The 52132-nt window shown below is 37.8% G+C and overlaps 1 protein-coding gene across 4 annotated transcripts; it reads right to left on the bottom strand.

Annotated features, from left to right (window-relative positions):
• Positions 1 to 11542: 11542 nt before the first annotated feature.
• Positions 11543 to 29763, bottom strand: LOC145772279 (uncharacterized). Of its 4 annotated transcripts, none has more exons than XM_082584147.1 (8): positions 29542 to 29726; positions 18191 to 18293; positions 16455 to 16613; positions 13959 to 14024; positions 13283 to 13381; positions 13079 to 13207; positions 12464 to 12512; positions 11543 to 12363 (listed from the first exon to the last, which is right to left on the bottom strand). In XM_082584147.1, exons 3-8 carry the CDS (start codon positions 16575 to 16577, stop codon positions 12260 to 12262), a joined length of 570 nt encoding a protein of 189 aa, XP_082440273.1. In that variant the 5' UTR covers positions 16578 to 16613; positions 18191 to 18293; positions 29542 to 29726; the 3' UTR covers positions 11543 to 12259. The 4 variants fall into 4 exon arrangements, with proteins under 4 accessions (XP_082440273.1, XP_082440274.1, XP_082440271.1 ...); XM_082584148.1 differs by lacking the exon at positions 29542 to 29726 and adding an exon at positions 21832 to 21859; XM_082584145.1 differs by lacking the exon at positions 18191 to 18293 and having other exon boundaries at positions 29542 to 29763.
• Between the last annotated feature and the right edge of the window lie 22369 nt (positions 29764 to 52132).

The following is a 52132-nucleotide window of genomic DNA, read 5'->3' as shown; positions in this document are numbered from 1 at the left end:
CAGAAGGATTTCAATAATTCATTTCTTGAAAGTTGTATAGCCCACGGGCTCCGATCCCTATAGGACAGTGGGGACATGTCCCCACCATCTTTTTACATGTCCCCACCATCTTTTTACATGTCCCCATCATCTTTTTACATTATTTTTGTAACGTAAAAGGGAAAATAATACCCGAATGTCACAATTTTACCAATCAAACGTTTAAAATATATTGAAAGGAGGGGACAACATTTTTGTTTTATGCGAGGAAGCCCCAACCGTAGTAGAAATGTTTTATTAGGCAGAGAAACCCTGGTGTAACTTGCAAATTGTATTTAATTTGGTTACGCCAGGGCCACACAGTGCAGAGTTTTAGAATTACTTTGAAAGAGTCGTACAAGCATGTAGTGCAGTAAGTGTAGCTTGTGTTACTTTTGTATAAGAAAAAAGCTATTTTTTCAGTTATTATTACATTGAGGTTAAGAGCTGCTGAAATGTCTTTACCGGTTTGGCAAAAAATTGTATATAGGAAAATCAGCAGTTGGAAGGCTGGCAGGCAGCTTTTTTTCAATTTTTTCAATTGAAAAAACTCTTACCCTACCCAATTTTTAAAAGACTTGTCACGTTCCAAATTGTCTTCAGTATGGACATGGCCATGGTCAACCTCCTAAACTTCAAGATTGATCGGTCAGAGTATTTTGCAGTCATTGACAGCTCGCAGCAAAATCTTACTGACTATTTCAAGTCGACCGATCTTGAGCACTACAAAATTCTACAAGAATCACTCTTTAGTGGAAAGCCACAATCACATTTGGTAGACGATTATCTTCAGTTCTTTGACACAGAGTCCCTTGCGCAAGATTTTCGAATGATATTCAAGAAGATATCATCCGCTGTTCGGCAAATGTTTCCGCAAGTGGAACTTTTGCTCATATCACCAGCCCGCTCGTGTTCAGCTGAACGCTCATTTTCAGCTTTGCGACGTATCAAAACTTTGTTACGATCTACCATGACACAGAAACGGCCAAATCATGCAATGGTCTGCTATGTGCACAATAAAGTTTTGAATTCGATCAAAAGCCAAGGATCAACCTAGGACTTCGTTTTTAATTCGCCGGAGACTCGTTGCCGAGTTGCAGTGTTTGGACTTCTGCTGTCCAATGCTGACACTGATAATTAAAATACATCGCATTAGACTTGTAGCCTATCTACTATTCTACTGTAGGCCTATTTGTTTGTTTGTTGAACAGACCTCAATCTTTCAGCTCGCTTCGCTCGTCTGCCCTTTCTTTCCTAGTAAATGTCCCCACCAATCTTAGAGAGCGATCGGCGCCCATGGTATAGCCTAGTGTTGATCACAGCGGAAAACCACATATATCCGTGGGAAAGTTGTAGGATAAAATTTCCAAATCCTTCGTCTGTATGCAATGACCGAAAGAAACACTTTTCTGAAAAAATCTTTTCACAAATTGTATTTCAGCGAAGAATAGCCACAGGATGTTAAAAAATAGAGCGTAACACGGTACGCACTAACGCACAAAACAAATTGTCACCACAAAACAGATTTCTGGATAAAGAACGGAAATTTCGTCTAGCTAGTCCATGTCACCAACGGAGTAAGGCAGGGAGGGGTTTTAAGTCCTTACCTGTTTTCTTTGTATATAGATGACTTATCGACTGAATTGAATTCCCTAGATGTCGGATGTAATACTGGTTCATCTCACTTGAATCACCTAATGTTTGCAGATGACTTGTGTGTATTTAGTCCAAGTGCTAAAGGTACCCAAAAACTCATTAATGTGTGTGAATCCTATGCTTCTAGACATGACATTATTTTCAACTGTAACAAAACTGTTGGATTGGTCCATCAATGTCGCAAATTTAAAGTTTTGACTTCTCCATGCATGCGGCTGTACAATACACAAATTAAATTTGTTGGACAAGTGAAATATTTAGGTATACTGATTGATGATACCATCAGTGATGACGCAGATATTAAAAGGCAAGTGCGATCTCTTTATGTCGCTGCCAATCACCTTAGGTCCAAGTTTGGAAATTGCTCTACCGAAGTTAAAAATGTAATGTACTAATCATATTGTATGCCAATGTATGGTTCGCAACTATGGTGTAACTATAAAACTTCTACTTTAAATCGCATACGAGTTGCTTACAACGACTCGTACAGAATTATCCACAATTTGTTGAGATGCGACAGTGCTAGAGTGTATCAGGTACAGAACGACGTGTTAACATTTGATGCTCTATGAAGAAAAAATTGCTATGCATTTGTAGAACGTTGCAAAAGATCAATTAATCCACTTTTGCGCAATGTTATGTCTTCTGATTACTACTTTAATTCTACATTTTATATTCACTACAACAGTATTTTGTACGTTGTTTGATGTAGCCTGCTTGATGTTGTGTTAGTCTGATATTTTGTGTGATGACTGTTAAAAATTTGAATTCTATGGACTTTGAGTCTGATTGCAAATATATACTGTAATACTGTAAAGCAGAACTGTTTAATTTCTGTTTCTCATCGACAATCTACAAAATGACAAAACTAATAAATTGCCACATTTCAAAGCACATAACTCGCTTCTATGACGTAACAGTTAATATGGTTTGTTGTGCATTTCACACGAAGTGAATCTGGTTGATGCTAGGGTTGCCAGATTGGGCGCTTTTACGCCCAGTTGGGCTACTTTTGATTTCTCCAGGCGCCAAAAATTCGCGTTGGGCGCGCTTTTTTGGTTGGCGCCCAATTGGGCTACTTTTTTTACAAATATACTATAACTTTTTATGTAAAAATTGTATCATGTTTAAAACTTTTACCTAATTCATAATTATTTCATTGAGGAGTAGCGTTTTTAGAGGCCTCGGTCAGGCAGGGTTACCAATTTGGTCCGTATAAAAATGCTAATTTTCAAAAATGTGCATGTTTAGGCTTTAATATCTGGCAATCCTGGCAACTTAAGTGATCCAGGTTTTCATGAAAATGCAGTGGACATCAGTTCAGCTTGTTTTTATTTCTGACGATCACAACGAAAAACAATATATTTCAAACATAGCAAGGGTCTAGAAAAAGGTAGAAACAACAAAAGACGGACGCTATAACGTGCATGACGCCAAAGCAGGACAATCAGTTATGGCATGGTCGCAACACCTTAATAAAGTTTTTACAAATGTAGAAAGATGAGAAAAGAAAGGCTAGTGAAATTTTTTTTAACAATTTATATGAGTAAAAAAAAGATAGTTTCTACGTTAATCGACCAAGGTGGGTTATCAAAACTGTTGATGGTCTTGAGGGGAACACTCTTGATGCGTTAGCTCATCACGAAAAGCAATTAAATCATTTTTTGTGTTGCTTGGTATGGAACCGGTACTTGTTTGTAGTTATTTTAACAAACAGTTGAGTGAATGCATGGTTGCCAATCTGTCTGAAAGATGTGAAGAACTGGAAAAACACTTATAATTTGGGACTGATGATCAAGCGTTCTTGAAGAATTTTGTATAATAGCCTATTTCTTTGCTTGGGCTCCAATTTGGGCTCTATTTTAGAACCGCAAAAAAATTGGGCTACTTTTGGGCTACTTTTTGCATAAGCTTGGGCTCTTTTTTATATTAACCTCTGGCAACCGGCATCCAGGCCGGATAGCGACTGTCAAAACAGCGACTGTCATAATGGCGACTTCATAATAGCGACTTCATAATAGCGACTTCATAATTTTTGGATTTATATCATGCCAGTCAGCAGGTTTTGACTTGGAGGCCAAATTTCGAGGTCGCTGTTTTTAATTAATCGAGTTCTTGATGAATCGCTGTGGTGTAGTCGCTCTATTGACAGTCGCTGTTTTTAATTAATCGCTGTCGTGTGGTCGCTCTATTGACAGTCGCTGTTCTGACAGTCGCTATTTGGAACCCGAGCCCTGGCAACCCTAGTTGATGCACTAGTTCATAATTCGGAATGATGCAAGACCAAACTTAATGCTGAATTAGCTGCTGTAGAAGGTTGGATTAAGCCAAGAAATTGACCATTAATGCATGGGCTCTATCCAAGGAGGGGTGAGGGGGGTGATCAACCCCCCACTAATTGAAGTGGGGTGTGAGAAATGCAAAATTACCCCCCCCCCCCCCCCTACTCATTTGGCTTTGAAAAGGTTTTGTGATATTTTATTGATCAAATTTTGAAAAAAATATTTTCGCTGTTCAATATGATTTTTTGGTTTGGCAACCCTGAACTACGAGCCAGGCGTTTACACTGTGTTTTAACTTAGTTTGCTTGGCAGCTACTTTAACAAGAAAAAATTCTGCCACTGCAAATGACTAGAATGACACTGCCAACCAATCATAATAATTATGTCATAAGAGGCTACCGTTCAATTGTGACCTTTCTCGCACTCAGCCAGAGAGTTAATCCTTGTTTTGAACTTTATTTGGTAATTACGAAGGCCCGCAAAAATCAATAAAGTCACAATTTTTTAAGGACCTCGTCTGTCCACGAATCAAAGAATAAAGTTGTTTTCAGCACCTAGGGGGCTGTTTCTAAAAAGTTTATAGGTCAAAATAAAGTCAAGATTTACAATAAAGTTTATTTATTGTTATTTTATTAGATTTACAATAAAGTTATTTACATTGTTTATTCATTGTTACGTATTTAAATAATTCTTAAGAAACACTTCCATTTCACAAACGTGGTTTTTTCGAAGACCAGACCACTACATAGTGACTCTGGATCAACAGTTTGGATTTTGGAAATAGCTTACTGACATTCTGTAATACAAAAATGCCTAAGCAAGCTAAATCGTCTTCAGCAAAAGTTAAACAGATTTGTCAAGATTTTCCTGGTGAATTTAATGCAACTCCGGGGGGTGATTTGAGGTGCAATTTTTGCGAGTTTATAATGAAGTGCGAGAAAAGGTATTTTGTGGAAAGCAACAAGAAAAGTAAACGCCATCAAGCTGAATTGGAGCTACAACAAGCATCGCAATCAAGGCAAACTTTTATTGAACAAGCCCCTTTTATTGAACACGTTTGGGTCTGAAATCGATAAGATATTATGTTTGAGTAACTGGCATCAATTCAAGGAAGAACTGTGACCTCTACAAACAAGCCATTTCGTTAGGTCAAAATAAAGTCAAAATTTGATAAAAATAAAGTCAAAAAATTTTTTTTAGGTAAAAATAAAAATGGCCCTAGTAATTACAGAAGAAAAAAGAGCAATAACAGTGGTGAGAATCGAACCCACGTCAATGAAATGACTACTTTTTAGCCCTAACCCCTAAGCCAACCAGCTGACAAAAATCCAGCACTTGATTTGCTTTGTATCAATCCTCTTTTCGCCCTTTTTCACGTCACGGACAACGTAGTTTATGATTGGTTTGAGTTTTCATTTGCAGTGGCAGAATTATTTCTTGTTAAAGTGGCTACCAGTTTGCTTATTCAAAAATGCCCATTCCGAAACATACTTTGTGAAACGATTTGGAAACGATGTGCTGCGAACAAAAAGAAGCTGATGCGGCAATGGGAGGTCTGGGGGGCGTAGCCCCCCAGAAGTTGAAATGACAATGACGATTTTAGCCCATTGTCCAAAAAATCACCTTCCCCCCCCCCGAATTCTAAAAGTGGATAGAGCCCCTGCATTAATGCCTCTAAATCCAATCTATTAGTAGGCCTAATTCCTCCTAAAAAGGCTACAACAAATTCGATGATTTCCATGTTCTCTATAGGGCTGTTGAGCTAGAAACCGTCGACCACGCTAAGTATCTTGGAATAATAATTGATAAACAGCTTTCATTCGAACCTCACATTGATGCTTATAGATCTAAACTTGCTAGATCTGTTGGTATTTTGTCGAAACTTAAACACTTTCTTCCTTTCAATGCTAGACTGCAGTTATATTATTCGCTCATACACCCACATATTATGAACGGAATAGCCATTTGGGGCTCTATATACAAAGCATATATCGAGAAACTACAAAAGTTGCAAAACAAAACAATAATAATAGTTGCTGGAGGGTTGTGGTCAGAACACGTTACGTCACACTTCAAGCAGGTAAAAGTTCTAAAAATAAAAGACATTTACAAACTAGAGATTGCTTAATTAATGTTTAAATATAACCATAATTCTTTACCCTGTACTTTTTTGAATTACGGTACTTCAAAAAAAACATCAAACGTTCATAATCGCTCAACTAGATGTTCAATCAAAAATGATAATTACTTTGTTCCTCTGTATGCTACTACAAAACTTCAACGAAGCTTCAAGTTTAGTGGAGTAAAAATATGGAATTCAATCCCACTAGACATTAAAAAAAATCTTTTGACTCATTTAAAAAACTTTACAAAAACTATCTAATTGCAAAATATTAAAGTTGAATGCAGTGTAATTTACTAATGTGGACCGATACTCTTTAAGCTTTCAATCGTTGACTATCAACACCTAATATTCGAACTTGAAATTTTGACATATCATGGAGGCAAGTTTGTTTCTGTCCTGACTCTTTGTTGCAAGTGTAGATATTTTAGTGTAATGTTTATTAATGTTTATCATCGACTTGGCTGAGGGTGGCTGCTTGACTCGAAGACCGTCATGGTCACTTCGCAGCTTCCCATTGTGATTTACTTACTTCAAAGATGCAGTGTACATTTGTTATTTTTCTTTGTTTCAATTGTGTTCGTTAAGCGTGCTGCATCATTTAATGATTTTGCTGCTATAATATTGCACAACAAAATAAACCAAATTTTAATTTGTTTACGACGTAGACGCCAGGTAAATTATGACGTTAAAAGTTTTATGTTTTATCTGGTGAACGATTGTCCGTAACAAGTGTGTCGTCCCCTTTCAGCAGGTTAGAATTTCAAAAAATTTACCTAAGGTGTCCCCCACCTTCATAGATAACATTTTCACTTCATAACCTAACCTATCTTGATTCACATTGAAATTTATCAATTTAATTATTATTAAATAACTAGACTATTTGAGTGAGCAGTATTTACTTCAAATTATTGCATCATTTTGTTAGTTTTCCTTAGATACAAAAAACTTCCTATGAATTTAAACAGTAAAACATTTCCTTAATCCCCAACCCTTCTTGCCAAAAATCGCCGAGATGAACGAAATGTGGTTGAGCGAGCAAAATAATTTTACACAAATTGAAAAAAATTGCAAAATTACAAGCCGAAAAACGCTGCACGAACTAAACGTAATTGGCCCCTGGTTAGAGGTAGGATAGTCTGGGAGCCTACGACAGAAGATTTCACCCCATAAGGTACAAAAGGTTTGACCCCTTGAAGTTACTGGGGTCAACCATGTCACTCACAAAAAGTATGGAAGATTGACCGCGCCGGGTGGATCTGGTCTCTAGAGCCCCCTAAAAAGCCCAAAAAGGGGGTTAATTTCACCCCATAAGGTACATGGACCAAACTTGGTGAATACGAAGTTCTATGTCAGGACATCACAAAATATCAAATCTAACAATATTTTCGAGTGGAAAGGTGATGTAAGACCCCCCCGAAAGTGACCCCCCGGGGGGTTAATTTCACCCCATAAGGTACATGGACCAAAGTTGGTCAAAACGAAGTCTTATGTCAGGACATCACAAAAATATCAAATCTAACAATATTTTCGGGTGGAAAGGTGATGTAAGATGCCTTCAAAGTGACATCCCTTAATGTGACCCCCTCGGAAGGTTTATTTCACCCCATAAAGTACATGGACCAAACTTGGTCAAAATGAAGTCTTATGTCAGGACATCACAAAAATATCAAATTTAACAATATTTTCGGGTGGAAAGGTGATGTAAGATGACTTCAAAGTGACTTCCCTTAATGTGACCCCCTCGGAAGGTGTATTTCACCCCATAAAGTACATGGACCAAACTTGGTCAAAACGAAGTCTTAGCCTATGTCAGGACATCACAAAAACATCAAATCTAACAATAGTTTTGGGAGGAAAGATGATGTAAGACTCCCCTAAAGTGACCCCCCAGGGGATTAATTGCACCCCATAAGGTAGGCTACATGGACTAAAGTAGGTTAAATCGAAGTCTTATTTCACGGCATAACAAAAATATCAAATCTAACAATATTTTTGGGTGGAAAGGTGATGTAAGATGTCATCAAAGTAACCCTAAGCGGGTTTATTTCACCATAGAGTAGGCCTACATGGACCAAACGTGGTCAAAACGAAGTCTTATAGGACACCACAAAATATCAAATCTAACAATACTCTCAGTTGGGAAGATGATAAAAGACCTACCCAAAAGTGAATCTCCTCCTATAATTTAATTTACTTCATCCCTTACTCGAACCAACCTTGGTGTAACGGAAGTGCTATGCCAGGACAGTACCAATGGATTAAATCTAAAAATATTTTTATTTAGGTTTTGGTGAAATACATTCACAAGCTGTCCCATGATGCATGAAATGGAACTATAGCCTACTTTACAAAAAAGTTTTTGTATAAATCATGTTCAGTCAATCGAAAAAAGGCAACAGGACATGACAATACATGGCTTTGTAACACCAAAAACAGAAAGTAGGCTACATGAGAAGCATATAGGCTACAGTAGCCAGAAAATTGATCGAAGATCTTGATACGACCACTAAATGTTGAATTAATCGAACAACTGACTATCCAAATCAAAACGTTTCGAAGTGAATCATTTGGAACGTTAATTCAGGCAGTAATGAACATTTTCCAGCTGCTACAATAAATAACCCAATAAACCCAATGTAGTAAATTTTTGTTTAATGCCATTTGCTTCATGTCTCTAATCAGTTATTGTAACTGTTCATTCATAAACAGAGATTAATTGTGTAAATGTAAACGGTCGTTTCTTTATTCTTCATTGTCACTGCTGTCGCTTTCACTTTCTTCGTCTTATTCTTCGTCTTATTTGGATAGTCAGTTGTTCAATTAAGTCAACATTTAGTGGTCGTATCAAGATCTTGGATCAATTTTCTGGCTACTGGAGCCACGGGCGCCGATCCCTATAGGACAGTGGGAACATGTCCCCACCATCTTTTTACATGTCCCCACCATCTTTTTACATGTCCCCATCATCTTTTTACATTATTTTTGTAACGTAAAAGGGAAAATATTACCCGAATGTCACAATTTTACCAGTCAAACGTTTAAAATATATTGAAAGGAGGAGACAACATTCTTGTTTTATGCGAGGAAGCCCCAACCGTAGTAGAAATGTTTTATTAGGCAGAGAAACCCTGGTGTAACTCGCAAATTGTATTTAATTTGGTTACGCCAGGGCCACACAGTGCAGAGTTTTAGAATTACTTTGAAAGAGTCGTACAGGCATGTAGTGCAGTAAGTGTAGCTTGTGTTACTTTTGTATAAGAAAAAAGCTATTTTTTCAGTTATTATTACATTGAGGTTAAGAGCTGCTGAAATGTCTTTACCGGTTTGGCAAAAAATTGTATATAGGAAAATCAGCAGTTGGAAGGCTGGCAGGCAGCTTTTTTTCAATTTTTTCAATTTTCAAAGAAAGTATTGCCACCGGTAATCCGAGTGTTAGGTAGGTAGTTAATGTTTGAAGTTTGTACTGCTTACAAGTTACGACCTGTGCTCTTAAATTTGAACGTCCACTTAAATTTGGAAATTGCAGTATAAATTTTATGGATTTGAACTATCTGCAATAATTGAAAACCCAATCAATCAATCGATCAATGGTTGATTTGTCAATAATAGGAACATAGTACATGTTTGAAATATGCAAGTAATATACAGTTATACACAATCACAAAAAATATACCGTAGCTTGCGCTCATGTCAAAAGGGTATTCCTGATTCCCAACCTTATATGTAGTTTATAACGCCCAGGCAAGTATTTAAGCTCATTCCCAGTTGCAGGCTGTAAGACCTTTAGGGTTAGATGCACCAACTGAAGATTATTCACAGCTTAAGCTAATCTGTTGATTAACTAACTTATTTGGCGGACTAACTTTTTTCTTATGCGCCAACCAAAACCCGCTAATTAAAATCACCCATTACTGATCCACCGATGAACTTAGCGGAAACCATTTCTCGGCTGTCTTAATCGGCCGCTGAAAAGACGCGCTGTTGTCACATTCACCTCACGGCTCACGCGTCTAAAAAGTATGACAGCAAATTCTACATATCCCTACGACTTTTACATTTTTTTTTTGGTGCTAAACGTATATAGCAAATCAGTTTATTACCTTGATTCAACGTTTGCAGACAAATGCTGCAAATCAATGAGAAGCAAAAACTAAACTGCTGGCTAGTGAAGTATCTACCTGGATTTATTGTCCAAACAGCGTTTAATAGGACAAATTCACTTAACAAATCTTTAGTATTGCTTCAACGCGACCTGTGTTCTGGCAAAAGTATTTTTTAACACTTGTCTCGACGCTAAATTGTTGCTATAAAGGTCTGAACACAACACTTTCGCAATAATCGAACTCTATTGCCAAAACAAAGTGGCATTGTGACGTCACAACTTTAGGTTTTTCAAAGACTGGAGACCCATTATAAATTCATGTCGAACTAAATCATAACAAACCCGTGTTAAAAGTAAGTAAAGAAACAAACAAGATTCTCAATCAAAACATTTATTTTACATTGTGCTTTGTTCTGATTTTCCATTGAAACTTATTTTTAAATGAACAAATATCCAATGAAAATCATGTTGCCAAGTTACCGATGCGACAACAACACCCAATTTTGTTTGTGCGTCAAATTAAATAACATGATATTTTCGTAGCACAAACCGTAGACGTCCTATAATAGCATCTGGACTAGTAAACAGGATTGCCAACTTGGCGGTTTTAACGCCAAATTTTAGAAACTAAATGTTTTTTAATACAGTTTCACATTATACATGGAACGGTCGGAGCACCTTAAGCAATGGTAGAGATCATGCTATTGACAAAACCAGCCCATAATGCAATATTATAAAAAGCATCATCAAGATACGGAAAAGCTGCCTTTTCAAACCTGATGTTTTGTAAATAGGCTACTGCGCATTGATAAAACAGAGTTTTTTAAACTATCTACACAGAGACAGAGAAACCTGTGACTTTTCAAAAGAAAGCACAAGCTCAAATAATCTTTAAAAAAATGCCTGACTTTACTTCCATAATACCTGTGCTGCTTGCACTCCAATGCTTCTATAAAGCTTACTAACATAGCATTGTTAAAACTCGGCGCCCAACATAATTTAGGGTACTTTAGGCCTACCTGTAAATGACGCAGCGTTTTAGAAAAACATGTCTATTGAAATAAAAAATCACCGTGCAGAATATATTTGCTTGTTCCAATAAATTCTGGTAGTGACCGTAAAACTGGAAATATTGTTACAGAAAAAAAATGGCAGAAACAAAAATAAGCTTTTATGATGGTTATATCCAGTGCTGTATTCGAGGGTATACGCGGTATACGCAGTATACTCTCTGCTTTTCGAGCAACTATAGTATGCTCTCTGAGTTTCCAAAAATAAATAATTTTGTACCTCTCGTCCAATTTTCATGTTGATAATTAATTCATGTTATAGTAGAAGAAAAATTAATATTTTGCAGGTTGTGTATTATTTATCATTCTTGCAAATCTGACAGTATATACCCTGTGCTGTTTTTACGAATACAGCACTGGTTATAGGCAAAATAATTACGTTAGCTGTTATTCCACATACGCTGTATTAGCACTATTGATATGAAATAACTATTGGCTTTTTTTCCTAATTTTTATTAATGTAGCCTACTTATGAAGGATTTTTTCTGATATTTTTATGTAGATTCGTAGCCATCAATTAAATTAAAGTACCAGAACAAAAATAGCTAGCTGTTCGAAATGAGCTTAACTGCAAATCATAAAAACACTGCTGGCATTGACATTCTCAAAGATTTGTTGTTTTATGCATGATTCAAACAAAGACTTGAGACGTTTCCAGCACTTGAAGAAATTGATTAATTTTATCAACTAAGCGTTTGAGAATATAAAAAAACTGCTTTGCCTTTTTGCTTCGCATTGAGCACTTTTTGTAGTGGTATTAATAGTTTTCATTGTTTCAAAAAAATATATATATATTTGTATGGATAACTTGCAAAGACTACAAATTTGTATTTGTCACGCGAGAAGTCAGTTTCAAAAGATGTTCATTGCTATCTTAGTGCATAAGCAGGGAATTGGAAGTTTGTTGCACCCTCCGAACCTCCTTCTAGTTCTGTAAGATAATGTTTCCCGTTGTCTTGAGGTGGAGGATTAGTCAGAGTGTTTGTTGTCGCAAATTGTGGCGATGTCACGATTGGTAGAGAAGCTGGCTGCTGCGGGCAAGGAATACTTGGTTGTTAAGAAGTTGTCCAGGAAGGCTCACATAGAAAGATTGGCCAGGGGATGAATATCCTAAAAAACATATCAGTTATTTAGAAGGATTTTTCATGCTTTAATTGTTGTTGGTAGACTAACAACTTTCTTTATTAGCAAATGCAGAAAGATGACTGACCTTCCACTTGAAAAGTATTCACATGAGAAATTGCCTCTCCTCTCTGATCCTGCAATACGACATGTGGTATTAAACATATCAGAAGAAACCAGTAAGGGAATCTATAAAAAAAATTGTAGGGCACCAGAAATTCAACGACGCAAAAACTTCAAACGAAGTAAACAATGACAATTTTGGGAATCAAAAACGTGGAAAGGTTGGCTGGGAGAAGTGTATGGGCTTGCCCCTAGGAATGTTGGCTATTAATCACTTTTGCGTATTTTGCTTTTTTTAGTTTTGGGGGCAAGTGCCCTCATGGATCCGCCACTGAAAGAAACAAAAGTCGACTATAATAACTCAACTTCTAACAATAGCCAACTTTTCTATAGTACGGTAATACTATAGCTTAGTGTCATATTATCATTTTTGCCGCATATCGGCTGATGTTTAGTGGATGAAGATTTTCTATAAATGAACGAAAAGACAAGGAAACCCAATCTCCATATCCACCTTCAAGTTGGCTATATTATTAGGTGTCTTGCCACGAAGCAGCTTTTGTCTTGGTAAGTGCTCTCGAAAGTGTACAAACAAAATTTTTATCCTAGCATGCAATATCATTATGCTATATCCTACTACCTGGTCACAACAGCTTCCACATCCACCATCTTTATCCGCACAGCTGCAATAAGATGCACTTACGATTTGAAGAACCATCGAAGCAAACGCAGCTATTGCAATGGTGCTCACAATGCCCATATAAAATGGCTGCAATAATTATAGCTTGTTAGCAAAGAAAATGCTCTAGCGAAATCTTGCTGATGGCATTATAAGCATTGTTACCTTACTCTGGTCGGCTGAAGACACCATCGCGCAAGAGACGCACACCAAAGCACCGGCAAAGAGGGCTCCAATAATAGCAAACGCCATATGAACTTTAATCTACAAAAACATGAAAATGTTGTACTATATTACAAAGGTTTTTAATCTTTTTTGTTGCAACTTCTTTAGAAATGTTTGCTTCACCTAGTGATAGGAATTTCTATAGCCTAATTTTCATGTATCTGTTTGTGTCACCTGAGGCTTTCTCAGTCCATGGATAAAGATTCACACCAACTAACCAATTAACTAACAGTTAACTTAGAGTTTTGGGCCACTTTTTAAGCACCAATGCACCAGCATCATTAATTATTTACTAAATTTAACTTTCAAGAATTGCCAAAATAAAAGCCGCCAAATCACAAAACGCAAGTGAAGATTAGAATTACAAGCTGTCGAAATAGGCGAGTAAACAACGAATCTGGCAACGTTGCTCAGCATTTCCATGCAAGATTTATCTCCATCATCACTTGCAATTTTTCAATTTCCAATAGCAGTATTTCCAATATGACTATACTCATAATTTATTTTGAGTGGTCACATATAATATCATACATCAAAACCAGGTACGACGTAACTTTGTTCTTAAATATTATAATTAAGCCTTCTCTTCCGGCCAGTCCCCTAAACTCAAACAAACCCTCACAATAGTAGATGAAGATTTCTTCTTTCCAGCTGCTATACCCAATCCTCCAGCGACAATTGTCTACAAATCAATGCATTGTCACGTAGCCTACAAATAAGAGATATATCAATAGGGGAGAGTGGAGGAAGTTGGGCCGGTGGGGCACGTTGGGCCACCCATATATCTTGCGATACACAATCACTGCATGTCACGTGATGGCGTCATGTGATGCCGTTTCGTTCTCAGATCATACAATGGTGAGGTGAAGTTGATTGCAGTCACCGTTTATGAGTGAAGTAAGAAAGTTTAGTTTTTAGTGTCTTTTTTGAAAAATTATCTACTTGAAACGTAAGCATGCAGAACTGTAACTGAAAGTGCTATACTTGTGGCTCATATATATTTATATCGCCAGGGGATAAGTGTCAGTTTATGGTACTCAATTTTGTCGAATCTTTCACAGGTCAGTCTGGCAAGTTGTACAAAACAATATGGCTGCTGTTGGGATAAGTTGGGTCACTTTGAAGAACATTAATTTTCGACCTATTTCTGCATTGTTTGTTTAAAAATGTTTTGTAATTATGGGAACCTGTACACAACTATCCGAAAGACGCTTGCCCGAAAGGACACTTACCCAAAAGGACACTTGTCCAAAATGATACTTGCCCAAAAGGACCCTTACCAGCAATTGCACTTCCCTGAAAGAACATTGCATAAAATACACTTTATTTTCGGGCAAGTGTCCTGTTAGGAAAGTGTCCTTTCGGGAAAGTGTCCATTTATGATATTAATTCATCATTTGCAGTTAACACTGATTTAGTATGGTTATTTCTTTATTGTTCTGCACACCGGCCCAACGTACCTCATGCACGGCCCAATATACCCCAGGGGTGGGGGTACATTGGGCCGAAAAGTTATCGTTTTTTTAAACCTTAATAACTTTTTGCCTGAAAGACTTAGAATAAATTCAAAATTCAGAAAAAATTACTCGAAGGATCAAGATCATAATGATGCACAGCGTTCTACAATCGAATTAGAGTTGAGTGATTTACATTCAAAAATGTGAAAAACGGCCCAACTTTCCCCACTCTCCCCTATAAATATCACTTCCAGATGAATCTGACTAAAGAACGACAATATCACGTTTCGGCTAATCTATTTTATATTTATGACAAATCATATCTAAACCAAGTTGTCTTGTGGCAGGGATATAACTTACCATGTTGATGGAAGCATGGCAAAGGTAATGCAAATGACCTAAAGTTCTTTGCAAACTAACCTTCAAACAAATCCAGCTTCCACATGTGTGTAAACTGTTTTCCATGTTGCTCAAACGTGGGAACACGCTTCTTATGTTTTTTCCCTTTTTTCCAAAATCAAAGCTTTGTGTTCATCTTACCTTTAGTCAGGGTTGGAAGTAACGACTAGTTGTCACTATTCGATAGCGTTATTCGTTGCTTTCTGAATATCGAATGCTCATACCCATTCCTTTTAAAAATAAATATCGAATGCGCGTTATTCACTGCTTTTTTATGCAAGCAACGAAATCATTACTCGTTTTTCACTAATCGATATTTAGGAGAACTACTGAACATTTTTTGTTGTTCACTCACTTCGTCGTCAAAACGAATTTACGAGATTTAGTTTTCGGATTACTATCCGACCTGGTCCCCTTCCGGTTTTCGAACTTTAAAGGGTTAAGGAAAATTTTGCAGCAACACAGTTCAGAAAAACCATGCCAGAGTCATTAACAGTGTTGCCAACCTTGCGGTGTTCCCACAAGTTTGGGCTTGTTTTTGTTTTCAAGTTTGCGTATTTTTTTTTAAGTTTGAGGGTTGCTTGTTTTTGAGCTTGTTTTTTGGCCAGTCAAACTTTTTTTAACTTGTTTTTGACACTGAAATTGCGAGATTTTTATTGTAGTCAACATTGTATCCTTTCTTTTCAAGATAATTATTGCTTGAAATGGCGTAAACAAATGTCATTCTTGAAATAAACGTGATGTATGGACTGCAAAGGTTATATTGAAAATTGAACTGCTAAACTGCGTGCTTTATGCTAATTGGTATTGGTTGCAAATTATTGGGCTTGTTTTTGTGTTGACATGCCTGTTTTAGGTTTGTATTTTAGATTCACTTGTTTGTTTTTAAAAAAAAAACTGGCATCACTGGTCGTTAAATACGCAAATGCAATATTTTTAGTAATTGCTATTCATTGCTTTTTTTAAGTATCGATAGCGGAGAGTCGTTGCTTTTTTGGGCACTATCAAATAGTGAAATAGTCATTGCTTTTTGACTAACGACTTCCAACCCTGCCTTTAGTTACATTATAGGCATATACTACAATACTTTTGAACAGGCTTTTGAATAGTGGTGTTCCGTGGCATTGTTTTAAATCTAAGAAATTAATCAAACCTACACCATTCTCCAAGTTACATTTATTCTTCTTACATGGATCTTTATATCCTTCTCCAGTTGCACTTACTCTTATCCTACATAGACTTTTATTTGTACTCACCCATACCCCACACCATATTCCTTCTCCAATTGTGGTCTCATTTTCAAGCGGTTTGTTGTTATAAAGACCGTATATGAAACAGCTAAAATGAGAAGCTTCGTGGCCAACAATTAATCCACCCATTATAACGCAGAATGAACCAAGCGCAACTTCAACTGCCTGTAAGTGTTTCGTTATATGCGAGTAAGCTGTCTTTGTGGATAAAGTAAATTGCAAAAAAAATGATGTAACTTGGAAATGTACTCGATTAATGTTCCCACTACAATCCAGAATAAATCAAGCACTATTTCAACTGCCTGTATGCGATGGATCATGTACTTGCACAATATGGTTTTATTGAAAAGGTAGTTTGAAAAAAGTAGACTAATGTACACTACCTCAAGACTCTTTAAAATTGACAGCTTAACCGTAAATTCACTTTGACTTGACGTTCTTCCATAGGTGAACATTTTATGAGTAGTAGTTATCACTTTTTTGCAAGGCTTAAAAAGGATTTACTCAAATAAGCCTAGTGGTCTACGTGGAAGTCACTGAGTCAATAAACTACTGTCGAATGCATGGTCAGGCCTATACGAAAAACAGGCATGAAATATCATTAAGCATAGACAGGTAAAACCAAGCAACCACACGGCATTTAACATCATGCAATTAGAGTGAACATAAAAATATAAACTACGAACGTTTTCGGCCATACTCAAGTTAGCCCTTCTCAAGTAACGAAAATAACTGATTTTACAATAACATCTACATTGAAAATAATTGATCTACACAATGAATTGAAACACGAAATGCACAAGAATGAAATTGCAAAGCAGAGGAGAAAGGCACATCACATGGCGGTTAATTACGCAAAGCAAAAATTAACGCGTAATTTACCTTAATTAACCGCCATGTGATGTGAAGTTGATGATAATGTTGATAATGATTTGTATTCCTAGCGCTAAGGGCATTGTTTATGAAAAAAAAAGCTTTCTGCTCCATATATGGCGATTAGTTTTTATTGGTGGTAGTTAGGATGCATCAAACCCCCCTACAAAAATTATTTTTTCATGGCAATTTATTAAAGTCGTAGGCTACTACCCCTAAAAAACCAACTGTGTAAAATGATGCAAAATTGGGATGAACTCTACCGGATTCATATCTAGCTGGAAAACATAAAAAATAGGCCCTCAATTCCATATGAAAGCAGTCAATATGAAGATATCTCGAATGTATTACCTTTCAGATTTTTCTGAAAAGTTGTCATACAATGCTTTATTAGGCTACCATACCAAACGAAAGAATCCAAAGTTTTAGATCAATATCTCAGGGTTTGTCCAATGTCCATGGTAGCTATTTAAACTTCGAGTAGGCTACCACCCTCATTTTTGACTTGTGGGGGTAACGAATTTTTATTTGACCGCATTTTTTAATGCCCTATTCTGTATTTTTGAGCGCTGAGTTAAAAATGCACATAATTTTTTCATATTATTGTTAATTTTTGAGATATTTAATTATTTTTTTCCTCTGATGTTGCTGTAAGTAGCAAACTGTGTCCTGCTTTCCCATTAAATGTTAACTCAACATCAAGGTTCCGTTTAGTTCATTAAGCGCAAAAGCCTGTTTGAAAAATGTTTATCAGGAAGGCTTGACGATAAACGCAACACAGTTTTTTTTTCAAACAGTAAGATTCATTCAAAAATGTACTTTTGAGCAAGCTTTTCTTTTATGACCACTCCTGTCTTGCATTAGCTTACCAGAAACCAAATGTAGTCTCCCACTGCTGCATTGTTCCAGCGGCCGTCATATCGTCTTTCCACCAGCTCAATATCCTGATGAAATATCTCACCATGCTCCTCACTGAAATCACCAAGATTTTCTTCAAAAAACCCAGATGGGAACACAAAAAATGAAGTTTTTCAGACATGAATACTTTGGCAACTTTTGACTTCAGACATGAATATTTTGGCAACTTTTGACAAGTTTCAACATTTGACAAGTTTTTCCACCAACTCTTTGTAATTTTGGTCCCTTTTATTTCCCAAAATTCTATCAACCACACCTCGAACTGGTTTGTTCATGACTGGTTTGATGTAACAAGATAGAAGTCTCAGTTTTAATTGAAAATTTATTTCTCCTCTTAAAAATTCCTTGCATTTCCAAAATGACGCTTTTGCTTGACCGATTCTTCTTTTTACATCATTGGTGCATCTTCCATCTTGTGTAATGAGGGACCTTAGGTGTGTGTACGTGCTGACCTGATCCAATTGTTCTCCTTCCAGCTTAATTTCTATTTTATTATTTTTATTACTTTTTTCGATCAGCATTGTCTTTGTTTTCTTCAAATTGAGTTTCATTCCGTATTTTTTACTGATTTCATTGACTTTGTCCATGCTTTTTTGCAGTTTTTCTTCCGTGTCGGCGAGAATGATAGTGTCATCTGCGTATCGTATGTTGCTTACTACTTGACCATTGAATTTTACTCCGTTTTTGCTTAGTGTTGTTATTGTTTCCTTGATTATTGCTTCGCTGTACAAATTGAATAATATTGGTGAGAGTATGCATCCCTGCCGAACTCCTTTGAATATCGTGAAAAATTCTGTGAGACTGCTGCCACTTCGAACTGCTGCTGTTTGTTTAAAATATATGTTTTTTATAAGTCTTCTTTCTAAGGACGGGCATTAAGTTTTTCGAGCAATTGTGGTAATTTGATATGTTTTATCCTGTCAAATGCTTTGCTGTAATCTGTTGGTTACAAAAGTAGGTGGCTCACTGCCTACCTACAATCCCTCCTCGGTCTGCCTGAACCATACTTGCAATTGTTTCTTGTTGTTTTTTGATTTTATTGAGCTAGCGAGTTGGGATAAAAACTTGATTTTGTATAAACTTACAATGGCTTTATCACGACAACTTAAATCCGTGGTACACATTCATTTCTTTAGCTTGCTTTTTTCGATAATGAAATGAAACTCAACACAAAGGCAGGCAAAATTGTGTCCAGAAACAACGGCTCCCGGCACGCAGCAAAAGGCGATAATCAGTTGTGAAATCTCTTTGCAGCCAGGCAAGCCATGTCACGCAGAACACAGAAACAACGCAAATTCAATGTCAACAAAATTTCATCACAATTTCAATTCTGATCAAGAGGGCAATTGACCCGCCGGAACATTGCGGCCCCTAATTATGGCACATAATTAAATAAAAGTTGAAGTAGAAGGGTCGATTCCCGACATGCAATACAGAGAAAGTATGTACATTAAAACTACACAAAAACGGTGATTATCCTTTGATAGCAGTGCAAGGCACTTGGACACCCTGGCCACAATGGCCTGGCGAATACTTACACGATTAACGATTAATATCTACGTTAGTTTCATGAGACACACATAGTAGCAAACAAATCAAACGCACTACACAGTAACTAACTAGCTACTTATAATGACGCAAATTACTGAGATCGCTTGCGAATACTTACACGATTAGCATTTACATCATTTGCATGAAACACACAATAGCAAACAAATCAAATGCATTACACAGTAGGCCTAACTAACTAGCTACTTATAACGAGGCCGATGACTGAGATCGCTGTAGAGCATACGTTACTAAGACATGTTGTTGAGTTACGCATATTGGAGCCCTGCGGATGACACATAGAAATACGCAGGTTAATAACAGATTTGCGCGGTACATATCTACAATACACTACAAATTTAAATGAAAGGCAAGGGTGGTACAGATGCCTCGACGACACCCGCTAACAACAGACCAGGGCGGGGCCGGGTCCAGAACGCAGTCAAGCATTCCCCACAGGAGCAACGCACGATATATCCCTTAGGACCAGGTCCACTTTGACCTCACCCGATGCCTCATCCACCACTGAGACTGCCACCCTGACGCGCCTGACAATCGGTTTTCCTTTTCTAATTTGGGGGATGATCTCATGGACTCTCCCCAGACGGTACCTCCCTCTCTTAGTTATATCTTCTGGAGAACCAACCACCACTAATTGGCCAGGCTGTAGGTTTTCCACCAAACTGGCCCACTTTTTTCTACCCTGCAGGGAAGGTAAATAGAAAAAGATCCATTTCTCCCAGAAACTGTGAGATAGAGCCAGGTTATACCTATAGTCTCTCCGTAACTCATCTCGGTCATGAGGATTTCCTACTGATGAAAATGGGCTCAAGAATGGGTTAAGGAGGGCGTCTGGGGTGATAACAGTAGAATCCTTAGAGTCATCGCAGACAGGGACTAAAGGTCTTTCGTTGACTATTCTTGTGGCACTACCAGTAAATGTAAGAAGTTCAACAAAGTTGGGTTTCCGTGATGAGTTCCCAATAACGTGGGAAAAGGCAATTTTGAATTGCTTGACCATTGCTTCCCAGGCCCCTCCCTGGGCCGGGGCATACGGAGGAATGAACTCCCAGTTAATTCCCTTTTTTCGCAAAGAAGTTTGAATTTCAGAAGACTCCAAAATTTCTGGTAGTCTTTTAGCTGCCGCTTGAAATGTGGTCCCGTTATCTGAGTACATGTTACGTATAGATCCACGCAAGTCCACAAATCTGGTAAATGCTAAAACAAATTCACTGTAAGATAGTGACGTCACAAGTTCCACATGGATTGCTCTACTCGCAAGACAGGTAAATAACAATCCCCATGCTTTCTTTTGGCTTCTTCCTTCCACAAACGTCATTGGACCAAAATAATCTACGCCACTGTTGAAGAAAGGTTTGTTATAGGCCGTGGTTCGTGGTAATGGTAGATCCGACATAAGCTGCCTGATAGGCTTTGCTTTCTCTAATGCACATGGAGCGCAGTCATGCAAATAATGTTTCACCGAGAAATTACCATTTGCAATCCAAAAACGTTGACGAGTAGATAACAGTGTCTGTTGCACACCACAGTGATAGCTATCACAATGAGCGTCAAGGACAACTAGCCGTGTCAATGCGTGCCTCGAAGGCAAAATAAGAGGATGCTTCGCATCGACAGTTATTTCGGGAGACTTACTCAATCGACCTTCAATACGAAGTCTTCCCCGTGTGTCCACACAAGGACGATACTTTTTTAGAGAGCGCAACTCCTTCAGGCACTGTTTATCAGCGTCAGCTTCGCTCGAAGCAAGACGTTTTGTTACCACATCGATCGACTCCGGCAGGCTGTCACAAGTTAACAAATCTCTATACACTACTTTTTGTACGTAGAAAACAACCCTATTGAAAGCGTCCTCAAGATAGGATGCATTTAACTTTGGTTTTACGTACCCATGTTTCTTGCATTTGGATACAATGAACTCCGTGAAAGCTACAAGATAGGCAGCTCTTTTTTTCAACACGTACAAAGTAGGTGCGGTTTCGATCATGTTGCTAATGGAGCCAGCAGTTGCATTTTCACTTACCGTTATCGCCGGCGACAGTTCCATTTTACGAATAGCAGCATCTGCTCCATTCACCGTTGGGACCTCGCCCTCCTGCATGAGAAAGATGGACCGCTCAACCACATCTCTCTGGAACCTGTTTTGGTGATGGCATTCGGTCTGGTTCCAACGTCTGCCGAGTTGAGATGTGTCGGACAAAAATGTCATTCGCTCACCTCTGACAAGAGTAAAATACGATTTAACCTACGAGTAACAAACTTGCATAATCGTAAATCAGGATTTTTGATCCACTGAAGGACAGTATTCGAGTCACACCAGAAATGTTTTCTAAGATCAGGCAGGTGTAGTGCATTAGCTACCTGGTTTAACAGTTACGTAGTATTAAGCGCGGCTACAAGCTCCTTTCTGGCAATCGGCCATGCACTTTGATGCTTGAGGACAACCCTACTTTTGCCAAAAACGAAGGATACGCAAGGGACTCCGTTACACAGCCTACGTATATACACAACGGAGGCAAAGGAGTGATTGGAGGCATCACTGAATCCATGTAACTGATATACGATATCATCGTCTGCACAACACGGCTCTGTGTTTACAAAATACCATCTAGGTATGGAAAATTCTTTTAGTAAATCTAATGAATGAATCCACGGCTTCCACTCTTTTATGTAGCTTTGTGGCACTTCGGTGTCCCAATCGAGGCCTTCAATAGCCAAACGCTGCAGAATTAACCTAGCTTTTAGGAAGAATGGAGCGCCGAACCCTAGTGGATCGAAATTTTGGCCAAGTTGGCTTAACATTGAGCGACGTGTGTACTTCTCTAAAGGTTGGAGAGAGCACTTATTGAAGAATGAATCTGACTCGGTTTGCCACACACAACCTAGAGTTTTTGCTACTGGTAAGTCTGTGTCGTCTTTTTCGAGGTTGACATCGCGAAAGGAGGAAGCCAGCATCTCTTTTTTAAAGTCCGACAAAACATCCAACGCCCCTTTGTTGGCACTCCATTTCACCAAACTAAAGCCTCGGCTATCGAACAAGTCAATGGCTTGTTTAGCAATCTCACTGACCTCATCAAGGCTATTTCCAGAGAATATCAGATCGTCCATATACATATTTTTTCGAATGGCACGCAGGGTCAGGTCACTGGCTGCAGTGGGGTTTTGTTCAATCATTTTTTGAATGGCTAAGCAGGCGACGTATGGACTGCTTTTAATTCCCCAAGGGTGTACACAAAATCTAAACGGAATTACTTTGCCCTTTTCGATATCATTATTCTCAAACCACAGCAAACGGAACAAGTCGCGTTGTTCCATTGGTAATTGAATCTGGAAGAAGCACTTGGTTAGGTCTGCCATTAGGCCAAACTTTCCCAATCTAAAGCGAGCCAGAACTTGTGTTAAAGGGTTTAATATGTCTGGGCCCGACAAAATCACATCATTAGCACACCTACCCTTAAACTCAGATTTGCCGTCATACACCACTCGCTTTTTTGTTTGGGATGTCACAAAATATAGTAAGTACCACACACATGCCGATGAGTCGTCGTCTTTTACCGGCTCAATGTACTCGCTGGACTGCATTTCAGCCATCGTGTCTACTAAGAATAATCGAACGTTAGGTTGCTTTAAAGCCTTGCGTCGTAAGCTCAGAACACGTTCAAGGGCCAAAGAGTGGTTATTCGGTAATTTAAAATCGCTTTTTATCGGGACGGGCATTTCAAATCTTCCATCTTTAACTTTCATTTGTGTCTCAACAAATCTTTGTGCATTACGGGACAGTTCTACCGTTTCATCTATTAGGGTTAAATCCTTTATGACATGTTTTAGGCGACTGATTTCAATCTCCTGCGCATCTAAGTTGTCAAGACTAGATAACTCCTCAGCGACTTTACCATTGACTGCAACACGACGTAACTTTAAAATCACCAGAGGTCATAGAACCTCGACCTCCACTAGCTAGCCAGCCCAGTGGGGTTAGAATAGCATGGGGCTCCTCTCGAGTCATGCCAACACGTTCTTCTAGTACTCGCATCAAGTAAGCATGGTCATTCCCGATTAAAATATCGACCGACGTTTTGTTAGGCAACGAAATCAAATCAACATTATCGAAATGTGAAAAACCATTTAAGTCTTGATGCTGCGGCAATGTTTCGACATGGTCACTCCAAGGTGCATTTACCACTGCTTTCACGTCGCCATACAGTTCGTTAGTAACTAAGGATTGTATATTAAATTGAACCAGATCAGAGTGCATTTCTTGTTTGCCTGCTAGAGTGTCCATGCAGAAAGAAACATTATCTACGGGTTTTAGATGCATTTCTTTGACCAATCTGCTTGAAACAAAGGTGAGCTGCGAGCCTGGGTCGTGTTGACAGTAAACCAGAGCGGTCTCTCCATTAGATGGGTTTATGACCCGCGCGGCCGTGACACGATTAAACACTGCCCTTTTACAAGCGATGCTTACACTACGAGTAGTGACGACAGGTGTTGTCCTAAGACCATTGCTCGATGTTCCTTGAGGATTCACATAGGCGTCGTGCAGTAGATAATAGTGCTTAAATCGAAAATGTTTACCACAGCGCCTACAATTACATGATTGGGTGCAGTTTTTTGCTTCGTGTCCTAGACGTAGGCAGTTTAGACACCGACCAGTCGCAGCGATGACATCCCGGCGTCGCGACGGCGTCAAGTTTAAGAACTCGGGACAATTGGGTAGTCTGTGACGCTCTTGCTTATTCCTACTCTCACAATAGATTCAAAGCATGTCCTTCCTCTTACCTTCAAAAGATCGGCTACCAAACGTTCCTTCTCGGCTCCCAGGACTAGAGCCAGACCCGCGACTGCCACCTTGGGAAACATCTCTGACTGGCTGTGCTGAGGTTTGACGAATACGCATAATGTGGTTATCACTTGAAGACCGTTTTGTATCCTTTCTAGCAACGACTTCCTCCATTAAGCGTATGGTGAAGTCCGTAGAGCGACACGTCTCTTCGGAATTTACGAAATCCATTAAGCTTTGAAAGCTTGGTTCCTCGGTGCTACCACACTGCTCTTTCAGATAGTACAAAAAGTCTTTCTTCGCATATCCAGGTAATCGTCCTGCCAGGTCTAGTACAAAACGTCCTTCTAACTGATGACGCTGGTTATACGCCCTAGCGAAGAGGGTACACTGAGCCAGCTCGTCTTTGAATTCCTTTATTGAGGATGATGACATTCCAGATAATTTATTGCCATGCCGTATCCGCCGAATATCCGGCTCCGCGAGAAATCCGCCTCTAACACCAAAGCGCTGGGACAAGCGATCCAGCGACATCCAGCGACATGACATTACCCACTTCCCAAGACCCTGATCACGTATTAAATTATCTAATTCTTTTTTAGCTAGAAAATGAGATTTTGAACTTAAAATAGGTTCTGAAGATGAAATAAATGTCTCCAGTCCTTTAAACCTGTAGCTACCTCATAGGTTTAGAAGTGTATTTTAAGTCCTTGCTTCCTGGAGACACATTTTCATGGTAATATAAGCAGCATGGTTGGTAGTTAGTTATATGTCAGTAGCCTACTTCAGAATGAAGATAGTAGTTTAAGAATCATTTCATTTGAAAACCCTGTTATGGCTAAAAAGTTAGGGATGGTGGATTCAACTGTCCCTATAAAAAGTTCAATGCTAAAAAGAGATGGTCGGTATACAAATTTTAACATGGTGTAGAACTCTTTGATGTTTCCAGTGTTGGCTGACAGTTGCATTTTATTTGCCAAGTATGTCCACTAAATGTTTTTGATCTTGTTCACTTTAAAGCTTTCCACAACATGAGCGGAAGGTCGCTTTATTTATTAGGCAAATTGGTTTGGATAAATGTGTTTGGTATGCAGATCTTTTTTGAGCTACTAACACTTGGATGAAGTGATTTTTTTCAGAGACGAGGAATCACATGATCACACGTGACATACAGCAGTTTCGGTGTCAACTTCTGCCCAAGATTTGATCAGTTTTTGCTTCAGAACCTTAACACTGAAGTGGGATACAGTGCAGGACTTCTGTTCCAGGACAGACCGTATCCTAAAGCCAATTAGATTTAAATCAGACGATGAAGGCCATAGTTTCTTGGGTTAAAATGACTTGAAATTGTCTTTACACCAGCCTTGGACTAATCTGGTTGTCTGAGAGGTTGTTCCATCCTATTGGTGGAATTCCTTCATTTTCAGTGACTTTCCTCGCCCAAGGAACATCTTCATCTTTTAACATCTTCAGATAAACATGTTGGTTGATTTTGAAACCAGCCTCGATGAAAATCAAAGGGGTTTTAACATCTGTGGACGTAACTCCTGGCCACACCATTACTAAAGCTGACTTTTTCCTCCTGAATGAAGTTCGACGTGTAACAGGCGCTAAATCTGGATTTAATCCAAATCCGATCATTTTGACTGTTGTGTATGGCTAGAACGAGAAATAATTTCTTATCAGTCCAAAGAACTTGTGGCTGCATGCCACCAAGGAGCTTACTCAGAAGAATCTTTGATCTTTCAAATCTCTCCTTTTTTGTGGCATCAAAAAAGGTTTTCGTTTGGTAGTTTTGTAGGACTTGATCTTAAGATCCATTACCAGCACCCTCTGGACCAGTGGTTAACCTTTTTCAGCACGGGGCCAAATGCAAAGCCTAAATTTTGTAAAGGACCGCAAGAAAAGAAAAAGTCACAAAAGAACATTTGTAGGCTACTATAACACCATAAAACACAAACAATGTAATTAAAAGTGAAACTTAATTTTGGCTTTGATTTTTAATAAGCTTCCCAAAACGAGGGGTAATCTTGAAAAACGCAGTAATTAAAAGCTGGTTAAAATGTTGATTCGTCAATCCGTTGTGATGTTTGCTTCACTCACGTATGGTGAACAAATACAGAGGCATTTTTCATTGCATTAGCTATTAAGTTATTTTCCCTCCATAACTCGACTCTAAAAATGAAGTAGATAAACACATTGGAATGTTTGGGTCAGCTCCACATCTGACTGCAAGTCTAGCAGCCCCAGCTAAACTTATTGGGAGGCAATTGCTGCGTTTATTGCCATATTGATGTGCACGTTACGATTTCTATCACATTACATATCTTCAGGGACTTAGAAACGATGTTTTCTTGGTGTAAAATGCAATGGTACCACACAACAGGGATAAAATCATCATCTTCTGATCATATGTTAAAGCAGGGCTTCCCAAACTTTTTTTGCTCGCGACCCTTTTCAATCTCCTAAAACGTTTCGCGGCCCCTTACGATTAAAACGACGAACAGTGCGAAATATACACTTGTGGTATTAATTGAAAAGCTTAAATCTAACGTAAACCAAAAACAATTTATCGTTCTCAGTTCAGTTTGTTTTTATTTATTTCTGACCATAACAACGAAGCCTTTGGGCAGCCTACTGGAAACAAAATAAAAAGCAAACACATTTATTCAATGCGATGGATGTGACTGCTTTCTGCAACAAAGCAACTCCAGCCGTGGCTCAATGTTTGTTAATGCAGATCTCAAGGCGGTTTCAATATTGCTTAGGTTGTTGGAACAGTAGACGAAGTGAAAAACATTTCAGATGAATCATTTTGAAATATTTGTTTCCAGATGTTCAAATTTTTGATGAACGCATTAATTTTAGATTTCAATGCAAAATATTGATGTTTTGTTTTGGGAGGGACAAATTAAATTCGTTCTGTTTTTCAAGCAAATCTGACATTCGGCATAATTCCAAAAGCTAGATGTCATTGCGAAAATGGTGGACCAAGACTGAATTCTATTCTGTTGGAAAAATCACGATTTCGGCATTCAACGTTAATTGGCTAGCCATTTTAAAGCTTTGACTTTTGAAAGCCACTTCACTTCAAAATGCAGTAAAAGAGTTTTTAACTCCGATTCCATTTCACCTCTTAAATTTTCAAAAATACAGGTAGCTTATTGAGTGCGTAACTCTTAATAAAGTCCTAATAACTGTCACAACATCTCGCACAGAAGTGTTAATATGCAGTACCTTGTGCAAATTGGTATACTTTCTGCGACCCCTGAAGTTCGTTACGCGACCCCTTGGGGGGTCGCGACTCCCAGTTTGGGAAGCCCTGTGTTAAAGAGTCCATTGAAACCCCTATTCTTCCCTAACACGGAAGGACACCCATCTGATGAAAGTGAATACAGCTTTGGCTAGTCCAAATGTGATTCTAAAAGACCTAAGCAAAATTTAAAAATTATGCCTATACAGTATATCCCGTTTGTTGTGCCATGAATGGAATACAAAGTAAGAACTTGCTCGCTAAGGTTAAAGCCTGACGTTACTCTCCGATAAACACCGCTTACTTCTCGTGGTGTAGAGAGACATTAATAAGTTATCTTACAGGGCATTTTTCTTTGCTAGCACATACGTTATGTGATAACCGTGTATTCTCACCATTTTGGCAGTTCTTCTAGCTGGTACAAATAATACTTGTCGCTGCATCAATGAGGGCTGCAAGAAGAATGGTTGAGGGCGCATGCGGCGTAATGGCTCGCGATTGAAAATCACTGCTCTGGACGGTGGAACGGCCAACGTGTGCCTTTTTAGCAAGTTTTCTTGTGCTCTTTCTACGATTTAGTTGCAACTTTTCTTTTATGTTCTAAATGAGTTTTTTGTTCTTAGACTTCTCTGGGGTGCGTATTACCTTTGATAAGCAACTACCAGTCTCACTCAACTTTTTTACTTTTACTTTGTTGTATACACCAAAACGACTCATAATCCCTTTCAAAACCTTAAAAATCTCAGCAAGTGATAGCCCCTTATTACAGTGTGTTTCAATGATCTCATATAAAATCTTCGCCATGAGTGAAACTTTAATTTTCCAGAAAATTTATAGAATGTTAGTAATGTAGGGTGATTATACCATAAATCTGTAATAAACACAAATAATTTATTAGTCGTTAAATGTGTTTAAACTTAACATGAAATTTAGTCCACACTTCGCCGGGCCACCTTATAGTTGATTACAACCTGCTAATGTTGAATTTTTTTTCTTGGGAGGTTTTTCTTCTTTGAGTTGCACTTGAGGTGAAGCCTTAGTTTACAGTGCACTAGACAGTGATAAGTGTAGCATTCTGCGCTAGGCAATGCGCGTGTGTGTAAACAATATTCTTGCAATCATATTGGCGCACAAGGATGTAGTCAATGAGATACCATTGTTTTGATCGTAAGTGCAAGTTGTCTTTTCCTGTCTTCTGCTGGGACAAAGTGTTTGCTATGGTGAGTTGGTGTTCAGCACAGAACAACAGTAACAAGCATTCATTATCGTTTGGTATACCGATACCATGTCCCCCTAATACCCTTTCCCAAGTATCATAATCTTCTCCAACTCTTGCATTAAAGTCACCAAGAATTGGGATCTTGTCATTTGGAGAAATGCTTTTTATGAGATGATGCAAGGAAGCATAAAATCTATCCTTTTCAGATTGTTCCGCTATTAGCCTACAAATAAATCTTGCAAGTCTCTTTGTTTCAAGAAAAACAACATGGTTTTCTAAATCATTTCTAAAATTTTTAATTTAAAGCGCAGTTATTTTTCAACAGTTAAATCTTCCAGTGCAATACCTACTGAATTCTATAAAAAAAATACCGAATGTTTTGAGAACTTAAACTTGAATTCACATAGAAAACCATCGATTTTGTAGTTTTAATTTTAGCTAAAGGCAGCCACTAGCAGTGCTGTTTAAGTTTAATACTTACTCCAAGTCCCATTAACACACATCTGTTTCTGTTTTTAGAATTGGATTGGGGCGCTTGATCGGCAAAAGCATAATTTTGAGTCATTTAGGTCATCGGATGCTATAAAACTTTTATCCAATTTTCTTGTTCGATCTACTATAGACCTTTCAATCTGTCGCTACGTCGGCGATGAGTTGTCAACCAACCCTAGCAGTCGTAGACTAAATGTCATGCGTGCATCAATTAAAGAATTTAAAAGGTTGCAAGTAGCTTAATAGCAGAACTCAATAACTTACATAACTTTTGCAATTCTCTTCTGACGTCATAAACGATTATTAATAAGCAGGCTATTGCTAATGAATACAGTACTATGCAGTAGATCGCACGTAACTTAGCTTACCTCATATCTACATATTTTGGAAGGTATTACTTAGCAAGCTTTTCAGGTAGTTTACTGCACTAATATCGTTTTTTGTACATGTAGGTGTATCAGGTAAACTTAGGCTACACTTACAGCCGAATGTGTCTGAACCCAAAATTGAATTTGATAACAAAAAGAGGCCTAAAAATACTAGAACGGCTATAGCTACCATACCGTACCACAGTGATTTATTTGAAATTATGTATAAAAAAGAAATAACAGTAAACGAATCAACAACTAGAACAGCGTTTCTCAAAGTGGGCGAAATCGCCCCCCTGGGGGCGATTTCGAGCGCCAGGGGGGCAAAAAAATCAAAGGGGCAATCGGGGGGCGAAAACACTTGAAAGGGGCTAATTTATCAAACCACCAATAACAGTTCAACGCGCTAATCAGTTCTATGCACTATATGACTATGGAGAGAGAGAGAGAGAGAAAAACCTTTTATTTTGATGCTGCGAAAAATAGTAGGCTATACAGTACAAGTATAAACCGGTACAAATATATTCAACAACAGACAGGATTCACCAACAACAGACTGTGGTAGGCCTACTATAAAATACAAAGTTTAATAAACCACAAATTCAATTGTGGACATAGAATAACAACATCTCACAATCTTGCAAAAGTTTAGTTTATCACTTGAAGAAGTTGAAGCTATTGAAATCTAATCAATTCATTGCAAAATTATCTATTATTGTAGCGTCACAGTGCTCTTAGCAAAATATGAAGTTGAAACGTCACAGCGCTCTTTCATATTCATAGATATTGCAATTGTTTTGGCGTGCATTACACAGTTTGCAAGACAAACGTGCAATATCAGTTGTAATTTTCAGTAGTTTAGGATCAATTTATATCTTTCAACTACTGCAGCGATAACACCTGAGCTAGGTTATTCAACCAGTTTATTCATCAGTCCAAGGTCAATGCAAAGCCTCGAAGCCAAGGCTTGACTAGCCGAGGCCAGCCAAGCTAGAGGCTAAGGCCAGAGACCTACGAATTTTATCACTGGTTTTCACCCTCGTAAGTTACGAGTCTCCGGTCAGTGTCAAGCGAAGCAGTCAACAGGCCCGGATTTAGGGGGGGGCAGAGGGGGCAGTTGCCCCGGGCCCCCCGACTTTTGAAGGGCCTCCCTAAGTGGAAAAAAATGTGATTTTGTGTTATTTTTTTTTTTAGCCTTTAAAGTTTCTGTAAAATGCTGTGTAGTACTGGACTGATGCTACTGTACACGTAAAGATGGTTTTTCGCGCCGTAGGTGCGAAAAAATATTTTTGCACGGGGGCCCCCCGATTTAAAAGTGCCCCGGGCCCCCCATCAGCTAAATCCGGCCCTGGCAGTCAACCAGCATGTACGGTAGTTAGTAGTTGATTACAGTGAATTTAGTAGGTTGCCAGTCAGTAAGTGATAACAGGTTTCAATTATAACAGGATTAACAGGCTTCTTAAATAATAATCCAACATTCTCTGCTGATAGTTAGAAACGTTCAACAGCAAAAATCGGGGCTAGACTTGTCGATGAGTTATAGTGGCAGACAAAGGGAAGTAATAAAGTGGCTTCATAATTAATTTTTTTCTTCGTTTGAACCTTGTTCTTCGCCACTTCAAGGGTCGAGGGGCTCTGCCTTTTACCACCCTTGGGCAGTGGCGGCGACGCGGTCTAGATGTTTGGGCAGGTGTCGAGCAGCCATTGAATTGATTTGTCATCCAGTTCACGCAGACCACGCACACCATTTGGCGCATGGTAGATGGCGCAGTTACAGATGGTGTGGTCTACGGTTTGTTCCTCCATGCCACACTCACAGATCGCGGATGGAGCCATCCCCCATTTGTGCATGTTGAAGCGAAATAGTCCGACGCCAGTACGCAGGCGGTTGAGCCGCACCCAGGCCTTCCTTGGCAAATGCATTCCGGTTGGGTGGTGGCTGGTATCGGAGATGAAACTTTGGAGATAATTAATTTTGATTTGATAGAATTCAGAACTTTATCTCCAATTTTATAGTAGGCAAAAGCTGTAACAGAAGATTTTAGATATAGACATAGATATTAGATAAAAAGTTTCAGAATAGATTTTAGAAACTAGCCTCAAGAGTGAAATTCAGAAATGATCGATACGATTTGTTTTGGTGCCAGGTTGCTGGCAAATAGGCTATGAGCTTAACTGAAAAGAAGCTAGAATGTGGATTTTGTCGTTTCCTACTTCATATATGGTTGAAAAGGGGTTTTCGGCTGTGGCATTGATGCTTTCAAAGCAAAGAAATCGCTTGCTGGTTCATCAACGGGGTAATCTTCGACTATCTTACGAAGATGTCACCAAACATTTCAAAACTTTGTAAAAGTCGCCAAGCTCATCCATTCCATTGAACATTATCATGGCACAGCCAATTTCGTTGATTAAATTCCCAAAACTAAATTTGTTTATCACTCTGTTATTAGGCTAATGTTTAATTATTTATTTTACTTGACAGAATTAGGGGGGCGAAATTTTATTTCAATAAAGAAAAGGGGGCGATGGACTAAAAAAGTTTGAGAAACACTGAACTAGAACGTCCAACTCATCACTATCTTTCCTACCTGATATCGAAATAAATTACATTTTACACGAAACTAAATCAAATCTCTACGCAAACTTAATTAATAAGCACTTTACCAAATATCGTACGTTACAAAAGTAAAAATTAAAATTAGACCTTGGGAGTATGCAATCAAGTTATACGCTGGAAGACGTAAATGCTAATGAGTAATGAGGCATCAAAAATCACAATGATCTTTTAAAAGCAAAGTAGGCTATCTCCGGGGATAACCTCCACGCTATATTTCTATAGGATTAATTAAACTTGCAAGCGTAGCTGTTTCACTCACTCTTGCTCGGCTGTAGCCTATGACAAGTGTTTTGCTCAAGAAACCTATGTGGATGCATCAAAGCTGTCAAAAGTCATCTGAATACCAAACCTTCGGAATCCTCCAGCCGAAACAAATTACATACCTTTTTCCGTTTTTTTAAAGCACTTGAAAATCTATTGCACGAAATTAAGGGTGCTTTACGTTTTTGAATAACGATAATATAAACCAATCACTTCCAATTGAACTGGTTTCATAAAACAGACGACTGAACAAAACCAATACTCATACGCCAGTTATAGGCCATATAATGACTTTTGTCAAGTAGAGATTAACTTGTTTCATGTCTTTCCTCCGTCTGAGTAAAGTATTTGACACGGTCGACAATGAACTCTTATAAATTATATTGCCGTAATTTGCGTAGAAAAATAAGGAAATTAATAAAATCGTAACAAACAGACAACATTCTACCAAACACCATACAATAAAGGAATACATAGCCTACATTCCTAAGATTAAAATAGATTTGGAACTCTGACAACTCACCAGAGTGCGTCCAAGTTATGGTGTTGGTGAAGGATGCTGCATATTCCTTAGACAGAACAAAATTAACAATTCATTGAACCAGTTATATCCCTGAAAGATAAAATCGTCAATAGCTGTTAACTTTCATGTTTTTGCCGCATCATAAAAAGCAAATCATGGGTAAAAAATGTAATGCTTATTATCGGTTTTGTCAGAGAAAAAAAAGGGAATCTTCCTAAAGGCAAATGACTCGGTGAATTAATAAATGACACCGGAACATTCATAGCTGAGTTGAAGGAAGTTACGTTGGATCTGGAATTGTAAAGAAGGATTAGCTTAGTTATAGAGTGACTGACAGTCGGAGTAGGCTAAAGTATACTAAACGAATGGAACAAAAGCTTTACCCCCAGGTATAGAGTGTGGCTAGTGCCCCTCAAACTTTATCCAAAACAGCTTGACCTTGATTAAAAATAATGTCTACAATCATAGCCGTAGGAGATGGGGGGGCAGGGGGGGCGGTCGCTCTCCCGCTGAAAAAAAAAACGCCGCGAATTTGGGAAAAAATCTGCACGTATTTGGGCAAATCAATCTTATCGTGATGTTTCGACATTTTTCCAGTTTAGAAAGTTTACGTAATTGTTATAATTTATGAGATATATACATTAATATTTTCCAATCAATTATGTAAAATGCATTTTCATCTATTTTGAAAATTGTTGCATGTGATACATATTGCAATTTGGGCAGAATGATAAGTTTCAATTCAACACCTGCAAAAAGTAAAGTGTAAAAGAACATAATTGGCAAGCAAAGTTAAGCTTATTAGTACTGATATTCACCAGCATGTACGTTTGTACGTAGACTGTATTTCTTCACAGGTGAGATTTGTAAGCTTGCTAGGTAGCCTACTAATAACCTTAAATGGTTTTTGCTTTTTACTTTATGTCTTACTAATGTAGTTATTTCTAAAATTATATTTGGGCAAAAATGTCCAGTTATTGGGAAAATCAATCTTACCATGAGTTTTCAAAATCTTTCTAGTTTAGAAATTTGTTTATAATGTTGCATTTTGTATGAAATACATTAACATTTTTCTTTAAATGTTAAATGTAGTGTCATCAAATTTGGAACTTTTGTATTTGGTATAATATATTGCAATTTGGGCAGAATGTTAAGCTTTGATTCAGTACATATCTGCAAAATGTAAATGTAAGAAAATGCAATTAGCAAGCAGAGGTACCGGTAAGCTTATTACTGATGTTCACTAGGATATACACTACATTTCTTCATTGGTGGAATTTTGAAACCTTGCTGGGTAGCCTACTGGTAATCTTATGAGGTTTTTTGCTTCTTTCTCTAGGTTCTACTATTGTATTATATTTATTTGTAAAAATATTTGGGCAAAAATGTCCAGTTATTGGGAAAATCAATCTTACCATGAGTTTTCAAAATCTTTGTAGTTTAGGAATTTGTTTATAGTGTTGCAGTTTGTATGAAATACATTAACATTTTTTCTTTAAATGTTAAATGTAGTGTCATCAGTTTTGGAACTTTTGTATTTGGTGTATTGCAATTTGGGCAGAATGTTAAGCTTCGATTCAGTATATACCTGCAAAATCAATATTAGGCTACTATGAGTTTTCAACATCTTACCAGTTTAAAAACTTTGTATATTTGTTATAGTGTAGCCTAATATTTTGTATGAAATACATTAAGATTTTCCTACGAATGTAAACTGTGCCATCTTCAATTTTGGATACTATTGTATATATATATTTGGTATGTTGCAATTTGTAGAGAATCTTAAGCTTCGTTTTAGTATCTGTGAATTTACCAGTGTTTGATTTCATGTTTTTGTGAACTGAACTTGTGGGCTACACTACAGTTGAAATGTTTTCTATACGGTATACATAAAAGTTATTTTTTGTATTAACTGCTGTTTGTCTTTGCCAGTCCTAGGGTTAATATGCTCAGCTATTTACCATATATGACACAGTACATATTATAGTAATCAATGATCAAAATAATATATAGGCAAGTGTTAATGTTATGTTGCTTTGGCATCCAATTCATGCAGTTGATATCAGGCAATGTAGACACTAAACAGTATTGATGATGTTGTCTGTATTTTCTGGCAAGGATTGAGTTTGAAGTTATTACCTATATGAGTTATTTTGGTTCAGTGCCTGCGATTTGAGTAGTTGCTTCATCATGAACTTAGAATATCTTGGTACAGTAATGATGTTAATGAAAAAACATTGGCTATAACTTCACTGTAATATGAGATCAATATTCATACTAATAGCAACTTAGTTTTGTTCAAAGGTGCAAAATTGATGTGCATAGTATGATAAACTGTAGAATTCTTTTCAGGTTGTAAGGTTTTAAGTAGCATGGATTAAGTAATGTTACTAGTTTGATAAGTAAATAGGTTGTCATTTGAGATTTTTTCAATGCAAATTTACAAATCTTGACTCTTGATTTTTTGAACTACACTATCTTTATAATGAAAAGATTCAGCTACTTTTGGTCTGGCTTTTTATTGCTATTGAACTAGAGATTTTGAAATGATCTGACGACTTGGATATTTAGCCACTGTTGTCCAGTTATTGTTGAATTCTCAGTTTAAATTGTTGTTGAATCCAGGTAGGCCTAATATGTATATACACATATTTTTGTGCCACAAGAAAATTATTTCAATTTGATGGTTTATTTAGTTTAAAGTTAATTCAACCTTGTTTTGCTAAGTTGAACGTTTTGCTGCCTGTGTTTTTGTACACCGCCAAGTTGATGATTGTAGAGTTCTTAGACTGCACTATCTCAGAGGTTGTGAGTAATTTTATGTTTTTGAAAATATATACGCAAAGACACAATTTGGGCAAAATTTGGAAAATTTGGGCAAATTTTGTTCGCCCCCCCAAAATGTTTTACTCTCCTACGGCCATGCCTACAATAATGACACCATGCAGCTAACTCGTGCTTTTGTGGCATAAAATTGAAAAAGTGTGTATTTTGAGTTATTTTTGTAAAGTTTTTAACTCATGATTATTTTCGTCTGAAGAATTGAAGAAAAGTTCCACAAAGATGAAACCAAACTCTTTTAACAGTTCGTTGATAAGGCTTCAAGGGCATGTCACGTTTTTTTTGCAATGTGCATCCAAGCATAGAAAAATCAGAATTATATATATATATATATAACTGCAGACAGGACGTCACTGTTTCGACCTTAAGGTCTCCTCAGTGCAATAAATCGTACACTTGACATGAACGCCTTATTACTATATAAGTAATGCAGCGTGGGATTTTTCCATTTGTAGTACGCAAGGAACCACATTTGGATACTTTCACCCATCTTGCCAAAGTGCTCAAACTGCCTGAGCAGTGAGCTATGCGAAATGCAACAGCAAGATGTCTGCCAGCAAAGTGCTCAATTGGCGAACCAAGAGCATTACATAACTGCAGACAGGACGTCACTGTTTCGAACTCAAGGTCTCCTCAGTGCAGTAAATCGTACACTAGACATGAACGCCTTATTACTATATAAGTAATGCAGCGTGGGATTTTTCCATTTGTGGTACGCAAGGAACCACATTTGGATAGTATCACCCATCTTGCCAAAGTGCTCAAACTGCCGGAGCAGTGAGCTATGCGAAATGCAACAGCAAGATGTCTGCCAGCAAAGTGCTCAATTGGCGAACCAAGAGCATTACATAACTGCAGACAGGACGTCACTGTATTTTTTTTTTAAGGTAAATTGATACATGTGCAGAAGGTAAATTGATACAGTATATTAAATTATCTTCTGTGACTGTAATAAATGTTGTCATTAATCTAGTTGATTTAAATAAGTTGTTCTTCTTTAACCATACCTGCTACTTTGAGAAAAAGACTATTATATAGCCTTTCGTAGGTCTACATGCTATCTGCTTTCAAAAAAAACGAGAACAGCGTAAGACCCGAACCTTGAATAAGAACTCCAGCCAATCATCCTTCCCATGTCCATCTTACAGCAGAAGCTTTGTCGCACACATGGGCCTCAACACTCAACAGTTAATTACCTACCCTTCCCCTACAGTTGACATGCTATAGACATATAGCCTACTTTCTATCTCACTCCTTTTTGTTAACACCCAGAATCTTCCTTGGATAGGCCGCTGCAATCACCCTGTCATCCCATAGCTAGTGGGACGACAAAGAGGGACGGTTAAAGATTTTCCAGCTGCAATCACTCTTCCAGCATCGGACCGTTTCAAATGAGTGAGAAGGGCGGCATAAAGATGGGTTGTTAAACTCTTGGCTATCCAAACTTTTTCAAAGGTGTTCTAAGACCGTAACTAACCTAGTGAGACCCAACGCTGCAATCAATTATCCCTACAATCAAGAACGGCTGAGAGGGGCTGCTGAAGAGACAGTCTTGACTGGTTGTTCTTTCTTCTGACCGTCAGAGGAGGTTTGGGACGAAGGAAAATGTTAGAAGGGAAAAGAATGTCATGTTTTTGTGTTATGTCTTTTGTTTTTGTCATGATCACCCACAGGACTTAGATAGTTGACCGTTTGTGTTCCATATGTATGTGTTGCCAATATCCAGAGATATCTTCTTTTGGATGATGGTGTGTCGGCGACATTAATCATGGTCAATATTATTGGCTTTTTCTTTTGTTGGCCGGGAACTTGATTGTAGAGGATCATGTCCTTTGTAATATCGAAGTTTTAATTTCTTAAAGGGATACTAAAGGAGAAACCTGACTGTTCTTTGTGTTTAACATGCTACCATAAAACGACTTTCAATAAAATTTTGCCCCATTGCGGTCTGATCAGCATTCCGCGCGTGCTTTTGTCAGAGCTGTCAAAACGGGAATTTGCGTGAGCAGCGAAGCGTGCGACTGTACAGTCTACGTCATAAAGGACAAGCAATCAGCTCATCGAGCAATATTTCTTACTGCCGGCGATTTAACTGTATGTATTCTCTCATTAACCAGAGTTTCTATGATTACAATCGGTAGTTTTTATACTTGGAGAATGAAATAATGCTTTGTCTAGTTCAAATACTGCATTCAAAGAAATGGCATACACATGATTTTACACAACCAACCAACTCTACATAGGCTACTGTGTAAATTCACGCTCGTCTGATCACATAGGCTACTTTTCTTGGACCAACAAAATGAGCGATTTTATGTAGATTTAACAGGACATTGAATTGCTTTTCATAGTTTAGTGCATTTTTCACTCGGTGCAGACTTACATATTACTAAGGCCATTTTAATTTAACCTAAAAAAATTCTTTTTTACTTTATTTTTACTGAACGGAATTGATAACTTGGAAACAAATAAGGCAATAGTAAGTCAAATCAATTTATTTTGTTTCAACAGCGCCATATATTAACAAACAAGCAGAGTAAATGTAATCATGCGTGTCCAATTGTCCATCTAGCATGTCTTTCATCTGTGCTGTATCTATCTCACAGTAGTACAAAGCTTGATGTTGTTCAACCATTGCCACACAGTGACAACATGAACACCTGTTGATATAAAATTGGTAATAATTAGGGTGATTACTTTTTTACTTGTCAAAAAAAGTCAAAAATTCATCAAAATTGTAGCGTTAGATTAAAATTTGTCAAAATTGTTCACAAAGTCAAAATTGTTTACAAACTGCATTGTCGTGGTGTCGTAGAGGTTGCGCTGTCAGTGAATTTTTCATTTTACACCTTGTAGCCTACTTTGGCGCAGAGGGATGGTGTAACGGATAAGAATTGGACTCACCGAATAGTAGCAGACCCTCTAGCCTACATGTACAAGTATGCGAAACTACCAGGAATAACCTATCAATGCCAAAAGTTTCAATTTTTAGGCCAAAAAATAATTGCCCTAGTAATAATTCATTGCATAGGCTACCGGGACGGGAAAATGCAACTTTGTAATATAATTAGTATTAGGCAAGGTAAACTTAAGAGCGTTAAGATTTCATTTTCTTATAATTCCAGTTGCATTTGTGAAGTTGTTTTCAACGTGTTGTAGGTTCAAGGCCTTACAAACTCATAGGGAAATGCAATGCAAAGCTGAGCACTTATCCCGCTACGGTCGGTGATTTAATTATTTTATGTTAAGTAAAGCTAAACAAATGCAGTATATGATGTCAAATATCTAAATTTGCTTACCAATCAGTGTTTCCCACTCGATCCTCCTGCTGAGAAACGTCAGTCACATCAGCAAGGGTTAGGGTTAAGCTGATTGATCTTTGCCTCTGTGTACTCAGGCTCAAAACGATAAGGTTCAGGTTCTAGCATACTTTCTTCTTCATCATCACTTACTTCTTTAACCACCGTACTATCTTCCTCTTCGTATTGGAAACCAAGAGTCAGAAATTATCTAATATGACACAAAAAATTTATAGTAACCTACAGCACCTAAAAATTGACAAAGCTATATAAACCACGCATACAATAATGATGTTATAATTAAAGTAACTTGCGTTCTTCTGTTGACTATAGGCTACCATACTAGGTTGCGTTCTTCTGGTAACCTAGTAGCCTATAGTCACCAAAAGAACGCAAGTTACTTTAATTATTAAATGCCTGGTGAACCATTTTACTCTGTTTTTAACGATGTTATGCTGCTGGCGCAAACATGTACAGAATGACAAAGTAAACATACGAATTTGACACCAAGCAATTTAAGCAATTTTGTGAAGTTGGTTTTTGTCGCCAAAAAGTGCTTCAAACTGTGGTTTAGATTTTTGATTAAAAAATGTTTTTAATTCATCACGAAGATCAAAAACACGTTTCCAAACTTTGCCTCTGGACAACCATCTCACACTAGTATGAAATAACAGAACATTACTGGATGTATCCAATTCACTGCAAACTTCTTTTGAAAATAGGCGTCTGTTTAAAGCAGGGGTGTGCAACCTTTATTACAAGAGGGCCAGATATAAATAACTGGGTGAAACCGCGGCCGCACGTTTATTTAACATTTGATTTCTAGTAGTTGCAACCACAAAACAAGTAGTTTTTTTGTTTTTCAAGTTATTCTTATGGCATTATTAGGGGTTATCTCCTTGCAGAAAAAATAAGTTAAGACGCATAAATTTCTGAAAAAAACTGCTATTCAAATTTATTGTCACACCGTCTTTAAACGAGTTCAGTGAGAAGTTTGCAGCTGGCTTCTTTTCCCGACGGCTTTTTCCAAACTTACTTTAATGGAAGTGCTCGCAATTCGAAGTCCATTTTCCAAGTGTTCGTCTGTCAGAAACGATCAATAGGGAAATTTCATGACGCCCATTTTAGAAAAAAATTGTTCGCACAAATACGTTGAGCCAAAAAAAGCCATTTTTGAAGCCATGTATTGTTTAAAATCTGGAAAGTCATCTTGGTTGAGATGTTTTTGGTAAAAATCGCCAAGATTCTTTTTTAAATACTTTACTTTCAAGTCCGTTTTCTCTTGATGATCAATCAGTTCAAGTTATATCTGCTAGTGCTTTGTCAATGTCTGTGTTGAATGGCGAAGCGAATATATCAAACAAATGTTCATGAATTCCTTGAAAAGATTTGAAGTCCTTGAAAGGAGCCAAAAATGCATAGCCTACAACAATTGTTCAAGTTGGTGTGCAAATTTAGTTTTCTTCTCAGGATGCATTCAATAGTTTCTCAAAATTGGAAAGTGGAAAAAATTTCCTGTCTGTTCGTGAGCTTCCCAAAGTCGTAATTTGTTCATAATGCCTTTTATGTGACCATACATTTTTACGTTCCAAATAATTAAATGCATTGGATTAGCGGTGGCCGGTGAAGAAAGCGGTGAAGAAAAATTTTGAAGTCTGCTTCTTGAAAATGCAGACTACAAATTCTGTGGTGTGGTTTTGGTCCACTCCAATGACAAGTTGTGGTGTTGACAAATTTATTCCATTTCCTTTTTTGCGCACTGTCTTTGGGAAACCCAAACATACTAACTTTATGCAATGCTGTCGTGTCACAGCCAAGCACAACACAAAAGTCAGGCATAGTATTTGCTATGATGCAATATTGTTTCTACAATAGTCAAACTATGATGCAATATTGATTTTATGGACATTTTATTTTTAGCAATGCTACTACATTTATACTACCGTACGGTACCTCACCTTTCTCGTAACATTGCTACTATTGCTCAACGAGATATCCTAGAAACTTAAAAAACGTGTAAAACTATACTGCAAAACTTCTTGAAACGCAACGCGTCAGAACTTTTGAAGTTTTGATATTGCTGGAACTGGAGCTCTCGTCTTTTGTGACGTTTTCTCGAGCTGTGTTTCCACTTTTAGGTCATTTTGAAAAAAATAAAAAACAAATGAAACATTGGACTTTGGGCCTTGCCAGCGCCATTGAAAACCATTTTTTTTTCGGTAATTTTTTTAAAAATGTATTCTTGAGTGTTCAGTTTACGTATTTTAATGCTTAATTCCCGTTTGAAAATTTCCTTTAGTAGGCCTTTAAGTTAGAATATGTTGTCTGCCCCGATAGCTCAGTTGGTTAGCGCGTCACTTCTGGAACAAAGAAGCTTCAAGATCAAGCGGCGCTGATTTGACTCTCGGGGTGTGCGCTTGAGCAACGCACGTTAAGGACTGCTCTCCATTCAGCGGCATCTAATGGATGAAATAATTCTCCGGCAACATGACTTCAACAATCGGAAACTTCACTTTGTCAATCTCGGTGACCGGGCCTGCATCAGTGATTCAAAGCCTCTACAGTCTACAAGTATGCGAAACTGCTAGGATTAAGCTCTGCAAAAAGCTTTCCCAGACCGAAGATAAAAATTCAATCAATCAATCAATCAATATTTTTGTTTCAGGCGCTCCCATATTTCTAGTGCAAAGAAGCACTCAGTGAAAATGTGAGGACGTGGTCGTAGGCCACATTCTCATCAGGTATTTGGAAGAACTTGTAGTTTGTGATTCTACTGGATTATATTGATTTTTCAACTTTACCCTATTTGTATCCTCCATGAGTTATCCAGTAGGACGTGGAGGATAGGTACTAGGTAGGTAAGGTGGAAGGAGGGAGTTGATTTATTAGTTACTTAGAAGAATCTTGTTTCAAGAGATTGTTTGTCCTTGTTGATCACGATTTTCAATCTTCTTTTCGTTTTGGGTTTTCAAGAATGTTTTTAAAGGAGGTTATTCACGTATTGTTTCCATGAAAAACCTCCTAAAATAAGTCATTTATTCACTTTATATTGGAAAGCAGTGGGTAGCGGGAGTGCGACTGAAAGAACTGTAGCGCCCCTCTGCTACCACTACATTGAAAAACAGTAGTGCCGTTACTGCAGCCGCTACTGCAACAAAATGTTGCGGCGCTACAAAAGTACCGCTTCTGCTCATCTCTGGGCATAAATTTCTGTACAAATTATTTACTAGTCGTCACAGCATGAAAAACTAGACCTTTTTCTACACCTCTGCTATGTTTGGCGCATATTGTTTTTCGTTGTGATGGTCAGAAGTAAAAACAAACTGAACTGAATCAATTTATTGTGTTTTTTTGTCTGAATTTTGGTCAGGCAACTCTTTTTCTCACTTAAAAGTTGTACAAATTCGTGTTTTCTGCATTGATTCAACGTCTGCAGACATATTGAACAAATTGATTTGCTGTCTGGGTCTAAATTTATAGATAAAAAATATCATTAACCTTTTAATGCCGAGCTTATGGCTCAGGTATGCTTTTTATGTGTTCATGGGTATGAATAAAATGGAAAATCTTGCTGTTTATATTTCATATGTAGGCTAAGCTATTTTGTTTGTTAATCATAACTAATAAATAAGTTAAATAAATCTGTCTTCCATTCTATCTTCCATTCCATCCCATTCCTTGGTTGGTAGGCCTACATGCAACCGTTGAAAGATATCTGAAAGGAAGCAGATGACTGTACCCCAACCAACTCTCAAAAAGCTATACTACCAAGCAATAGGGAGAGTAGATTCAGAGGTTTTTGAATGTACGGGGTGTCAAACTACCTGCCAAGAAGAAAATGTGTTAAATTTTAGTAAGCTACTGCTAAACGTTCAAACTTTTTTGGTAAATTGTTATTTTACAGCAGTGGTAGCCCAAGTCTTGCCCATTGAAAATCCTGTTCTTTTGAATCCTTGTATAAAGCGGTATTGCCCCACTGGCCACTTTTTAGGTTTTGTCTCAATGCTAGCACAATCAAATTATGTCTGCTGTGGAGGAATGTGAACAACAAAATGTCCTTGGAGGGTGGGGTAAGATGAGCACCTTTTTGCTTAAGTCGCTTTTACAAAATAACGGTTTGTTTTAGAAAATTTTAATTGGGTGAACTTAAAGCACTAGTGAATCAGCAACATTTTAGATTAAGTTTTATCACCTTGCGATTTTTATATTTTTTTATATTGATACTTATTCTCGTGTTGCTCAACTTACCCCGGCATAAATTATATGGGGTAAATTGAGCAATGACCTGGGGTAAGTTAAGCAATTCGATTAAGTTGAAGCATTCCCCTGTCAGTTTGTTTGTATAATTGCGAGGCATTATGCTTCACAACACAACACTGTTTTTTTATCCAATACGAACCTAAAAAGACACAAATTCAACAGTTCAAACATTAAATAAGCTAAGGCTATTTGTTTTGGGGTAAGTTGAGCAACTGCTCCAACATACAGTACTTCAACTAGCATTGCACACTTCACCCCATCCTGATTTTTGTGACAAAATTACAAATATTTAAAAAACTACAAGACTAACCAACCTGAACGTTTTATTGAATATCCTCACACTTTATGCTTACCAATACAAAAAAACAGATTTGATTTACATAGTGTAACAATAAAGTTATTCAGTTTTTGGCAAAAAAATAAAAATTTCGAATTTTCAACATAAGCAATATAATCTGATACAATTGCGTGCCATTGTAAAATGCAATTCTCAGTGGACATTGCTATATGTGCTATATATGTGCATTCCATCTTCCATTTCATCTTCCATTCCATCTTCCATTCCATCTTCCATTCCATCTTCCATTCCATCTTCCATTCCATCTTCCATTCCATCTTCCATTCCATCTTCCATTCCATCTTCCATTCCATCTTCCATTCCATCTTCCATTCCATCTTCCATTCCATCTTCCATTCCATCTTCCATTCCATCTTCCATTCCATCTTCCATTCCATCTTCCATTCCATCTTCCATTCCATCTTCCATTCCATCTTCCATTCCATCTTCCATTCCATCTTCCATTCCATCTTCCATTCCATCTTCCATTCCATCTTCCATTCCATCTTCCATTCCATCTTCCATTCCATCTTCCATTCCATCTTCCATTCCATCTTCCATTCCATCTTCCATTCCATCTTCCATTCCATCTTCCATTTCATCTTCCATTTCATCTTCCATTCCATCTTCCATTCCATCTTCCATTCCATCTTCCATTCCATCTTCCATTTCATCTTCCATTCCATCTTCCATTCCATTTCATCCCATTCCCTGGACATCATTGTGAAGACTTTGCCTTACAACTTTGCTACCCTTATGTTCTCTGCTAAAACTATCAGTTCGCATAACTCTGTTGCTTAAAGACAGTGGAAATCATGCGAAGCCGCCTACTCCCATCGAGGTTGTAGTTTTCGCTCAGCCCAATTTTTTTTAATACTTCTAGGAGCTAACGTGATTTAAGAAACTTTGTTTAGCCATTTTGGCCGCTGTTTTTTGTTTGCGATTGCACTACTGTGTATGCACAATTTTTTTTTACCCTGATAATGGAACTTTTTGTGTAAGCTTGCTTGGCATTTGGCCATATCCTTTTTTTTGTCTTGGGCAGGCAGAATCGTTGTCACGTGCTGTGAAACTGAGATCGACAAAACAACACTATCCATCACACTTTGCTCTTGCTGAACAAAACAAACCATTGATGACATCACTCTGACTCGACTCAACTGACACTGTATCATTTCTTTCATTTGTATCATCAGCATGGCCGATCAACATTTAATAACCGTCTGGTAGCATATCACTGAAAATCTTCCGGACAACCCACATGGTTGACTGCAAATCTTAGTGTTCACGTTGCGTGAACAGTTTTCGATGTTTTAGTTATGTTACAGCGCTACTATCGTCACAAGTGATGTCACACGCTGTGAACAACAATGATGCCCCTTCCCACCCCAGAAATGTAACTAATCAACAACACCATCAATCAGTGACGTCATCCGCCAAACAGTCGACCATCTGTGATTCTTCTAATCTAACAGTAGTTTCCCTTTCATTTATATCTAAGTCTGGTCGATCAGTCAGCCGCCCGCAAAGTTTAATCACCATAGTTTAATATTTCTGCAGCGCTTGTGGTTAAAGCTGCAAATCTTTACGTTTACGTTGTATGTTAATGTTGTAGCCTACTCGTGTAACTACCGTATTTTTGTGAATGTTTAACAGCCCTAAGCTGTTGTGTTACGACGAATTGCTTTAAGGATTGTCCACACTGTCCAGTCTACCATTTGTCCACTTATTTATTTTGCAGTCTACAGTGCTCGTTGAAAATTAGGTTATTTTGTTTGTTCTAATCTAATACATGTGTTTAATCATCCATGTAGTTCTTTGCAGGACAGTCATACCTGCTTGCAGTGAAGCCATCTCAAGTAATTTGGAATGAGGCACACCTCAGCCACTTTGGCGATTCTTCCATGTCTGCCTACACAAGCAGGCCAATCTGCGTTTCAAAAGTTCTTGCCTACACTGTAGGTTACGTACTGTAACTTTGTTGCAGAAAAAATGCAAATATTGCGTTAATGCGAATTTATTGTCTTCTTTTCTAGTCGGCCGCATGACCACGCAGTACAGTTCAGTGCTATCAATCTATTTCAACCTTTCTCTCTCCAGACTGTGTCTGCTGAACTTTTTTTTGTTATTGTGTACGATTTAACATGACTGCAACTGAGAGTGTGGCATGCAAAAATGCGCGTATCTAACGTTGGCATGGTATGTAGGCTACTAACCTATATTTGGGTACGCATGCTTATTCCATATGCCCACGGAACATTACTTTCCATTCTGCATGAAACAACAGCATGGTTTTGAATAATGTATCTTTTTATTTCTGTATTTTATTTGCAGGCTCTAAACCACTGTTCAGAAAATTGTATGAGCATTTATGAGTTTGTGAATTGTATAGACCTATCGATGATTACTTTCTTTTGTTTTATATTTGTGAAATCCGCATTGTTTTGTTACTTTTACTTTTGGCTTATAAATCAAGTCGCTAAATATTTCAAAGTTGAACTTGTAATTAAATTTGCTTTGCCCTTTTCAGAAATCTTGTGTTATGAACAACACCAGAAGCACGTGTGTTATGCGTACTGCCGCCTGAAACAAAAAAAGTGCTTCAGAGCCACCTTACCCGACTCTCTAGCGCCTCTCAACGAATGCAAAAGCCGAATGCCAACAAATGCTATGATGATGTCAATGATCTCCAGCTGCGATGATGGCAGTGGTCTCTAACAAACAAAAAGCAAGACAAGGCTACATTTGCATCAAGTCAATTGGCATGGTCTGCTTTTCAACAGAAAGAGTCAGACAAACAATGAATGCCTGCTACGGTTTGCAATGGCGCTCACAAACAAAACAACGAGTTGTTCTACGCAGTGGACTCTTCAATACGGCACAAACTCAGACATTTTATTTCGGAAGGCGGTAGAACAACACAGAATCACGTCGCGACACGATGCCACAAACACAACACCACATTATTATCGCAAACACTCAGAGGTGGGCAGTAGCGCGCTACTTTTGTAGCGGCGCTACTTTTGTAGCGGCACTACTTTTTAATTGGAGTAGCGGCTGCAGTAGCGGCGCTATTTTATTTCCAAAGTAGCGGTAGCGAGAGAGGCGCTACTTTTTTTCAGTCGCACTCACGCTACTCGCTACTTTTTAATTTAAAGTGAAAAAAATACTCGTGTTTTTAGCAACACTGGCGTGGTCAAGCAACTATATAATCGATTTGGTTGCAAAGTTTCGGTCTTTTGGGAATCTCGTTTTCTGGTTTGGAGTTGCGATCCTGCGATCAAGGTGACACCAGCACCAGCAGTCACAACTCCGAGGATAAATTTTTTGGTGTGTTGACGCTATCTCGTGAAACATTGGTGCAGAAGGAAACAGCAATACTGTGAACTCCTTTTTTTCGGACAGGAGCAAGTCTTTGAGCTTTTCGAATACCGAGTTAAAATATCTGTTCATTAAATACAACAGCACCCCAATTCCTTCCAGTGTTGCGGTGGAGAGACTTTTTCTGTTGGAAAAGATGTGCTTAAGCCAGAGCGGGCAGGACTTAATGACTCTCATTTCGAAATGCTCGTGTTTTTGAAAGATGCGTAACAATAAATTTCCCTTAGAATGTGTTTTCTATAACGACGTAAAAATGACTGTGTGACACGAATGATAACATTCGTTTTCAAGGTCATTTTTGCCTCACTAGGGACTTGAAGAGTGTTTGCTAGTGTCATTTTAGACAAAAGTAGCGGAAGAAGTAGCAGTAGCGCGCGCTACTTTGGTCCGAGTAGCGGTAGCGGGTAGCTCGCTACTTTTGTAAATTGGTAGCAGATAGCGGTAGCGCGCGCTATTTTGGTCCAAGTAGCGGTAGCGGGTAGCGCGCTACTTTAAAAGTAGCGGGTGCCCACCTCTGCAAACACTCAACAATCAACATACTTGTTTTGTGCCATAGGCCTATCTATTATGATTGTATTCTAGGGTGGCTCATTTTCCTTGATGTTCTTTAAAATTTTTGTCAGTTTGGAATAATGTTTCATTTTGCTCACTGATATTTGCAAACCAAAAATTTTTGTTGGGTTTTGACCTTTGACCCTGGTTCACCCAAGGAGAAATTCTGAATTTTTCTGAAAAATTAATAAATTTCGAAGTGGTTTAGCAGTATTTGAAGAGGGGATTTCTCAAAATTTGACCACGTGATTTTGGCGTCACTTCCTCTGTTAACTTCCACGTGGAACATCTTCACCGTACTCCAAGCCTGAGAGTCACTAATAGTGCATGCTTTTAGTGTCATTTTAGTTGATTTTACAGCCTTTTCGCAGTCAGTGAATCTATAACATATAGACCAACAAAAATTTTTGGCATAAAAGATGAGAGTCATTTTAGAGTGTTTCAGGGCCCCTGATTCCGATGATACACTTAAATTGTTCGAATTGGCTCTAGTTTTTGAGATATTCAACAATGAAAATATTTTTGAAATCGTTACTCAAAAGCTTTCAATTAGCAAATTACTTATTTTCAGCCCTGTTTACCATTATGATGTCATAATTGCATTTGTCTAGTTTAATTGGTTCATATTGCACGAAAGTTCAAAACGCAAGCAAAGGTTGAAATGAACTGTGTTTAACGTAAGGGAGACATAAACATTCAATGAAAACAGTTGTGAATCAGTAGACCTACATCACAAGAAAATTATCCAGAAAGTCATGTGTTTATGAATGCAGCTTTATATTGAAAAGGTAGGCCTACTGAAATGGATACTGTACAAATGAAATTTTATTCTAAGCCTTTGCTAAGGCCAAGTCTTTGCTGAAAGAAGTTTTTTTTTCTGGTCTATAGCCTAAATAAATGGCATATAGGCTAATAAAATATGCCTTTGACAAGTAGGATGCTGTACAAACAACCCAGATATATTTTACTGCATGAGGCAACGCATTCTGCGATAGATACAGCGCTATATAAAAACAAGCATTATTATTACTTTGACATGAAGCTGGGTGATCAAGATAAGTCTTGGGTTCCTCCTAAAGTATGCAAACATTGCACTCAAACCCGTTTCTGGGCTCAAAGCTAAGAAGTTCAGAGTGCCATGGCATAAAGAGAGCAGTGGAATCACCAAGGAAGTTGGAACATCATGTCTACATGGAGTGTGCAAGGCAGTCATTGCGTGGACGTTGCTATTTCTGTTTTTTGTTTGCCCTCTCTTGTTTCAATTGGTGATTTGCTTGAAACAATAGGAAAACGGCCATGACTGAGAGTAACCTCAACACCATCAGTAATGTTTTGGAGCAAGGTCAAGCTTTTTTCTCAAAACCATTTCTACCACCTACTGTAGTAGTTAAAGATTTAGTTATCAAAAGTAGTAGCTGGAATCTTGGCTAACTCAAAACTAGAGCCAATTCGAGAAAACTTAGTGCATTTTCAGAGGCAGGGGCCTCGAAATACTTTGAAATGACTTTCACATGTCTTGCCTTTATATAAAAAAAAATTTTGTTGGCTTGTGAAAATCGATAAACATCGTCAAATGATTCAAGAAACTGAAAGCAGTAGATATTTACTACAGTGAACGGTGCACAAAGAAAATCATGTCTGAAATGTGGTAGAATTCGACATTTTGAGAGTAATACACGTGTCAGTGTTCATGGAGTTGCTAATTAAACCACTTTGCTTGCTACAAGTTTGTGTTACTGCCTCTTATTGTGTCCATTAAGATGCTAGAGTGCATTAGAAGATAGCGAGTGAGCAGTTTCAGGGATAAGCGAAAATTCGATATTTTGAAAAAATTCAAACCAGGTGAACCAGGGTCAAACGTTAATATTTTTTTGTGAAATTTGGTATAGGAGATAAATTTACCAAAAGGAACAATATTGCAAACTGACGAAAAATTTCAAAGAAAAAAAAATTTTTTCTAGATTTTGAGCCAGCCTATAATGTATTCCTTACCGTTTTTAACTCCTTAAATTTGAACTAAACTTGGTACCCTTGGTTCCAATTTAGCCCAAATTTGGGGGGCTTCTGTAGCAATCCATTATTGTATTAAATAAGTTTTCCTTTCTAACAAGTGAACCATTTTAACCCACACGTCATCTTCCAAAAATTTTGTATTTTTCCATCTAAGCTAACTTAGGCTACTTTAAATAGAAAAAAGAGAACAGAAAATAAAACTGTTCACATTCGCCTTTTGAGCACACTCAGTCAGACCATAGTTCAACTCAGCTCCGCTTAGAAAACATCAAATTGATTGTGTACTTTTATGTAACATTTGGACGACTGTTAAAATGTAATAATTCGTAATACTGTTTCACTGCCCTGTAGTTTCACTATTCTATAATGTTTAATTTCAACTTTTGTCAGAAACCTACAATATAATATGAACACCTTTTGATAGCCTTAATAAAAATTATAATTCTAACAGCAGTTGTGTGGAAATAGTTAAGGGAGTCAGATAGTCAAATTAGTGAGAATATTCGTTAGCAGACAGAATTTTATTAGACAGACAATTGACATATAAAATCTCAATACAACCATCTTTATACGTTAATTAAAATAAACGTTACCACATTTTTATAAGTTACGTAATATAAATATTACTAGCCTACAATGCTAACCATAGCTTGTAAAGCAACAGAAAATATTCGTCTCTAGTAAAGATCCTCATCCGCTTGTCCTCAGGTTCATCCTTGCGGAACACAACATCTGGAATCTTCTTGAGCAAATTATTACCAGTCAGTGACGATCGGTGAGGGAAAGCAAGGAAAGCAGTGCTTACCTGAGCGAAAACTATGCAAAATATAATGACTGAATTCTAGGTTTAACTTCTTATTATTTTTATCACGTCTATTTTAACTTGAAAATTACTGTGTTCGTGACTAGAATTACTCGTAACACTTGTGAGTAGTCTAAGTCCTCACCAAACCACATGTCTTGCCTATAAATGCCAATTAACGCAAACGCTCCTGTCAGAAACAATCACTGAGGCTCCAGGAAAGCAACTTGCAAAGTTGCTTTCCCCACGTCCAAAAACGTCAAAAAACGCCTTCGTTTCATCCAATCCTCACTCTTTTTGCAAAACGTCACCAGCTGCTTAGCCAATCAGATGTATTACGGTTAGACTTACTTTCCCAGTGACGTCATTGCGTAGCCCACAATCGCTAGACTATCTCGTCATAAGCACAGCATAGTCTCTCGTCACGGTGCACAGCACAGCATCATAAAGGCGAAATAATTGTTGCTGTTTTTTGATGTCTCTTCGCCATGTACTCTAGCCTACTAGCTTTCATAGTCATGCCTTTGCCCTTTTTACAGCGTTGATATAACGTTACTTCGCCAATGAACGTTCAGGTGCGGGTGCAATATTTAGTTTGTTAAGCTTCTATACGCAGGAGGCAAACTTATCCAGCTTTTTGTACAAATTGCTTGCGGTTGTAATGTTTAGGCCTAAGTGTTAGTTTTGTAGTGTAGGCCTAACTGAATATCTGACAATGAACATTCATGACGAATTAAATATTTAGACAACTATTTTATTCCATGTCTAACACTGGATTTTGGTCCTGCAACGTTAAAATTAAGATTGTTCATGACTTCTATAAATCATTCTTTTGGTTCTGACGGGTTTTATGATGGTGAATTTTGTTTACAAAAATAAAGCAGCCAGCAAAGGCTCGGGGCAGCATTTTGTGCACATATTTGTACGGTACATAAATTTTGCAGTCTCTAATTTAATAATATCGTCAATTCTAAGCACATTAAATTGGTGATAAAGAACAGTTGTATTTGTTGACCTCGACAAAAATAAGCAGGATCGGATGAACTTGTTTTGTAACACTTGAAGTGGAGTAAGCAATGTAGAGTTTACTCTTCCCCAATTTGTAATCGAGTAGTTTATACTTACTTAAATTTATACTTTCCTTCCTTTCGATGGATTGGCCACTGGTGGACAGACTAAAATTTTCTGCTGCACTTTTTTTGTCGCAGAGGATCATATAAGTAGTTTTACTGTAATTTAGTGAAAGTTTATTGGATTTCATCCACACATCAATTTTTCCTATTTCTCTATTGACATTATTTTCTAGAGATGACAGGCATTTATCTG

The sequence above is a fragment of the Aplidium turbinatum genome, chromosome 6 (assembly GCF_918807975.1).
Source record: "Aplidium turbinatum chromosome 6, kaAplTurb1.1, whole genome shotgun sequence".
NCBI classification, from domain to species: domain Eukaryota; kingdom Metazoa; phylum Chordata; class Ascidiacea; order Aplousobranchia; family Polyclinidae; genus Aplidium; species Aplidium turbinatum.
This window is presented reverse-complemented; position numbering and strand designations above follow the sequence as displayed.

Coding starts and splice junctions, on each gene's coding strand:
- LOC145772279 (XM_082584145.1), bottom strand. CDS start 29,625: ATGACTCAAAATTATGCTTTTGCCGATCAAGCGCCCCAATCCAATTCT. Junction 13,382..13,958: donor CTTCATCTACTATTGTGAGG/GTTTGTTTGAGT, acceptor ATGTTTTTGTAG/ATTAAAGTTCATATGGCGTT. Junction 12,364..12,463: donor GAATACTTTTCAAGTGGAAG/GTCAGTCATCTT, acceptor TATGTTTTTTAG/GATATTCATCCCCTGGCCAA.